This window comes from Letharia columbiana (assembly GCF_014066305.1).
Source record: "Letharia columbiana isolate WasteWater2 chromosome Unknown Sc0000064_s0, whole genome shotgun sequence".
Lineage (NCBI taxonomy): Eukaryota > Fungi > Ascomycota > Lecanoromycetes > Lecanorales > Parmeliaceae > Letharia > Letharia columbiana.
The window spans coordinates 1-72,089 of record NW_023501108.1 but is presented as its reverse complement, the minus strand read 5'-3'; the positions used below and the strand labels follow the sequence as shown (position 1 = coordinate 72,089).

The 72,089-nt window shown below is 23.5% G+C and overlaps 6 protein-coding genes across 6 annotated transcripts; 3 read left to right on the top strand and 3 right to left on the bottom strand.

The window, feature by feature from the left end:
• Positions 1–61,050: 61,050 nt before the first annotated feature.
• Positions 61,051–62,380, top strand: HO173_011581 (uncharacterized protein; the record flags this gene model as incomplete). Its single annotated transcript, XM_037313461.1, has 6 exons — positions 61,051–61,295; positions 61,348–61,414; positions 61,562–61,646; positions 61,699–62,119; positions 62,174–62,232; positions 62,286–62,380. 6 exons carry the CDS (start codon positions 61,051–61,053, stop codon positions 62,378–62,380), a joined length of 972 nt encoding a protein of 323 aa, XP_037159646.1.
• Positions 62,381–62,443: 63 nt separating this feature from the next.
• Positions 62,444–65,054, bottom strand: HO173_011580 (uncharacterized protein; the record flags this gene model as incomplete). Its single annotated transcript, XM_037313460.1, has 2 exons — positions 62,444–64,990; positions 65,037–65,054. 2 exons carry the CDS (start codon positions 65,052–65,054, stop codon positions 62,444–62,446), a joined length of 2,565 nt encoding a protein of 854 aa, XP_037159645.1.
• Positions 65,055–65,338: 284 nt separating this feature from the next.
• On the top strand, positions 65,339–68,097 carry HO173_011579 (uncharacterized protein; the record flags this gene model as incomplete). Its single annotated transcript, XM_037313459.1, has 4 exons — positions 65,339–65,530; positions 65,582–66,955; positions 67,017–67,559; positions 67,609–68,097. 4 exons carry the CDS (start codon positions 65,339–65,341, stop codon positions 68,095–68,097), a joined length of 2,598 nt encoding a protein of 865 aa, XP_037159644.1.
• Positions 68,098–68,703: 606 nt separating this feature from the next.
• HO173_011578 (uncharacterized protein) lies at positions 68,704–69,605 on the bottom strand (the record flags this gene model as incomplete). The annotated part of the gene is made up of 6 exons (XM_037313458.1): positions 68,704–68,813; positions 68,874–69,021; positions 69,071–69,250; positions 69,301–69,396; positions 69,463–69,516; positions 69,576–69,605. The coding sequence occupies 6 exons, from the start codon at positions 69,603–69,605 to the stop codon at positions 68,704–68,706; spliced, it is 618 nt and encodes a 205-aa protein (XP_037159643.1).
• Positions 69,606–70,099: 494 nt separating this feature from the next.
• On the top strand, positions 70,100–70,576 carry HO173_011577 (uncharacterized protein; the record flags this gene model as incomplete). Its single annotated transcript, XM_037313457.1, has 2 exons — positions 70,100–70,184; positions 70,236–70,576. 2 exons carry the CDS (start codon positions 70,100–70,102, stop codon positions 70,574–70,576), a joined length of 426 nt encoding a protein of 141 aa, XP_037159642.1.
• Positions 70,577–71,030: 454 nt separating this feature from the next.
• HO173_011576 (uncharacterized protein) lies at positions 71,031–71,933 on the bottom strand (the record flags this gene model as incomplete). Its single annotated transcript, XM_037313456.1, has 3 exons — positions 71,031–71,324; positions 71,413–71,665; positions 71,728–71,933. 3 exons carry the CDS (start codon positions 71,931–71,933, stop codon positions 71,031–71,033), a joined length of 753 nt encoding a protein of 250 aa, XP_037159641.1.
• Positions 71,934–72,089: the final 156 nt, after the last annotated feature.

The window sequence follows — 72,089 nt, the reverse complement described above, 5'->3', positions numbered from 1 at the left end:
TTCTTCTATATTCGAGATCTCTATAAAGATTATAATTTTTAATAATATTATAGCTCTAAACCCTTCTCTTAATTATTAATAGTTTTAATAAGATATTAATAATACTATTTAAAAAGCTATTATTTAAATATTATAGAATTTATAAATATTATCTAATCTTATAAGCCTTATAGAATAATTAAAGTTATAAGATTTATTTAAGAAGCTATCTATCTCGTTAAGCGCTTTTAAATTAATAGAATCTATCGAATTTTAATTACTTTAATTTTTATCTTAATAAATCTTACGAAGAAAGCGAGATCGTTATAATTAATAAAGATATCTACTTTTATAGCGTTATTCTTTTTATAAAATAGCTACGAGATATAGCTATTATAAAAGATTTTCTTATAATTAAAGTTAATCTTAATATAGTATTAAGAGATATAGCGTTATTATAATATATTATTAAGTTATTAGATTTTAAGAAGCTTAGCCTACGAGTAAATAACGATATTAAGAGATAATATAAGATACTACTAAGATAATTTAAGGAATTAATTAAAATAATACTCGCTTATTTTATTATTAAGAAGTATATTCTAATAAATATATATAATAAAAGAGAGCCTTTAGATTATATATAAGTAGTTATTTATTATATTAAATCTATTAATATAGATAATATTAAAAATTAATTAATATTTATCTATTAAGATATTATAGTAGACTTATATACTTTTATAAACCCGTTATCTATTATAATATTAATTTCTTTATTTATTTAAATACTTAAATTAAAAAAAGATATATAATTTAAGATATTTAAACTATTTTATTAAAGGCTTTAATAAAATTAATTATTATAATAATAATATAATAATTAAATCTTTTAATAAGATCTTTAATAAGATTAACTAAATACTAATCGTTAAGATTAATAAAATTATAAAAATTAATTATTTAACTTCTTTTAATTTTAGTCCTATTCGCGATAACCTTTTAGCTATTAAAATAGATCTTATAATAAAAGATAATACGCTTATAATAATTAATAATATAGTTATTAATTAAATTAGTAATACGCTTCATAAAGTAATTATCTATTTATTATATCGTTATATCTTTAAATCGCCGATCCTCTAAGCACGTTAAATTCGATATTCTCGAATTAATTTAAATAATTAAACTCTTTTTAAGATAGAAGATTTTTAAGATAAGACGATTATAATTATTAAAGTAATAGAGGTAAGTAGTTATAGTAGTTATAAAGCGTTTACTATAGTTAGACCGCTATTTACTAAGCTAATTATAACGATTAAATAGCTTATAATTAAGCTAATTATACTAATGAGAATTAATTTAACGTCTCTTAAAAGTATAATAAAGTATAAAAAACTTATTAAGGCGAATTATCTAAGAAAAGCTCTATTAATAATTACGAAGAATAGTTATATAAAGAGGTTTATACTAACTTCGTCGATATTTATATAATCTATTAAAACTATAATACGTTATTTATATCTAAAATAAAACTCTATAAGTATTTATAAAAGAATTATATATAAAAGTCTTTTATAGCTAAATAAAAGCCTTCTATTTACTAATTAGAAGTCTCCTATTATTAAGACTTTAATTCTATTAAAATTATTAACTTTAATTCTATTAAAAAGTCTAATCTAGATATAAGAGTTATTTTTCGAGGGTGAAATTACGCTTATATCTTTATACGTTTATAGCTTAATATTATAGATAAGAAGATTTATATTAATACCGGCTATAGAGTTATTCTAGTAAATAAACTATAACTATTAATATTACTACCTCTTATAGAAATTCGAAGAATAATCTTATCTCTTCGTATTAAGAACTTAGATTTAATTATATATAACACTAATGAATACGTTCTTATTTTAATATATATTCCTATTAGTAAGGTAGACGATAGTAAGGTTCTCTATCGTATTTAAAAGGAAATCCATCTTGTTAATAGTTTGAAAGCCCATATGTTACTAGGGAATAAGGTTTCGGCGTATAGGTATTTCATATTAAAAAGGAATATATTGTTATAGCTGATATTAAATAGCCACCTAGGACTGCCATAGAGTTAATTATATACTTATTAAGAATATTAACTTTCGCCGAGAAGAACTATTAATTTATAAAACTTAAGATAGTAGGATTTATATAGATTATTAAGAAGGTTCGATATCTTATAAAGTCGTTTAAGTGATTTATTATTATTTAAATTAATTATTTAGCTATCCTCGATATTATAAAGTAATCTTCTATTACTTCTATAATATCTACGATAAGACTAAATATATAACTTATATATACTTTTTAATTTCTTTATTAATTTCGCCTTAATATAAAATATAAGTTTAATAAGAAATATATTATATTAAACGCTCTCTCGCGTCTTACTAGTATAAATAAATTAACGCTATCTAAAAACTACTTAAAGCTTAACATCTTATATATTTATATTACATAAATAATAGATTATAATAATATCTATAATTACTTTATTATCGTAGTAGAGATAAACGAAGTCTTTTATAATAAGCTTCTTATTAAATATAATATAGATTTATATTAAATAAGAATTATTAGTATTATAAATATTAATATAAAGCTAATAGTAAAGAGCGAGAGTATCGAGCTTTCTTTTATTTATAATATTACAAATCTTAATTTTATTTTTTATAAGAATAAATTTATTAGTTTTAAATAATTATATATAGCTCTCTCGTTAATAATTATAAGTTAAAAAAATAGACTATTACTATAAGATATATCTATTTATAAATAATTATTAAAGATTTAATTTAATATTTATATTAGAAAATATAAGAATATTCGATATTATTCTACTCGCTTTTAAGCTTATAATCTATTAAAAGTAAAATATTAAATATATTAAAGATTAATTAAAAGATTAATTATTAATTTATAAGATATATAAATATTTATATATATAAAATAGATAATTAATAATAATTAATAATTATTAATTTTAATAATATATAATATATATATAATAGTAGAAGAAGCTAATATTATAATATATATTAATAATATATATCTATTTTTTTAATAATTATAAATATTAATTTATTAATATATATAAAAAAATAAAATAAAGTTAAATTTAAAAAATTTAAATTTATATATATAATTAATTATAAATTTAAAGTTATTACGCTTTTTAATTAAATCGATTAAATTATTATAAATAAATAAATTAATATTTATTATTATTAAAAAAATAAAATAGCTAAATAATCTTAATTAAAAAATAAATATATATTATTTAATTTTAGAATAACTTTTTTATTTTCTATTAAAATTTAAAATTTATTTTTTAAATTATAGAATAAAATATAGACTTTTAAATAAAAAAAGAATTTTTAAATTAATCTTATAATTATTAAAGCGTAAAAAATTTAAATATTATTTATTAAAGTTTATTTATTAAAGATTATTTATTTATTTACTTAATAACTTTAATTAAAAAAAATTTATAAATCTTTATTTATTTATTTATAATAAATTAATTAATCTAATTAAAGAATATAATAATTTTAAATTTATAATTAATTATATATATAAATTTAAGATTTTTTAAATTAGCTCTATTTTATTTTTTTATATATATTAATAATATATTAAAGATTTAAGCGTATAAATTTTTTTTTATTAAATTTTAAAATTAACTCGATATAGTTTAAATCTTTATTTATAAAAATTTATTATTTATTAATATTTAAAATAATAAATAATATTCTATTAAAAAATTAAAAAATTAATAGATATTAAAGATATTAAGATAATTTAAAAATATTATATTAATAAAAATTTATCTTTTATATTAATATATATAATAAAATAAAATAAAATAAAATATAAAAATCTTAAATTTATATATATAATAAATAATAAATTTAAAGTTATTATATTTTTTAGTTAAAGTAATTAAATTATTATAAATAAATAAATTAATATTTATAATTATTAATTATAAAATAAATAAATATATATTATTAATATATTAAATAACTTTTTTATTTTTTATTAATTTTTATTTTTTTTAAATTATAGAATAAAATATAAGTCTTTAAAGAAAAATTAATTATTAAATTTAATCTTATAATTATTAAAGCGTAAGAAATTTAGATATCTTTTATTAAAATTTATTTATTAAAGATTATTTATCTATTTATTTAATAACTCTAATTAAAAAAATAATTAAAAATTTAATTTATAAATTTTTGTTAATATATATTATAATATTAATCTTTTTAATTATTATATAATATATTATATATTATTAAAACTAATAATTATTAGTTATTATTAATAATCTATTTTATATATATAAATATTTATATATTTTATAAATTAAAAATTAGTTTTTTAATTATTCTAATATATTTAATATTTTATTTTTAATAAATTATAAATTTAAAAGTAAATAAAGTAATATTAAATATTTTTATACTTTCTAATATAGATATTAAACTATATTTTTAATAATTATTAATAAATAAATATATTTTATAATAATAATTTATTTTTTTAATTTATATTTATTAACGAAAGAGCTATCGCTATCTAATTCTTATATAAAAAATATTAAATTAAAATTTTTATTTTATTTAAAGTCTCGAAATTAATATAAATAAAAAACTTTTATATTATATAAAAATTTAAATTAATTAAAATTTTTTATATTATTTTAAAATTTTAAAATAATATAAATAAATTATTAATCTCGAAATAATATAAATAAAATATTAAAATTTTTTAAATTATTTTAAAATTTTAAAATAATATAAATAAATTATTAATCTTAAAATAATATAAATAAAATATTAAAAATTCTTATATTATTTTAAGACTTTAAAACGAGTATTTAAAAGTCTTAATACTCTTTTTATTTTTTTTATTAATTTTTTTTTATAAATTTAATAAAATTAAATAAATAATTAATTTTAAATATTAAGTATAGATTTAAAAACTAATATATATCAGTATATATAACAGAATAAGGTAGGGCTGAGCTTGAAAACCTTGAATTTGTATGTGCAGCCAATCATAAATTCGGGTTCGCTACGCTCTTTGGTTAGACCGGCTAAGTCATCGCGGGTAGATAAATTAGCGTCCGCAACCATCAAAATCTCGCCCTCCCGCGCCTCCCTCATCAAAAAAATAGGTGTACATTATTGACACATAGAATAACTTTTTTGTTCTATTAAAATTTTGAGATTTTTTTTAATTTTTGAAACGCTGTTTGTGCTTTCCGAATTTTTAAGAATTTTGAAATTTAGTCTTATAATTATTAAAGCGCAAGGAATTCAAATATCGCTCACCAAAGTTCGCTCACCAAAGTTCGCTCACTAAAGATCGCTCACCTACTTACTCGATAGCCCTAATTAAAAAAATGATTATGAATTTAATTCATAGGCCTTTACTCGTAAAATATAATATATTAAGATTTAAAAAATATAATTTTTAAGATTATCGAGAAATATTATAATATTAACTTCTTCGATTATTATATAATATATTATATATTATTAAAATTATTAATTATTAATTATTATTAATTATCTATTTTATATATATAAATATTTATATATTTTATAAATTAATATTTAATTATTTAATTATTTTAATATATTTAATATTTTATTTTTAATAATATAAATATAATATAATATTATTAATATTATTTTAATTATCTTAATAATTAAAAGCTCTATTTATCTTCTCTAAAATTAATTTAATTAAAAATTAAAATTAAAATTAATTATAAAATTAATTATTTATTATTAAAATATTTTATCTTTAAAATAAATATTTATATTAAGACTTCTTTATAATAATAATAAAAAAAAAATTCTTTTATTTTTAAAATTTAAATTTTTACTCTTTTATTTAATATAAGTAAAGGCTTATAAATTAAATTTATAAAGTTAGATTTTTCTAAGTTAAATTGAATTTTAGCTCTAGCTCTAAGTTAAATCGAACTCTAATCGCTTACTATACGTTTTTAATCTACTTCTATTACTATAAAATTAATTTAATCTATATAGTATATAGATATATATATACGAAGAGAGGCGTATTAAGATTTAATTAGAAAGATATAATAATTATCTATAAAAAATAGAGAAAGACTATATTCTTATAATAAGAAGTATTAAAATATTAAAAAGAAATAAAGATAACGTATTAATTAGTAGTATGAATTTCATAATATCTTCTATCGTAATAAAATTTTTCGAATAATAAAATAGCTATAAATATCGAACGGTTTTAATTCATCTAAATATATATCGTTTCGAAGTAATAATTTAATATAGAATCGTAAAGAGTATATAACGTGAAATCTTAAAGAGCTAAGTCGTATTCTTAACGATAATAGTCTTATTACCGCTTAGTTTCTTTATAGTATTCTTCGCATTTATCTATTATAGTTTCTTCTCTTACTTCTTAATATAGTAGAAATAATAGACTAAATTATAGTAGTATTCTTTACTTACTAAATAATAATTTAATATAAAATTATAAAAAGTATATAACGTAAGATCTTAAAGAGCTAAGTCGTATTCTTAATACTAAGAGTCTTATTACCGCTTAATTTCTTCGTAATATTCTTTATAGTATTCTTCGTAGTATTCTCCGTATTTATCTATTATAGTTTCTTCTCTTACTTTTTAATATAATAGAGATAATAGACTAAGTTATAGTAGTATTCTTCGCTTACTAAGTAATAATTTAATATAAAATCGTAAAGAGTATATAACGTGAAATCTTAAAGAGCTAAGTCGTATTCTTAATATTAAGAATCTTATTACCGCTTAATTTCTCCGTAATATTCTTCGTATTCGCCTACTATAGATTCTTCTCTTATTTAACTAAGTGCGAGGATATCGAGAATAAATATATTTATATTAATGGAATTAATAGAATTAATAGAATAGTAAAAGAAGAATAATTATATAAATAGGTGAAAGGATTATTATTCGATTCTAGACGCGTTTAGTATAATTATAATATTTAAATATTAGTTTAACTCATCTATCGCTAGCTTAGAAGGAATCTATAAAGAAGAATATATTCGTTCGAGCTCTTTTTAAGGGCCTTTTAACGCGTTTATAAGTAGTAATAAATAGCTATTAAGCTCGCTTACGGCCTCGATTATTAATAGTAATAAATTCGTCGAGAGGTAGCTTAAGGGCGTTAATAGGAGGCTCTAAAAGGCGAATAATAGAGATATATATATCTTATAGACCTAGTAATATGAGAGCGAGGGGTAGAGAGAGTAAATATATTTATATTAATGAAATTAATAGAATTAATAGAGTAATAGAGAAATAATAATTACATAAATAGATGAAAGAATTATTATTCGATTTCGTCTCGAACGTATTTAATATAACTACGATATTTAAATATTAGTTTAATTTATTAATAGTAGATTAAACTTTATTATTTTTATAGCGTTAGAAAGCGTAAATCAAGCTCTATAATTTACGAAATTATAAAGAAATAGCATTTATAGAGAGCTAGTTATTTTAGAGTATAAGACTTCTATATATAGATTTTTAATAGTTATAAATACTAATTTATTTATCTACGATATCTAATTAAAAAGCGTAGATCTAACGAATTTATAATTAGCTATATATACAAATTTAAGATTTTCTAGTTTAGCTCTATCTTATTCTTTTATATATACTAATAAATAAAGGCTTATAAATTAAATTTATAATCGTTTTTTTTAATTAAAATTATTAAGTAAATAGATAAATAATTTTTAATAAATAAACTTTAATAAATAATATTTAAATTTTTTACGCTTTAATAATTATAAAACTAAATTTAAAATTTCTTTTTTTATAAAAACTTATATTTTTCATTTTATAATTTAAAAAAAAATCTTAAAATTTTAATAGAAAATAAAAAAGTTATTTTATATATAAATAATATATATCTATTTTTTTAATAAAAAGCGAGATTTTTAATAATTATAATTATTAATTTATTTATTTATAATATCTAATTAAAAAGTATAAATCTATTAAATTTATAATTAGCTATATATATAAATTCTATTAAAAATTAAATATTAAATAATTATAATTAAAAGACTAATTTTTACTTTATAAAATTTATAAATTTTTATATATATAAAATAGATAATTAATAATAGCTAGTAATTACTAATTTTAATAATATATAATATATTATATAATAATTAAAAAAATTAATATTATAATATTTTTTAATAATTTTAAAAATTAAATTCTCTAAATCTTAATATATTAAATCTTATATATATTAATATTTAAATTTACACTTTATATTCGAGATTAATATTCGATTTTATTAAATTTATAAAAAACTTTAATAAAAAAATAAAAAGAGTATTAAGACTTTTTAAGTATTTATTTTAAAATCTTAAAATAATATAAGAGTTTTTAATATTTTATTTAAATTATTTCGAGATTTTAAAATAATATAAAAGTTTTAATAATTTATCTATATTATTTCGAGATCTTATAATAATTTAAAAATTTTAATAATTTATTTATATTATTTTAAGATCTTAAATAAAATAAAGATTTTAATTTAATATTTTTTATATAGAGATTAAATAGCGATAATTCTCTTATTAATAAATATAAGTTAAAAAAATAGATTATTATTATAAAATATATCTATTTATAAATAATTATTAAAAACTTAATTTAATATTTATATTAGAAAATATAAAAATATTTAATATTATTTTACTCGTTTTTAAATTTATAATTTATTAAAAATAGAATATTAGATATATTAGAAACTAATTAAAAGACTAATTATTAATTTATAAGATATATAAATATTTATATATATAAAATAGATAGCTAATAATAACTAATAATTATTAGTTTTAATAATATACGATATATTATATAATAGTTAAAGAAATTAATATATCATTAATATATATATAATAAATAATAAAATTAAATAAAAAATAAGATTAAATTAGAAAATTTTAAATTTATATATATAATTAATTATTAATTAAAATTTATTATACTTTTTAATTAAATTAATTAAATTATTATAAATAAATAAATTAATATTTATAATTATTAAAAAAATAGAATAATTAAATAACTCTAATTAAAAAATAGATATATATTATTTAATTTTAGAATAACTTTTTTATTTTTTATTAAAATTTTAAGTTTCCTTTTTTAAATTATAGAATAAAATATAGACTTTTAAATAAAAAAGAATTTTTAAATTAATTTTATAATTATTAAAGCGTAAAAAATTTAAAATATTACTTATTAAAAATTACTTATTAAAAATTATTTATTTATTTACTTAATAACTTTAATTAAAAAAAATTTTATAAATTTAATTTATAAATCTTTATTTATATTATTTATAATAAATTAATTAATCTAATTAAAGAATATAATAATTTTAAATTTATAATTAATTATATATATAAATTTAAAATTTTTTAAATTAGCTCTATTTTATTTTTTTATATATATTAATAATATATTAAAGATTTAAGCGTATAAATTTTTTTTTATTAAATTTTAAAATTAACTCGATATAGTTTAAATCTTTATTTATAAAAATTTATTATTTATTAATATTTAAAATAATAAATAATATTTTATTAAAAAATTAATAAATTAATAGATATTAAAGATATTAAAATAATTTAAAAATATTATAATAATAAAAATTTATCTTTTTATATTAATATATATAATAAAATAAAATAAAATAAAATATAAAAATCTTAAATTTATATATATAATAAATTATAAATTTAAAGTTATTACGCTTTTTAATTAAATCGATTAAATTATTATAAATAAATAAATTAATATTTATTATTATTAAAAAAATAAATATATATTATTAATATATAGAATAACTTTCTTATTTTTTATTAATTTTTTTTTAAATTATAGAATAAAATATAAGTCTTTAAAGAAAAATTAATTATTAAATTTAATCTTATAATTATTAAAGTATAAGAAATTTAAATATCTTTTATTAAAGTTTATTTATTAAAGTTTATTTATCTATTTATTTAATAACTCTAATTAAAAAATAATTAATAAAAAATTAATTTATAGATTTTTATTAATATATATTATAATATTAATCTCTTCGATTATTATATAATATATTATATATTATTAAAATTAATAATTAATAATTATTATTAACTATCTATTTTATATATATAAATATTTATATATTTTATAAATTAATAATTAATTTTTTAATTATTTTAATATATTTAATATTTTATTTTTAATAAATTATAAATTTAAAAGTAAATAAAATAATATTAAATATTTTTATACTTTCTAATATAGATATTAAATTAAATCTTTAATAATTATTTATAAATAAATATATCTTATAATAATAGTTTATTTTTTTAATTTATATTTATTAATAAAAGAATTATTACTATTTAATTTCTATATAAAAAATATTAAATTAAAATTCTATTATTTTATTTAAAATTTCGAAATTAATATAAATAAAAAACTTTTATATTATATAAAAATTTAAATTAATTAAAACTTTTTATATTATTTTAGAATTTTAAAATAATATAAATAAATTATTAATCTCGAAATAATATAAATAAAATATTAAAAATTTTTAAATTATTTTAAAATTTTAAAATAATATAAATAAATTATTAATCTCGAAATAATATAAATAAATTATTAATCTCGAAATAATATAAATAAAATATTAAAATTCTTATATTATTTTAAGATTTTAAAATAAATATTTAAAAGTTATAATATTTTTTTATTTTTTTTTATTAAGATTTTTTATATATTTAATAAAATTAAGTAAATAATTAATTTTAAATATAAAGCGTAAGATTTAAAAATTAATATATATAAAATATAATATATTAAAATTTAAAGAATCTAATTTTATAAGATTATTAAGAAATATTATAATATTAATTTCTTTAATTATTATATAATATATTATATATTATTTAAAATTAATAATTAATAATTATTATTAATTATCTATTTTATATATATAAATATTTATATATTTTATAAATTAATAATTAATTTTTTAATTATTCTAATATATTTAATATTCTATTTTTAATAATATAAATATAATATAATATTATTATTATTATTTTAATTATCTTAATAATTAAAAACTTTAAATTATATTTTTTAAAATTAATTTAAATAATATTTAAAGTATAAAATTAATTATAAAATTAATTATTATTAAATATTATTTAGAATATTTTATTTATTTTAAAATAAATATTAAATATTAAGACTTATTTAAAATAATAATAAATTATTTCTTTAATTTTTAAAAAAATTTAAATTTTTATTTATTTATTTAATATAAATAAAGATTTATAAATTAAATTTATATATTTTTTTTAAATCTTTTAAAATTATTAAGTAAATAGATAAACGATCTTTAGTAAACGAACTTTAATTAATAATATTTAAATTTCTTACGCTTTAATAATTATAAGATTAAATTTATTAAATTTTTTTTTCTATAAAAACTTATATTTTTTATTTAAATAATTTAAAAAAATTAAAACTTTAATAGTAAAAAAAAAAAGTTATATCGATAATTAAATAATATATATATTATTTTTTAATTAGAGTTATTTATTGAGTAAACTTTAATAATAAAGATATTTAAATTTCTTACTTAATAATTATAAATTTTAATTTTAAAAAAATTCTTTTATTTAAAAGTCGATCTTTTATTTTATAATTAAAAAAATCTTTAATAAGCGATCTTTAAAAATAAAAAATTATTTTATATATAAAAATATTTATATAAGATTAAATATTAAAATTATTTAAATAGTATTAAAGACGTAAATTTACGCTTTATAATTTACCTTAAGAATAAATAAAAAATATCTTTAAAATATTTAATAAGAAAATAATAAAGTTATTAAATGATTAAAAATATGTGAAACTATGGAGGAAAGAGCGACTAGATACGAACACGCTAAGGCGTGTCACGTGATTATGTCACGTGACCGCCAAGACGCCAAGAGTCACGTGATCCGAATTTCAATACTCCCCTTCGCACGTATCCTCTTATAAGCGAAACCCAGTGAACACGAAGTTTAACGCTAACGGTGTCAAAACCGGGTAAATAGAGTGAAATAACTTAGTCGATTTTCGCCGGGTTATTAAAGTGAGTTAGCGTTGAAAGTAAAATTAAGTTAAATAGTTAGAGTAAGTTAAGGTGAGTTAGTGCCGGGTAGCTAGCGTGAAAATACACCCCCCCCCCCCCCCCCCCCCCCCCCCCCCTATAAACGAAATTAAAAAACGCGAGATTCAAAGTTCGCGACGTCCAAAATAGGGTAGGTAAAGTGAAAAATCGAAATCTAAAAACGACTATGTCAGATCAGGTCCCCACCAAAATTCGATTCAAATTCCACTTTTTGTCAAAAAGCGGTTTTTTAAAAATTTTATTTTCAGGCCATCTGGTGTATATCAAAAATCGATCGATTCGAGGCCGAAGGATATTTGTGAGAATAACTGAATAAAATAATTAAAAGAAATCCTTCTAGCTGTATATCGCCGGCTATAAGATCTCTATAAGAGGTTGTTTTAGATAATCTAATTCTTAATAATAGTGGCTATGAATAGCGGTAATTTGAAGGTATAATACTCGAGATATTAATAACGAATAGATATAGGTTTTTTAAAAGAGCTTTAAGAGTTTTAATAGCGATAGTAGCTAGTAGCGCTAAAGAAATAGCTATTTCGATATAAAATAGCGAGTTTGTAGAGTGTTAAGTCTAATATAGCGGCTCGATAAGCGACTTAAATTAATTTTTTATAGTATGAGAATTAATAAAATAGCTTTTCTAAAGTAGATAATAGTAGGCGGCTTCTCTAAATTTAGATATAGATATAGTAGAATAGCTTCTTTTATAAAATAAGGCTATATTAAGATAGTAGTAAGATTAGCGACTATTTAAGGGGTAAGTAGATATAGCTTTTACCTCGAAGGCGTCTTAAAAAATAATAAATTTATCTAGATAAAGGGCCTTAATAAGTCTATTAGCTATTTATTTATTAGTAAAAATATATTATATATTTATAGTATTATTATTAATCTTTTTCTATATAAAATAATAGATAATATTAATATACTTAATATGAGTATAAAATTAAATATTCTTTACGAGAGTAATTACGCTTTAATTATTATCGAAAATAATAATAATCTTAAAGTCTATATCGTTAAGGCGAAGAAGTTAATTAAATAGATTTTTTAGTTAAATCGCTTTCTTAATAGTCTATATCTAATTAATATACTCTATTTTATAAATAAATAATATTATAATAGCTTAACGCTTAGATAATTAATTAATTATATTACTTTTTATATTAAAGAGATAGTTAGATATAGATCTTTAAGTTATATTATTAATTTAATTAGAATTAATATAATTAATAAGCTCTTAAAGAAAGCCTTTATATATAAGTTCGTAGTATACTATATCTCTTAGATATCGAAAGATTTAAATAATTATATTTTAATACGCTAAAGTCGAGTTAACTAAATAGCGATTTATTAATAATATCGCGTAAGCGATATTAAAATAAATATCGAGTATAATATATATAAGAGATCTTATCGCGAATTAATAGTTCTTTTATAATTTTCTTAAAGCGATATAGCTCTCTTCGACGGAAGCTAGTTTATAACTAATCTTAAGAGATATTAATATCGAGATAAGATTTTAATAGTTAAAATAATTTAAGAATTAAGTAATATAAGCCTCTTATTCTAGACGAAGAATATCGCTATAATAATTTCTTTTAATAGTTATATTTAAGTAGTAGATATATAATTCTAAATTCGATATATAAAACTTCGCGTTAAATCTCTTTTTAATTCGCTAAATCTCGACTTTACTAAGATTAATAATTAAGATATTATCGATATAGAGCGCTATAATAATACTCTCTTTAAAGTCTATAAATACGCTATTATTTAATTCGATAGAGAGAAGACTTAGCTTCTTTATATACTTCGAGAAATATTAATATTAGACTTAAGAGAATTACTTTAAATTATAAAGTATCTTATTTAGCTTATAAATCTTAATATTATCTTTATTAAAGCTATCGAATTAATATATATAAATCTCTTTCTTTATATTATTATATAGAAAGATAATTTTAATATTTATTTACTTTAGATCTTAATTTAAAGTAATTATAAACGCGAAAATTATCTTATAACTTATAGACTTTATTATTAACGCGAAAGTATTATAATAATTATAACTCTTCTATTATTCGAATTCTTAAATAATCTAGCGTATCTTATAGCGAGTAATTTTTTTATTAAGATCTTATTTTAAGATATAAATCTATTTATTTCTTAGAATATAAGCTTTAAAAGACGCCTAGATAAGATATTAAGTATTATTATTTATAAGAGATTTATATTTATTCTTTATAAAAAGTTTTTAATTTATTTAAGATAGTTAATTAGATATAGCCTACTTATAAATAATAGACTTAAAAATATTTAATTTATTAATATAATTTATAAGTAAGGCGAATATTATAAAGATTCTCGAAAGAGGGTTAAGAGATAGATTTTATAGATTTAAAATTATAAGATTTAAATAATTATATAATATTCTTTAAATAGCGTTTAATTTATAATCTTCGCGAATAGCTTATATAACTTTAATAATAATAAATAATAAATTTAAGTCTAAGAAAATTTCTTATATAGATAATATAGATTAAATTATTAATATAGATATAGATATAGTATTTAATTAAATAAATTAAGTAATTTATATTAAAAGTATTTAAATTAAGAGCTCTCGCGTAATTAATTAAATTTATTATATTAAAGACTCTTATATAGATCTTCGCGAAAGCGCTTTCTTATTAATTAATTAGAGAAAATTTAATCTTAATCTTATAAATATTAAAGATCTTAAAGTTATTAAAGATTTAATAGCTATTTTAATTATAGATATAATATCTTCTAATACTTCTTTAGATTTAACGTCTTTCGAAATATTAGTAATACGCTACTTATTTAATATTTCTCTTATAGCGAATACTAATATTATTAAATATTATCGCTTATTTAAAAACTCGTAAATCTTAATTTCTTCTTTTAAATCTATAATTAGAGGTTATTTTTTTATAAAGTATACGCTATTAGCGCGAATAATTATCTTCTTAATAAGATTATATAATTAAAAGATATATTTCCCTTTATATCTTAGTAATATATACTTTTTACTTTAATTTATAAGCTTTTTCTAAATTTATTTTATCGCGTAAGTGATAAAATCGATTATACGTAAATAAGAAAGAATAAACTTTTATTAATAGAAGGTCTTAAAAGAAATTATAATAATTTTAATATTAGATAATTATATTATTAAATAATTAGCGATAATAATAATTTTAGATTAAAAGAATTTATTAAGATTAAAGCTTAATAGAATAAGATATATCTTATATAGTAGAGTTTATCTAAAACGCTTAATTATATTATTTATCTAAGAGTTATTAAAGATAATAAATTTCTATTTAATATTCGATAGAGCGAGATAATTAAGAAAGACTTTAAATATATACTCGCCTCTATTATTAAGGCGAATATAAGAGATTTTATAGTTATATAATTTAAGATAAATCTTAAATTATAAAAATATAGCGAAGATCTTACTCTTATAGCGAATATAGTAGACTTTAAAGTAGAAGATAAAATTATTTTTAAATATTATAAAGTATTTATAGTTATTAAAATTAGTAGAGAATAAAGACTCTATAAGATCGCTATAAATAAATTCGTCTAGTTATATATCGGGCGTAGTAGGATTAATATAAAGAATAGTCTTTTAGCGTTCTATAATATAGTACTTATAAATATATTTATTCGCGATATTCTTAATAAAATCTATATCTATCGCTATAGCGAGGAGCTTATTTAAATTTTACTAATTTAAATAGCTTATATAAATATATTAGAGTTAATAAATCGAGTTTAAAGAAATACTATATATCGCTAAGATACTATTTAAATTATTTTAGAGGTTAAGAAAGAATAAATCTTAATTATAAGTATTTATAAGCTTTAGATTATCTTTAATTAAAGCGTAGTTAATCTTATAAAAAATAATTATAATATTAAAATTTAAGAGTTTATTAATAAAAAGAAGATTAATATCTATATTAAATATATATAAGACGTTAAATAAAGTAATATTTATATACTTATCTTAAATGAAGTAATTTAAGCTAATAATATCGCGATTAAGAGATTAAATTTAATTATTTTTAATATCGCGAATAAAGTAAGAGTAGATCTTTTTATAGATAATAAATATTAAATAATTAATAAAGAAATAGTAAGAGTAGTTAGAGTTTATTATTATATAAGAGTATAGATTAACGAAGTTAGTAATTATTAAGTTATACTTTAAATTAAAATTAATAACTATTAAATTAATAACTTTCTTATTATTAATTATATCGAGAATATTAAAATTATCGAGATTAGAATTTATATAATATATAATTAAATTTAATTCTTTTAGAAAGATATAGTTAATATTAAGATATTTATTCTCCTCTAAAGTAGAGATATTAAAAAATATCTCTTTAATACGCTTACGCTTAATACTAAGACTCTTCTTTATATTATTAAAATTAATCGCGATAATTTAAGTCTTCTTCTTCTTTTTTTTATTCGATATAAACTTTTTAAATTTTAGATAAGAGAACTTAATTTAGTATTTAGCGGAAGAATATCTAAATTTATATTTAACGGCTTTATATAAAAGATAAGTTTCGCGATTAACTTTTAAGTCGTCGATTTTATAATATTTAGCGAACTACTTATCTTTATTTTTATCGCTATTATTATAAATAGCGTATATAATAATATTATCGTCTTTAAATAATAGTAGATAAATCTCTTTATTTATCGCGATATAGATAATCTTATTAAATTTAATAATCTTATTATTATATAGCTTATAAATCTAAATATAAATAATTATAAAGATATTAAAAGAGTTTTTAAGTTTTATAAGAAAGAGTTAAATTAAAAAGAGTTTTAATAGAGCGAGCGATTTATATAAACTAGCGATTTTAATAATAATCTTATAAAAATTCTTTTTATATTAATTCTTTTTTTTAAAAGTAAGAGTAATATCGAGTAATTAGCGAATTAGCTTTATATAGAGTTTAAAGCTTTTAGATTTATAATATTTAGCGATAGCGTTTAATATTATTTAAGAATTCTTATTATTATAATTAATCTCGATAAGCTAATAATTATTATATTTAAGATGTTAAAAAATAGTTATATAAGTTTTAAACTTCGTAATTTTAATAAAAAATAAAAGATTATTAAGTATTAATTAGCTCTTAATATCTTATCTTTATCTAATATATCTTATATTAGATTTTAGAATAGCGATAAAGATTAGAGAGAAACTACTCTTATTAAATTAAGATTAATTAAAAATATTAATTATAAAACGCTATAATTAATTATTTAAATTTATTATTACTAAAAGATAGTCTAGATAAAGATATATAGAATATTAATAGAGAGAGCGATAGCGGCGATAATAATAATAATTTAGTTATTATTTTAGATAAAATAATAAATTTAGAGAAAGATTCTAAGAGTAACTTTAAAGTAAATATAATAGATTTCTTAATATAAAGATTAAATAGCTTAATATCGCTTAAAGGGCTAAGAATATCTTCGCTAGCTTTAAATTTAAGATTAATAAAATTATTATTTAATAAAATAGCGAAAATAGAATAAATACTCTAATCGTTATTAGAGTTTTTAAAGATCTTATTAATATTAGTTAACTATCGCCTTTAAGCTTTAAGTTCTTATATAAAAAATAAAAAGTATTTATATATAGAGCTATAATAGATATAAGCGATATAATTAAAATAAAAGATATTTAATAATAAAAATAACTTATAAATAAAGGCTAATTTCTAATAAGATTATATAGAGTATAGTTATTATAGATATATAAATCTTCTTCTTAAAGAGAAATTAATACTCTTCTTATATTACTTATTTAAAGATTTAGATCTAGAATATTTATATCGCTAACTACTATTATAAGACTTCGAAGATTATTCTAATTTTATAATTATGATAATAGAATATAAATAATTATAAAGAAAAAATTCGATAATAAGATCTTAGCCTCCTTCTTTAAGGGGCTTCTAAAGGCCTAGAAGCTAATATTAATAAGATATTCTTATTATTTTAATCTTAATAGGCTTATAGACGTATTGAAAGATAGTAGTATTAGCTCTAAAATACTTTAAACTATAATTAGACTATTAATATTAATATTTAATTACTTTTAATTAATAGCTATTAATTTAATAGTTAATATATAATTTTAAAGTTAATATTAATATAAAATAACTTTATTTTTAATAAAGTTAAGTATTCTAATTTAGTAAAAGCTAGTAAGATTTAAAGAGACTTTAGCGATATAACTTAATTATATAATAATATAATTATATACTTAATATATTTAGCGAGTTCGATATTTCGACTAAAGGCGATATATCTTAGCTCGCTTAAAGTAGAGGCGATAGCGGCTTTTAGCCCCTTATATTATTAACGAATTATACTCGCTTAGGCCTATAACTATTTTAAGAGAGAAAAATACCCTTATTAAGAAGATTAAAAGAATATCTTTATAGCTACTACTATCTTTATATAATAGACTTTAAATATTATAAGATAGATATTAAAAGTCTAAAAGTAGTCGTAGTTATAGAGGCGAATAATAATTATAATATAATAGTTGCCAAATAGAGCTTAGGCTTATAATCTATAAAAATATAAGATAAGATACTTAGTTATTAACTATAAAGTTACTATAAAGAAAAGAGCGACTAGATATAAATACGCTAAGGCGTATCACGTAATTATATCACGTAATCGCCAAGACGCTAAGAGTTACGTAATTCGAATTTTAATACCTCGAAATAATCTAAGAATTTTAAGAATTTATCTATATTATTTTAAAATCTTAAAATAAAATAAGAATTTTAACATTTTACTTATATTATTTCGAGATCTTAAAATAATCTAAAGATTTTTAATAGTTTATTTATATTATTTCGAGATCTCGAATAAAATAAGAATTTTAATTTGATATTTTTTATATAGAGATTAAATAGTAATAGCTCTCTTATCGATAAGTATAAGCTAAAAAAATAAACTATCGCTATAAAATATATTTATTTATAAATAATTATTAAAGACTTAGTTTAATATTTATATTAGAAAGTATAAGAATATTCGATATTACTCTATTCGCTTTTAAGCTTATAATCTATTAAAAGTAGAATATTAGATATATTAGAAAAAGAATAATTATTACTAAAAGACTAATTTTTAATTTATAAGATATACGAATATTTATATATATAAAATAGATAATTAATAGTAACTAATAATTACTAGCTCTAATAATACGCGATATATATACGATAGTCGAAGAGGCTAATAAATTTAAGATTTTCTAATTTAGCTCTATCTTATTCTTTTATATATATTAATATCTTTATTAATAATTAGAAATAATATAATTAATATTAAAGCTAAAATTATTTTCTTTTAAATTATACTTTTCTTTAATAATAGCTAAGATAATTAATTTCTAATCTTTATTATAAATATTTTATAATTAAATAAATATAAAGTCTAAATACTCGCTATCTAATTCTTTAATATTTATAATATATAAATAAAGATATATTATTTCTTTATTTAATATATTTTATATAGAAAAATTAATAATATTCTAGAGATTTTAATAGTAATATAATTTAATTAATTATATAGCGACTTCGTATTAGACTTAAAGAGTCTTAGAGTTATATAGTAATATAAAATTAGAAAATTAGATATATTTATATATTAATTTAATAATAAAACTAACTTTTAAGAAAGTAAAAGAAACTCGAGAGAGATTACTTATTTAAGCTTATTCGCTAAGACTTCGTTAAGACTTCGTTAAGCGTATATTAGATATATATAAATTAAGTAATTTAGAATTCTCTCGTTTAAAACTCTTAAGCTTCTTTTCTAATAATTATCTTCTTTCTTTAAAGATTTATTCTCGAATCTAAATATAGAAAGAATATTTTCTTATTATTAAAAGATTTATTAAATTTTTTTAAATCTTATATAAAAAGAAGAGAAAGAGTTTTTTATAATAATATAGCGTAAATATAATATATTATAAATATATAATAAACGTCTATAACGCTTATAAATAATATTAGATATATTTTTATAAATTAGATATAATTATAACGATATATAAAGTAATAGTTAATATTATAATTTAAATATATAACGTATATAATTAAAATGCGATTATAATAGTATTTACTTTTTTTTTAAAAAAGGTTTTCTATTTTATTAATACTTTTTTATTACTTTTAATAATCTATACTTTCTATAATAAATATATTATAAATATATACTCGATTAATATATTATATAGACGTTATAGCTATTATTATAAGTCTTTTAAAGATCTTATAATTATATATATATTTCTTATATATTAATAATTATTATTTATTATACTAGCTCTTTATAGCGCTAGACCTCTATCTATATTAAATAAGAATATCTATTATTATTATATATAATAAATCTTTAAGTATACTTTTTACTTATATAATATTATATTTAATAATAATAATAATATAATTACTAAGTATTACTATTACGCTTATCTTTAGAATAATTATATTATAATAAGTTTTTATATAAATAACGCGTAATAGATATATTTATAGCGTTTATTAATTTTCTTAAAAGATTTTAATAAATAAATATATTATTAATAACGCTAATGCTATAATTCGCGTTCGCTTATAATATACTTATATTATTCGTTATCTTCTTATTTTTAATACTCTTAATTTTATATCTATTACGCGACTTAAGACTATTTATAAATACTTTAATATAATTTTAATAATTATTTAATATATTAAAAATCGATTAAAAATAAAGAAGAAGTTAAATATAGAAGCGGCTTTGCTTAATAAAGCGAAAATTCTTTAAAAAATCCTCGATATTCTTATAGATATCTACGACGTAATACGCTTTATTATATATATCTATACTTCTTATATATATTTCTTATTCTTTATATCTATATAAGTAAAGGCCTATAAATTAAATTTATAAAGTTGAATTTTTCTAAGTTAAATCGAATTTTAGCTCTAGCTCTAAGTTAAATCGAACTCTAATCGCTTACTATACGTTTTTAACCTATATATAAATATATATATACGAAGAGAGACGCGCTAAGATCTAATTAGAAAGGTATATTAATTCGTAATAATTATCTATAAAAAATAGAGAAAGATTATATTCTTATAATAAGAAGTATTAAAATATCGAAAAGAAATAAAGATAATATGCTAATTAGTGGTGTGAATTCTATATTATCTCTTATCGTAGTAAAATCTTTCGAATAATAAAATAGCTATTAGAGTAAGATATCGAATAGTTTTAATTTATTTAAATATATATCGTTCGATATTTCTTTTATAGAGATCTAATTAACTATAATTATTATAGTAAATTCTTCTCTTATAACGTTATTATAGTAATATATTATATTAATATAGTAGAGATAATAGATTAAGTTATAGTAGTATTCTCCGCTTACTAAGTAATAATTTAACGTGAGATCTTAAAGAGCTAAGCCGTGTTTCTAACGATAATAGTCTTATTATCGCTTAATTTCTTCACAGTATTCTTTATAGTATTCTCCGCAGTATTCTCCGCATTTATTTATTATAGTTTATTCTCTTACTTCTTAATATAATAAAAATAATAGACTAAATTATAGTAATATTCTTCGCTTTCTAAATAATAATATAATATAGAATTATAGAGAGTATATAACGTGGGATCTTGAAGAGCTAAGCCGTATTCTTAGTACTAAGAATCTTATTACCGCTTAATTTCTTCGTAGTATTCTTTATAGTATTCTCCGTAGTATTCTCCGTATTTATCTATTATAGTTTCTTCTCTTACTTCTTAATATAGTGGGGATAACAGACTAAGTTGCAGTGATATTCTCCGCTTACTAAGTGATAATTTGATATGGAATCGTAAAGAGTATATAACGTAGGATCTTGGAGAGCTGAGCCGTGTTCTTGACGATGATAGCCTTATTGCCGCTTAGTTTCTCCGCAGTATTCTCCGCATTTGCCTATTATAGTTTCTCCTCTTACTTCTCAATATAGTGGGGATAATAGATCAAGTTATAGTGGTGTTCTCCGCTTGCTAAGTGATGATTTAATGTGAAACGGCTAAGTTATAGTGGTGTTCTCCGCTTGCTAAGTGATAATTTAATATGGAATCGTAGGGAGTATATAACGTGGGATCTTGGAGAGCTGAGCCTGTTCTTGATGTTGAGGGCCTTGTTGTCGCTTAATTTCTCCGCAGTATTCTCCATAGTGTTCTCCGCAGTGTTCTCCATAGTATTCTCCGCAGTGTTCTCCGCATTTGCCTGTTATAGTTCCTCCTCTTACTCCTTAATGCACTGGGGATGATAGGCTAAGTTGTAGTGGTGTTCTCCGCTTGCTGAGTAATGATTTAATATAGAATCGTGAAGAGTATATAACGTGGGATCTTGGAGAGCTGAGCCTATTCTTGATGCTGGGAGCCTTATTATCGCTTGGTTTCTCCGCAGTGTTCTCCGTATTCGCCTGCTGTAGTGACTTCTCTTACACTGGCTGAGTAGATTGGTGTGAGATCGTGGAGAGTAGGCCTGTTGTGTCACTGCTGCTGATGACTGTCTCCGCAATGTTCTCCGCAGTGTTCTCCGCATTCGCCTATTGTAGATCCTCCTCTTGTTTAACTGAGTGCGAGGGTACCGAGAGTAAATGTGTTTATATTAATGGAATTAATAGAATTGATAGAATAATGAAAGAAGAATAGTTACACAAATAGGTGAAAGGATTATTATTCGATCTCGGACGCGTTTGATATAATTATAATATTTGAATGTTAGTTTAACTTATCTATCGCTGACTTGAAAGGAGTATATAGGGAGGACGTATCCGTTCAAGCTCTTTTTGAGAGTCTTTTAACGCGTTTATAAATAGTAGTAGATAGCTATTAAACTCGCTTATAATCTCGATTATTAATAGTAGCGAATTCGCCGAGAGATAATCTAAGGGCGTTAATAAGGGGCTTTAATTGAACGAGAGATATCGAAGACGATTATATTCATATTAATGAGTTTAATAGAATTAATAGAATTAATAGAATAATAAAAGAATAATAAATAGGTGAAAGGATTATTATTCGATCTCGAACGCGTCTAATATAACTATCATAACTATTATATTTAAATATTTATTTAATTTATTAATAGTAGATTAAACTTTATAATTTTTACAGCGTTAGAAAGCGTAAAGCGAGCTTTATAATTTAAGGAATTATAAAGTAACTATATATATCGCAAGCTGAGTACTTTAAAGTATAAAACTTCTATATACAAATTTTTAATAAGGGAGCTCGAGAGGGCTATCGGGCTAACTTAGCCGATCTAATCAAAGAGCGTAGCGAACCCGAATTTATGATTAGCTGTATATATAAATTCAAGATTTTTAAGCTTAGCTCTATCTTATTCTATTATATATACTAATTAACTATACTTTAAACTAATCTTTTATTAATAAATATATCTTTCGTATTTTTTAAGCTAAGCTTAGACTTTAAAAGTAATAATAATAAAAGTAAGATAAATAATAGTATTATTAAAAGTAGTAGATGAAATACTTAATTGATTAAATTTAACTATAGAGAGTATTACGAATATATATATCGTTAAGCCTCGATAAATCTTTCTCGTCTTAATAAACCTTTCAATTTAGTTAGATAATATATTTCGATAAGTAGAAATAAAAAGAAAGAGAAGAATAAAGAGAAAGAAGAGGAGGATAAAGAGAAGAAAGATAATAAGATAAATAATAAGATAGAATTTATTTATAAGAGTAGTTCGAGGAGTAATCTCGATAATAACGACGCTAATAATAATAGCTTTAATAAAAACTTTAAAAAATTTAATTAGCTTATTATTTTATCTATATATATCTTATATTATAGTATCTATTACTTCTAATAATATATAGTTTTTTCTCTATTATCTTTAGATATTAATACTTTTCATTAGCCTTTTTAATATCATTTTTTATTATAATACTCGAGGTTCGACTCTCTATAGCTGAGTTCTTTATCTTTAAATTTTTTTTTTAAAATCGTTAATCTTCGAGCCCTTTTTCGATATCTATATTTTACGCTTTTTATATTTATAAGCTATACTTACTAAAATCGTTAATTAAATCTTATATATTCTCTATAACTTCTTCACTAAGCTATTTATTATACTCCTTAAAATAACCTTCTTATCGAATAAGATATTTTATCTTATTCTTTCTTATATACTTTTTATATATAAATTTTATTAAATACTCTTTATTATCTTTTATTAGTTTAGAAATAAAATATTTAGAGATATCTAAATCTTTTAACCTTCGTTTATATAGTTTTAATAATAATATATAAAAAATAGAATAAATTCGATAGGTGAATAATAGCTATAGTCGGTACGCTTATATTTTAATATACTTCTAAATATAAAACGAACTAATTAGTTTATTAGAAAGCTTTTTACTTAATTTCTTTTACTTTAAATTCTTTATAAAAAGTATAATAAGATTATCGCGATTAAATCTTTACGATTTATAATTCTTATTATAAAACTTTAATTATATTTTTTATATACTCTACTAGCGTCTCGTAAGCTTTTATTAAATTATATCAATTTCTTTAATACGTTCTTTCGCTATAAATACTTCTTTCTAAATAGCGCTATTCTTAATAACTAATTTAAGTTCTAATTAATATTTATATATAGCGAAGAATAAACTATAGTCGATTATTTTATACTCGCTTTAATAATACGTAAATTTTACGATTAGTAGAAGTTTTATCTAATCGTCTTATCGCTCTAAATAATATACTTTTAGATAATATTTACTAGTCGAAAAGATATAATATAATATAGGATATTAATCTATTATATTATACTCTAATATAATATAAGTTATTAAGATTTATAGAATCTTATATCTAATATAATATAAGATCTTAGTAATATATTTTACGATATAGTATATCTATAAAATTATATTATAATATAGTATATATATAGAATTTTTTAATTAGAATTTCTATATTTAGAAATAGTTATTTTAATTATTATTCTAATTAATAGCTACGCTAAATTAATAAGATATAGAATTAAATATAATTATATTTTATTATTTTATATATATAAAAGAAAGCGAGCTATATCTATTAATAATAAGAAAAGCTTATCTTTCTCTAATATTAGTTACGCGAAATCCGCTAGCACTTTATAATTAAAGTTATTAACGATAATTTTATACGCTTATTATATATTTTCGATATCGCTATTTAATATAAAATTATATATATTATAATTATAGTCTTTTTATTAAATCGTTAATTTAGAAAAGTTAATATATTTCTTAATATTCTTTCGAAAATATCATAACTTAATATAATAAGCTATATTTCTTTAAGCTATCTTCTCGCGATATATAAAAAAAAGATTAAATATAGAAAGTATATAAAAGTATATTTAATAATTCTAAAACGGATTAACGATATCTATAATAATAATTAGAATTAAGAATTAAATATATTTAAATAAAAGATAACTTTACGCTACTTATATAATAGCAATAATAATAATTAAGATTAAAATATTAATTTAGATAATATAGCTTTTATAGTAAGCTTTTTATTATTATACGCTAGATTAATTATATATAAATAAAGATTTATAATTTTATCTTTTAAATATAATTATATTTAATATTTTAAGATTTCTATAATAATTTAATACTTATTAATTAACGCGTTAATATTATTATATTTAAACTATAATAGCGCTTATTATTAAATTCTATATTATACTCTTAAGTAATTTAAAAGATAAAATCTACTTAATTATTAACGCGTATAATAAAATTATTTTTAATACTTATATCTTATTTAGTTTTAATATTATTTATTTTCTTCTAATTTAAGCTTTTATCTTTATTTATATATATAATAATTCGCGCGATAAGCGAAACTCTAGACTTCTTCGTAATTACGCTCGCGTACTTTTCTTATATAATATTATTAAAATATAAATCTACTAAAATAATAATTAGAACTAGAAGTTACTTATCGCTTATCTATTATATCTTATTTAATTTATTTAAGAGTTTATTTCTATTATAATAACGATATATTAATATATTTAACTTTACGCTTTTTAATAATTATAGTATAATTAATAGCTAAGATATTAACTTTCTTTACTTTCTTAACTAGTTTCTTCTTAAATATAAATATATTTATTTACTATCGCGATCTCTTAATATTTTTATTTTAATTAAGCTTATTCTTCGCTTTTTATTTTAATTAAGAGTCTAATCGCTATTTAATTAATTTATATTAAGACTCTTTAATATTGCTATTATTATTAATATTTAATACTTATTATAATAAATTATTAAACTTAATTTCTTCTACTTTAATTACTATAAAAAGATAAATTAATAGATATATATAAAAGAATTAAAGGGCTTATACGAATATCTATAAATATTAAGCTATTCTTAATTTTAATTAAAATTTATTTTATTAAAAAGTGCGTTAATTCTAATAAGTATTAATATTAGAAATAAAAAGAATATATATTACGCGCTATTTTAAATATATTATTATAGAGTTCGACTTAAAAAATAATTATTTCTATAAAGGTAATAAGATTTAAAGATAAGAAAGTAAAAACAAAATATATAAAAATTTTAATAAGTTATAGTAGTTTAATATTAGTTAAACTAGATAAAGATAATTACTTACTAATTTACTCTTTTAAATATTTTATCTTTTAATCTATATAAGCTATAATAATAATTATAATTATTATAAAAGTAGCTAAGATTATATTAAATAATAACGCTTAATAAGCGTAATTCGCTTAAACTTAAATCTCTAAAATTAAAAAGAAAGTATCGTATTAATATTTAATTTAAGCTAGATAATATAAAGTAATCTAAAAATTTAATATACGCGATAAATATCTAAACTTTTCTTCCCCTCTTCTTTCTCTCTAAAACTTTCTTTTTTATATTAACTTTTCTTATTATTAAACTATCTTCTTTATATATTAAACTTCTATTTAAATAACTTAATATTATTATAGCGATATTAAAAGTATAATATAATTATTAAATTATATATTTATTCTTTATCTTTTAATAACTTTAAGTTAATATATAAATAAATTACGCGAAGAGCTTAATTTATATATACTTAATCTATTATTAATAGCTTTTCGAAAAAATTAATATTATTTTAAAGTGCTAAACGTAGTATTAAAGTAAAGTTTTTATTAGATATTACTATCGCTTTAATCGCCATCGTCGTTATTTTAATAGATATTATCTCTATCTTAATAGATATCGCTTTTACTTTAATAGTATTAAAGCGTTAATAGAAATTAGATAATATATTTTTCTAATTATTATTATATTTATTATATATAACTAACGTAAGCTATAACTCGAGCTTTATATAAAATTCGTTATTATTAAAAGTTAACTAATTTTATAATCTCGAAGCTTCTCTTCTAGTACTTAATTTATTAGATTATACTTAATTAAAATTTATTAAAGCGCTATTATATTTAAATATTTACTTTTAAAATATTATATAAGATAATAAAAGCCTTTTTAATTCGTTAGTTTAAGAGTAAACCTTTTATTACTACGCTTTATAATTAACTCTAATAATTTTTATTTAAATAGATATCTATCTTTATATAATATATAAAAAGCGAGTTATATTATAGAAAAAGAATTTAAATCTCGCGATTATCTTAATTAAGTTATTTAAATTAAAGATAAGAGTATACTTATCTTTATATAATTTAATTACTAAATTAATTAACTATTATAAATATAATTATAAGATATAATTATATATTATTAATTATATATTATTAATTATTTAAGTAATTATAAAAAGTATAAAAGAAATAAAATTATATAATTAAGTACTTATAAACTTTCCTCTTCTAAGTATTTATTTTAATTTAAAATTTAATCGCTATCTAATTAAAAAAAAGATAAAATATAAAAAGTATATAAAAATAGATTTAATAATTTTAGAATAAATTAATAATATCTATAATAATAATTAAAATTAAAAATTAGATATATTTAAATAAAAGGTAGCTTCGCGTTACTTATATAATAGTAAAAGTAATAATTAAGATTAAAATATTAACTTAGATAGCGTAGCTTTCGTAATAAACTTTTTATTATTATATATTAAATTAATTATATATTAATAAAGATTTATAATTTTATCTTTTAGATATAATTATATTTAATATCTTAAGATTTCTATAATAGCTTAATACTTATTAATTAACGCGTTAATATTTTTATATTTAAATTATAATAGAGCTTATCGTTAAATTCTATATCGCGCTTTCGAGTAGTTTAAAAGATAAAATCTACTTAATTATTAGCGCGTATAATAAAATTATTCTTAATACTTATATCTTATTTAACTTCGATATTATTTATTTCCTTCTAATCTAAGCTCTTATCTTTATTTATATATATAATAATTTATATAAAAAGCGAAACTCTAGACTTTCTCTAAATTACGCTCGCGTATTTTTTTTATATAATATTATTAAAATATAAGTTTATTAGAATAATAACTAGAATTAGAAGTTACTTATTATTTATTTATTATATTTTATCTAATTTATTTAAAAGCTTATTTTTATTTTAATTACGATATATTAATATATCTAACTTTATACTTATTATAAACTATAGTATAATTAATAATTAAAATATTAACTTTCTTTACTTTTTTAATTAATTTCTTCTTAAATATAAACGTATTTATTCGCTATCGTAATTTCTTAATATTTTTATTTTTATTAAGCTTATTCTTCGCTTTTCGTTTTAATTAAAAGTCTAATCGCCGCTTAATTAATCTATATTAAGACTCTTTAATATTATTATTATTATTAATATTTAATATTTATTATAATAAATTATTAGACTTAATATCTTCTACTTTAATCGCTATAAAAAGATAAATTAATAGATATATATAAAGAAATTAAAGGGCTTATACGAATATCTATAAATACTAAACTATATTTAATTTTAATTAATATTTATTTTATTAAAAAGTATATTAATTCTAGTAAGTATCGAAGTTAGAAATATAGAGAATATATATTATATATTATTTTAATTATAGTTTTTAAATTAAAAGAATAATTATTTATATAAAGAAAATAAAATAAAAATAAAATATACGAAAATTTTAATAAATTATAATAGTTTTATTTTAATTAAGTTAAATAAAGATAATTATTTATTAATTCGCTCTTTTAGATATTTTATCTTTTAATCTATATAAGCTATAATAATAATTAGAATTAATATAAAGATAAATAAGATTATATTAGATAATAGCGCTTAATAAATATAATTTATTTAAATTTAAATCTTTAAAATTAAAGAGAAAGCGTATTATTTATTAATACTTAAATTAAATTAAATAATATAAAATAATCTAAATATTTAATATACGCGATAGATATCTAAGCTTTCCCTTCTCTCTAAGACTTTCTTTTTATATTAATCTTTCTTCTTATAAAACTATCTTCTTTATATCTTAAATTTCTATTTAAATAATCTAATATTATTATAGCGATATTTAAAGTATAACGTAGATACGGAGGGTGACACCAAAAGTCCTGCACATGCGCTAAATCTCTTGGCATGCTTGGCAAATATTCTGATCCTCAATATTACTGCTTTTTACTTAACAGCGACGTCAATGCTGTACATACGAGGTGCATACATACGGAGTGCATACATACGGAGTGCACTACATTGCTGGAATCACGAGCTTACACAGAAGAGGATTCAGGAGTGGATAGAGCGAATACCGAGACATATTGCGGAGGTTATTCGTCTCAAGGGCGGTAACGAGTACAGGGAAGGCCGTGAGGGAGGTGATGTACGGCCCTACAACTCTACGGAGCGAGCAAATGAGTATATACGTAGCTATATGAAGCATCATCACTAGAAAAATGAAGCTATCCAAGAGAAAGGTCAGATTTATCAAAATGCCAAGCATGCCAAGAGATTTAGCGCATGTGCAGGACTTTTGGTGCCGACCTCCGTATTAAATTATATATTTATTTTTTATTTATTAATAACTTTAAGTTAATATATAGATAGATCGCGTAAAGAGCTTAATTTATATATATCGAAATTATTATTAATAGCTCTTCGAAAAAGTTAATATTATTTTAAATTACGCGAAATAATAATCTATTTAAAAGTATTATAATAAAGTATTTATTAGATATCGATACTACTTTAATAAATATTATTATTATTTTAATAAATACCGCTATCGCTTTAATAGATATCATTTTTATTTTAGTAATATTAAAGTATTAATAAAAATTAGATAGTATATTTTTCTAATTATTATTATTTTTATTATATATAACTAACGCGAGCTATAACTTAAACTTTACGCGAGATTTATTATTATTAAATTTTAATTAATCTTATAATTTCGAAGCTTCCCTTTTATCGTAAGATTTTATATTATATATATATTATATTATTTAACTATTATCTTTAAAGTTTTACTTTTAAAAGATAACTCTATATTCTTATAATAAATAAGATATTAAATAAAATAATTAGTAGAATTTAATCTTTTATTTATTAGCTAATAATAAATCTTATAACTTAAATATTTAATTATATTTAAAATTATAATTATAATTATCTTTATAATTATAATTAATATAAATTAAGACTTTCTATTAATATATAGCTTCTTTTAAACGAATTATATAAATATAATTAAAAATTAATATTCTTTTTTTAAGCGTTAAACGCTTAGCGAGAAGTGTTAAAAGATTTATATCTAAATATTTATTAACTATATATTAAAATTTACTTACTTTAAATTCTAAATATAAATATCTTTACTTCTAAATAAAATAAAGAAGCTATAAATTTAAGATTAAATATTATTAAGAATTATCTACTATTTTCTATCGTATTTTAGCTATTTATAATTATTAATATACTCGCTAATAAGAAAAATATATTATTACTATATAAATTTAATCGCGATATTAATAATAATTATCGAAATTAAAGCTATCAAATATAGAGATATCTACTAATAAAAAAGATATACTATTACTATACGAATTTAATCACCATATTAATAGTAATTATAGAAACTAAAGTTATTAAATATAAAGATACTTATTAATAAGAAAGATCTACTATTACTATACGAATTTATAAATTTAATCGTAATATTAATAATAACTATAAAAATTAAAGCTATCGAATATAGGGATATAACCTTTAATTTAATATAGATTTTAAGATAAAAAACCTCTTTTATTAGAGTAATAATATTTTTATAGATATATATCTATATTTAAATTAATTTAAGAAGTTTTATTCTATAAATATAAAATATATAAAGTTATTAGATTAAGTATAATAGTTAAATATTATTAATTAAGCGTAATAAGTAGAATAATAATTAGAATATCTTATTCTTAATTTAAAATAGTTTTCCTTTTATTTATTATATATTTTCTTTTTATAAAAATTATATTTAAACTTTAATAATACTATATTATTATTTATAAGTTTATATCTTATTATAATTATCTAAAAAGTTATATATCTTTTAATTATAAAGTAATTCTTTTTATATAAAATATATATAATTAAGTCGCTAGATATTAGTTAATAATTTTCTTTATTTATAATTATTAAAAAGTAAGTTATATTATTAAAATTACTCGCTAATTTTATTTTTATAATTTCTTAAAGTACGCTTAATATAGAGAATTAAATTTAAAGCGAATTAATTAAATTTAAAGCTATATAAATTAAGATCTTCTTTATTACTTAAATAAATATAATTTAAAAAATAATTAAATTCGTTAACTTCTATAATTCGCGAATTTTTTTTAATATATAAGTTTTAAAGTCTAATTAGTAATAATATAATTAGCGTATATAATTAATTTATTATTTAATTTAAATATATATAATTAATATAACTACGCACTTTTCTTATTTATAATTATACTTCTTAAACTTCGCGTATAATCTTCTAATTTTTATCTTCGCGAAGTCTTATTTTTATTTCGCTTTAATAATTTAAACGAGCTTAAATTAGTAGTTAATAAATTATTAAGAATTTTCTAAATTTTCGTAATTATCGAGTTAATAGCTTTAATAAATAATAATATTATATATTAATAAATTATAATTAATATTATAATTAATTATTATATTAAAAAATATAGTGCTATTAAGCGTATACTTACTTTATAGAAATAATATTATTAATTTAATCTAATTATAGAATATAGAGAAAATAATTTTATTTTCTTTAAATATAAGTAATATTATAATAAATAAGTATATTATAATATAATTATTATAATAATAAAAAGAATTTTTAAGAAAGAAGAGAATAGATTAAAAAAGAATAATATTAAATATTTATTATCGAGCTAACTAATATTATATAATTAAAATCTTATTAAAATAAAATATTATTTAAAAATAAATTAAGTTTAAACGTTAATTAAAAAGCTAATTAGAAAAAGAAATTAATTTCTTTTTTATTAATATATATCGTAGAGCTATATATAAGCGCTTCTTTTTATATTTTAAATATATTTTAAATATTTATAATTATATATATATACTCTCTCTTATATTTTATATATTTCGATATTCTTTATATACGCGATATATTTATTAAAGATAATCTTATTAATTTAATTAATTTCTATTTAATTTTATATTTATTAATTATAAGAAAAGCTCTTTATTCTAATATTATAATTTTATTAATTTATTATTCTTAAACGTTAGATCGTTTATAGCTTATAATTAATTTATTTACTTTTTTCTCTTCTTCTACTTTAAAAATAGAAGAAGATATTATTTCTTTTTTATCTTCGTCTATAATAAATTAATTACTATTTTTATAAAATTAAAGATATTAATTTAAAAATAAGATCGTCTAATTAAAAGCGAAGAATATAATACTTTAATATTTTAATGTCTAAGTAAAAGATATTATAATATTACTTAAATAGAAGAGAGTTATATTAATAAGAAAGATTTTAGAATTTAAGAATAATCTTAGTATAATAAAAGATTTAATTTTTATATATAGAAGATTTAGATAATAACTAGTTTAGCTAATTAAATTATTAAAGCGTTTAAATTAAATTCTAATTCTATATTAATATTTAATAAAATAAATTTAATAATTCTAAAATATTAATATATATTCTTATTAATATAATTAGCGATTAAAATATTAATTAAATAAATATAATCTTTAATTCTAATAATTAAAATAATATAATAATAAATAAGTATTAATATTAAAGTAAATAAAGTATATATTATATTAAGTAGAAAAGCGTTAATAATGTAACTAATTAAAGTTTTAAATAAATTAAATTAAATACTAATTTTATATTAATAGTATTATATATTTTTAAATATATAACTACTAATTATAACGCTAATTAGAAAAAATTAATTTCTAATTTAAAATATCGAGAATAATATAACGATATATTATTAAAGTAATATAAGTTTCTATTATAGCGAGAAGATAGAATTTATATATTAAATATTAATCTTATTTTATTTCTAATATTTTATTTATTTATATATCTCTTTTAATTTCTCTTTAAATATCTTAATTTTAAGATATTAATTAAACCTTTATTTAGCGTAAATTTAGCTTCTTTAATTAACGATATTTAATATAAAATATTAATAAATATATTTTAATATAAAGATAGTAATAAATCTTACTTTCTTTTTAATATTAATAATAAGAAATAATAGATATAATAATAAATAAAGATAGTATAAATTATATAGAATTAATTTAAATTTAATAATAATCGTTAGTCTATTTATTAGAGTTTAAAAATTAAAAAATTCTAGAAGTAAATATAATTTAATAAATATACGCTTATCGATTTTAAGAAGCTATATATTATTTATTATTACTATAATAAGATTCTAATTTATTTATTTATAGATTATAAAATAAGTAATATAATAGTATATATTAAGTTTAAAAGATATATTAAGAAATCTAATTTAAGTAATTTATAATAAATAAATCTAATTAATAATTATAAAAATTAGATATATTTCTAAGCTAGACGATATAAATTATTAATAAATAAAATAATAAATAAAATATCTAATTTACTATTTACTCTAGAAAAAATAATATTAAAATTCTCTTATAATAATAGAAAATTAAAAGCTTATACGCGAAGACTTTTTAAAATAATTTTATAATTAAATTATAAATATTAATATTCTATTTATAATTATTAATAATTTTAAAATACTATAACTCTTATACTATCTCGATTTTAATATATAATTAAAATTAATATTTATTATAAAGAATCGATTAATAAGAAAAGCTATAAAGTTAGAGATAAGATTATTAAAGAATTTATTAGCTAATAATACTAAAGTCTCTCTAATTCTAAATTATTAATTATCTTATAACTACTAATTATTTATAATAATTCTAATCTTTTTTATTAATATTAATTAGTAATAATATAAAATTTTTATAGATTTTAAATATATCGAAGGTAAATATATTAATTAAAAACTTATAAGTATTATTAATTTAATTCTTATAAAATATAAGATTTAATCTTATATATTTAGACTTATAATTAATAATATTAGTAATAATAATACACTCTTTAACGATTTAATTATTTATCTTTTTATTTCTATAATAAATAATCTACTTAATATTAGAGAATTTAAATTTTTAAATTATTTATAATATATTCTTTATATAGTATATATTATTTAATTAACTTTAAAAAAACTCTTAGATAATATTAGAATTATTTCGATAAATAAGAAATTTTAGAGGAGCTAAAGTAATAAAGAAGACGAGAATTAAGTTTAAATAAATATAATTAATCTATTAATAACTCTAATAAAAATATAATATTTCTTATTATTATTCTAATTATTATATTATTAATTATATTAAGATTTAAAAAATCGTTATATATATTAATATTAATAATTAGCGTAAAGAGATCTTTTTTATATTATAAATTAAATAACTTTAAGATAAAAATATTTTAATATTAAATAAACGTTAATTTTTTAAAGAGAAGTAATATTATTAGAAATATCTTTTTAAACTTTTTTAGAATATTAAAACTTGCTAAAATTTAATTTATCAAATATTAATCCGCGCTCTACTTCTTTATATTAATATTATACGCTTTTTAAAGAATAAATTAACTATCTATTTAAGATTAAGTAATAAAAAATAATTATAAATAAAAACTATAATCTAGACGTCTAAATAATTTTTAATTAATTTCTAATAGATTTAATATTTAATTTAACTTATTAAGTCTTTTTATAAATTTATAAAATTAATAAATAGAGAAAAGAAAATTATAATTTACTATATCTTTAATATCTATAATTATCTATTTAATTATATAAATAAAAAGCTCGAAAAATTAAGAAAAAAGAGAATTTCTTAGAAAAAAGAACTTTTTAAAGTTTTTAAGGCGATTTATAAGAAATTAACTATTTACTATAATCGAATTTAATTAAATTTAAACTATCTATATAAATAAATTATATTTTTATATTTAAATTATAATAATATAAAGTTAAAGAAATTAAATTAAAAGATTAATATTAAAAAGAAGCTATAGATAAAGATCTATTAGAAAGCGCTTAAAAGAATATTTTAAAATTATTAAAATATTAATATAAGTAATTAATTATAAAGAGCTAAGCGAATAAATCGATTAAATAAAAATACGCTTAATTAAGCGATAAAATTTAAGATTAAAAATTTAAATAATAAGAATAAGTATAATTAGCTTTAGTAATATAGACGAAATAATAAGTTTTCTAATTATTATTCTAATTATAATCTTATCTCTAATCTTTATAAAGCTTCTTTTAATAATCTAGCGAATCTTCTAATTCTAGAGTAATAAAAGAAATTAAAGTTTAAATATATTATAATTACTTAAATAACTTATAATATTCTTTATTCTCTCGTAAGGACTATTATATATAAGCGATACTTTTTAATAATTAAAAAATATTATAATACTTAAAAGCATTATTTATTAGCGATATTTTATATTCTAATAATAATTCTTTATATAAAGTATTAAGAAAATAAATTTAAATAAGTTAAATTTAATTTTAAAGAAGATTTTAATATATTAAATTAGATTAAAAAAGCTAATAATACTTTATATAAAAATTTAATTAATAATTATAATAATTATATTAATAAAGATAATAAGCTTATAAAAAGTACTTCGATAAATCTAATATTTATAAATTTATTAAGATATATTATTAATACTCTATAATATATAGAGAAATAATCGATAAGCTTATAATTAGAGAGAATTAATAATAATAGATTTAATTTTAATAAAAAGATCTAAGATAACGCGAAAAGCGAATTTATTTATAAATAATTAATAAGTTTAATTAGATAAAGATAAATTTAAGATATTTAAAAGAATTATAATAAAGTAGAATAGAAGAGTAGCGGAGAATTTAAGAGAAGAATAAATATAAAGTTTATTAAGCTTATTTAACGCGTTAAGGCGAATATATAAATAAAGATAATTATAGAATTTTATTCTTATAATATTTAAAGATTTAAAATTTAGAATATTCTTTTATATTATAATTTTAAGAAGAAGAATAAATACGCTTATAATTCTAATTATTATTCTAATTATTACTATTAATAAGAAGATAAATAGCTATATTAGATTACTCTTTATATTTCCTCTCTCTTAATAAAGAAGAATAAATATATTTTATATATCTTAATCGAATTATTCTATAAATATAGAAATTCTAATCGAGATATCTTATATATATATTATTTTATAGTATAATACCACAAATATACTATACCGTAAGATATCTCGCTAAGATTTCGAATCTATATTAGAAAAATGAAATGGTATTCGACTCTACTTATATTATATTCGGGTACGATATAATATTACTTAATATGAAATATCTTATAGGATATATTATATCTTTTCGGCTAGTAATAATATTCTAGAGTCTAATTTTATCGCTTTATCTATTTATCGATTTATAGATAAAAAATAGTACTTAATTTACATTTTATATATAATTAATAATAAACTTCTAATTAAAATATTTTTATAAAAATAAATTCTTAATTTATAACGATATCTTCTAGTGCTTTATATTAGAGAATAATTTCTTTTATAAATAACTCTTTTAGTTATATAGCGTTAACTATCTTATTAATAAGTATATATCTTAATATCTTAATATATTAATTAACTATTATAAGAATTAAGTTATAAATATAACCTTTATATTTATTAAAAGAAAGATTTATAATAAAGTTTATTATAATTTCCTTTTATAGTCTCATTAGTAAAGAGAATATATCTAGTTTATTATAGAGATAATAGCGTTTTATCTTCATATGCTAATAAATATTATATATATTAATATACTTCTTAATATCTACGCGAATATTATTTTAATAGTATTTTCTACTTATTAGCTTAAATATCTTATTAATATCGAAATACTTAATTATAAGATTATTATAATAGCGTTTTAATAGCTCTTCTCAGATTAAGCCTTCTTTAAGAATATATAATTTATTATTATATCTTAATAGCCTCTAGCTATTTTAAATTTAATTATTAACACTTCGTATTCGCTTACTTACTATTTTATTAACTTTATACTATTTAATAAAAGTATTCTCTTATTAAAGTATCTTTATAAGTTTATAAATAGACTTATTATTTATATTATATATCGTTTTACTAATTATTAATACTTTAATAATTAGATATAAAACGAGCTATTTATAATTAATAGTTTTAATAATAGAATTAAGTCGTTCATCGATTATATTACGAGTATATTAAATAAATATCTTACTTAAACTCTCTCTTATTAAAGATTAAGATTCTCTAGATCTTAAAAATATACTATATCTAAGTGCGTCTCTTATACTATAGTAGTTATTAAATTCTTAAATATTATCTTTTTTATAAATACTTCTTCTCGAGAATTAATATCTAAGAAACTCTTATTTATATTTAAACTATTTAATATAATAAGATACTTATTATTAAAATTATATTTCTTATATATATAGTCTACGCTATCTTTATAAGCTATCTTAATAATAATTAAAATAGAATTCGAAAGGCTTTTAATTCTAGTTAGTTTCTATTATAACGTAGAGAGAAGTCTATTAATTAATTCATTTTTACTCTTATAATTAAGACGTCTTAAAAATATATTAATAGAGTTTATCTTATTTAGTTTATATAAAATTAAGAAATTATATAAAGAGAGTTTTATTATCTAATACTTTTATCTACTATTTAGTATTAATTATCTTATAAAGTATTTTAAATTATTATAATTAATAAGAATTTTAATAAAATAAAAATTTCTCTTTAGATAGTAGCGTTAATACTTAAATATTATAATAATTATAAAAAATTCTTAATCGTATATTTTATAGTTATACTCTATATTAATTATCTTTCTTAAATAAAAAGCGATTAAATATTACTATCTATTTATATATAGTTAAATTAATATACTTATTATAACGAATAATAAGATATTAATTTTAATTCGAATTAAAAGCTAAGGGTTAAAATATTTAAGAAAAAATTGTTGAAATTCGGATTATATAACTCTTAGCGTCTTAGCGATCACGTAATACGTCTTAGCGTATTTATATTTAGTCGCTCTTTTCTTTATAATAACTCTATAGTTAATAACTAAGTATCTTATCTTATATTTTTATAGATTATAAACCCGGGCTCTATCTGATAACTATTATATTATATCTACTATTCGCCTCTATAGCTACGATTACTTTTAGATTTTTAATATCTATCTTATAATATCTAAAGCTTATTATATAAAGATAGTAGTAGCTATAAAGGTATTCTTTTAACCTTCTTAATAAAGATATTTTCCTTTTTTAAAATAATTATAGATCTAAGCGAGTATAATTTATTAATAATATAAGGGGCTAAAAGTCGCTATCGCCTTTATTCTAAGCGAGCCGAGATATATTATCTTTAGTCGAAATATCGAACTCGCTAAATATATTAAGTATATAATTATATTATTATATAATCGAGTTATATCGCTAAGACTTTCTTTAAATCTTATTAGCTTCCGCTAAATTAAAATACTTAATTTTATTAAAAATAAAGCTATTTTATATTAATATTAACTTTAAAATTATATATTAATTATCGAATTAATAACTATTAATTAAAAGTAGCTAGATATTAGTATTAATAGTCTAATTATAATTTAAAGTATTCTAAAGCTAATACTACTATCTCTTAATACGCTTATAAATTTATTAAGACTAAAATAATAAGAATATCTTATTAATATTAGCTTTTAGATCTTTAGAAGCCCTTTAAAAAAGAGGGTTAAGGCTTTATTATCGAATTCTTTCTTCGTAATTACTTATATCTTATTATCGTAATTATAAAGCTAAAGTAATCTTTAAAGTCTTATAATAATAGTTAGCGATATAAATATTTTAAATTTAAGTCTCTAAATAAGTAATATAAAAAGAATATTAATTCCCCTTTAAGAAGAAGATTTATATATTTATAATAACTATACTCTATATAATTCTATTAGAAATTAGCCTTCGTTTATAAGTTATTCTTATTACTAAGTATCTTTTATTCTAATTATATTACTTATATTTATTATAGCTCTATATATAAATATATTTTATTTTTTATATAAAAACTTAAAGCTTAAAGGCGATAGTTAACTAGTATTAATAAGATCTTTAAAAACTCTAATAATAATTAGAATATTTATTATATTTTTACTACTTTATTAAATAATAATTTTATTAATCTTAAATTTGAAGCTAGCGAAGATATTTTTAGCTCTTTAAATAATATTAAGCTATTTAATCTTTATATTAAGAAATCTATTATATCCACTCTAAAATCACTCTTAGAATCTTTCTTTAAATTTATTATCTCGCTTAAAATAATAGCTAAATTACTATTACTATCGCCGTTATCGCCCTCTTTATTAATATTCTATATATCTTTATCTAGACTATCTTTTAGCGATAATAAATTTAAATAATTAATTATAGCGCTTTATAGCTGAGATTTAATCTTAATTTAATAAAAATAATTTCTTTTTAATCTTTATCGCTATTTTAAAATTTAATATAGAATATATTAGATAAAAATAAGATATTAAGAGTTGATTGATACTTAATAATCTTTTATTCTTTATCGAAATTACGAAGTTTAAGACTTATATAACTATTTTCTAACGTTTTAGATATAATAATTACTAATTTATTAAGATTAATTATAATAATAAAAATTCTTAGATAATATTAAATATTATCGTTAAATATTATAAATCTAAAGACTTTAAGCTTTATACGAAGCTAATTTATTAACTACTTAATATTACTTTTACTTTTAAAAGAGGCGTTTATTAATATAAAAAGAACTTTTATAAGATTACTATCGAAATCGTTAATCTATATAAATTATTCGCTTTATTAAAACCCTTTCTAATTTAACTCTTTTTTATAGAACTTAAAAACTCTTTTAATATCTTTATAATTATTTATATCTAGATCTACGAGCTATATAATAATAAGATTATTAAATTTAATAAAATTATCTATATCGCGATAAATAAAGAGATTTATCTACTATTATTTAAAGATAATAATATTATTATATATATTATTTATAATAATAGCGATAAGAATAAAGATAAGTAGTTCGCTAGATATTATAAAATCGGCGGTTTAAAAGCTAATCGCGAAACTTATTTCTTATATAAAACCGTTAAATGTAAATTTAAATATCCTCCCACTAAATACTAAATTAAGTTCTCTTATCTAAAATCTAAAAAATTTATATTAAATAAGAAAAAGAAGAAGAAAGCTTAAATTATCGCGATTAATTTTAATAATATAGGGGAGAGCCTTAGTACTAAGCGTAAGCGTATCGAAGAGATATTTTTTAATATCTCTATTTTAAAGAAGAATAAATATCTTAATATTAACTATATCTTTCTAAAAGAATTAAATTTAACTATATATTATATAAATTCTAATTTTAATAATTTTAATATTCTCGATATAATTAATAATAAGAAAGTTATTAATTTAATAACTATCGATTTTAGTTTAGAGTATAACTTAATAGCTATTAACTTTATTAATTTATACTCTTATATAATAGTAAACTCTAATTACTCTCGCTATTTCTTCGTTAATTATTTAATATTTATTATCTATAAAAAGATCTACTCTTACTCTATTCGCGATATCGAGAATAATTAAGTTTAATCTCTTAATCGCGATATTATTAGTTTAAATTACTTCGTTTAAGATAAGTATATAAATATTACTCTATTTAACGTTTTATATATATCTAATATAAGTATTAATCTTCTTTTTATTAATAAACTCTTAGATTTTAATATTATAATTATCTTTTATAAAACTAGTTATACTCTAATTAAAGATAATCTAAAGCTTATAAACACTTATAATTAAGATCTATTCTTTCTTAATCTCTAAAATAATTTAAATAGTATCTTAGCGATATATAGTATTTCTTCGAACTCGATTTATTAACTCTAATATATTTATATAAATTATTTAAATTAATAGAATTTAAATAGGCTTTTCGCTATAGCGGTAAATATAGATTTTATTAAGGATATCGCGGATAAGTATATTTATAAGTATTATATTATAGGGCGCTAGAAGACTATTCTCTATATTAGTCTTATTACACTTAATATATAATTAAGTAAATTTATTTATAGCGATCTTATAAGGTTTTTATTCTCTATTAATTTTAATAGCTATAAATACTTTATAATATTTAAAAATAATTTTATCTTCTACTTTAAAGTCTACTATATCTATTATAAAAGTAAGATCTTCGCTATATTTTTATAATTTAAAATCTATTTTAAATTATATAGTTATAAGATTTCTTATATTCGCTTTAATAATAAAGGCGAATATATATTTAAAGTCTTTCTTAACTATCTCGCTTTATCGAATATTAAATAAAAATTTATTATTCTTAATAATTTCTAGATAAATAATATAATTAAGCGTTTTAGATAAATTCTATTATATAAGATATATTCTATTCTATTAAACTTTAATCTTAATAAATTCTTTTAATCTAAAATCGTTATTATCGCTAATTATTTAACGATATAATTACTTAATATTAGAACTATTATAACTTCTTTTAAGATCTTCTATTAATAAAAGTTTATTCTTTTCTATTTACGTATAATTGATTTTATCGCTTATATAATAAAATAAATTTAAAAAAAGCTTATAAATTAAAGTAAAAAGTATATATTATTAAGATATAAAGGGGAGTATATCTTTCGACTATATAATCTTATTAAGAAAATAGTTATTCGCGTTAATAGCGTATACTTTATAGAAAAATACCTTTAATTATAAACTCGAAAGAAGAAATTAAGGTTTATAAGCTTTCGAATAAATAATAATATTTAATAATACTAGTATTCGCTATAGGGGAGGTATTAAATAAATAGTATATTATTAATATTTCGAAAGATATTAAATCTAAAAATATTATATCTATAATTAAAATAGCTATTAAATCTTTAGCGGCTTTAAGACCTCTAATATCTATAAGGCTAAGATTAAATTTTCTTTAATTAGTTAATAAAAAAGCGCCTTCGCGGAGATTTATATAAAAGTCTTTAATACGATAAACTCAATTAATTACGCGAGAGCTCTTAATTTAAATATCTCTAATATAAATTACTTAATTTATTTAATTAAATACTATATCTATATTAATAATTCGATCTATATTATCTATATAAGAAATTTTCTTAGATTTAAATTTATTATTCTTAGACTTAGATTTAACTATTATTAAAGTTATATAAGTTATTCGCGAAGATTATAAGTTGAGCGCTATTTAAAGAGTGCTATATAATTATTTAAATCTTATAATTTCGAATCTATAAGATCTATTCTCTAATCCTCTTTCGAGAGTCTTTATAATATTCGCCTTATTTACTAATTATATTAATAAGTTAAATATTTTTAAATCTATTATTTATAAATAGATTATATCTAATTAACTATCTTAAATAAATTAAGAATTTTTTATAAAGAATAAATATAAATCTCTTATAAATAATAATACTTAATATCTTATTTAGGCGCCTTCCAAAGCTTATATTCTAAGAGGCAGATAAATCTATATCTTAAAATAAAATCTCGATAAAGAAATTATTTATTATAAGGTATATTAAATTATTTAAGAATTTAAATAATAGAAGAGTCGTAATTATTATAATACTTTCGCGTTAATAATAAAGTCTATAAATTATAAAGCGATCTTCGCGTTTATAATTATTTTAGATTAGAATCTAAAATAAATAAATATTAAAATTATCTTTCTATATAATAATATAAAGAAAGAAATTTATATATATTAACTCGATAACTTTAATAAAGATAATATTAAGATTTATAAATTAAATAAGATACTTTATAGTTTAAAGTAATTCTCTTAAATCTAATATTAATATTTCTCGAAGTATATAAAGAAGCTAAGTTTTCTCTCTATCGAATTAAATAATAATATATTTATAAACTCTAAAGAGAATATTATTATAGCGCTTTATATCGATAATATCTTAATTATTAATCTTAATAAAATCGAGATTTAATAAATTAAGAAGAAATATAACGCGAAGTTTTATATATCGAATTTAAAATTATATATCTACTACTTAAATATAACTATTAAGAGAAATCGTTATAGCGATATTCTTCGCTTAAGATAAAAGACTTATATTACTTAATTCTTAAATTATTTTAACTATTAAAATCTTATCTCGATATCGATATCTCTCGAAATTAGCTATAAACTAGCTTTCGTCGAAGAGAGCTATATCGCCTTAAGAAAATTATAAGAAAACTATTAATCCGCGATAAAATCTCTTATATATACTATACTCGATACTTATTTTAATATCGTCTACGCGATATTATTAATAAGTTACTACTTAATTAACTCGACTTTAGCGTATTAAAATATAATTATTTAAATCTTTTAATATTTAAAAAATATAATATATTACGAACTCGTATATAAAGGCTTTCTTTAAGAGCTTATCGATTATATCGATTCTAATTAAGCTAGCGATATAATCTAAAGATTTATATCTAATTATCTCTTTAATATAGAAAATAATATAATTAGTTAATTATTTAAGTATTAAATTATTATAATATTATTTATTTATAAAATAGAGTATATTAATTAGATATAAACTATTAAAAAAGTAATCTAATTAAAAAATCTATTTAATTAACTTCTTCGCTCTAACGATATAAATCTTAAAGCTATTATTATTTTCGATAATAATTAAAGCGTAATTATCTTCGTAAAGAATATTTAATTTTATACTCACATTAAGTATATTAATATTATCTATTATTTTATATAGAAAAAGATTAATAATAGTACTATAAATATATAATATATTCTTATTAATAAATAAATAACTAATAGACTTACTAAGGCCCTTTATCTAAATAAATTTATTATTTTTTAAGACGCCCTTAGAGTAAAAGCTATATCTACTTACCCCTTAGATAGTTATTAATCTTACTACTATCTTAGTATAGTCTTATTTTATAAAAGAGCTATTCTACTATATCTACACCTAAATCTAAAAAAGCCGCCTATTATTATCTACTTTAGAAAAGCTATTTTATTAATTCTTATAGTTTAAATAATCTACTTAAGCCGCCCGCCGAGCCGCTATATTAGATTTAATACTCTACGAACTTACTATTCTATATCGAAATAGCTATTTCTTTAACGCTATTATCGCTATCGCTATTAAACTCTTAAAGCCCTTTTAAGAAACCTATATCTATTCGTTATTAATATCTTAAGTATTACACCTTCGAATTACTGCCGTTAATTACTATTATTAAAAACTAGTTATCTAAAATAACTCTTATAAAAGTTTTATAGCCGACGATATATAGCTAGAAGTATTTCTTTTAATTATTTTATTCAGTCACCCCTATAAATATCCTTCGGCCTCGAATCGATCGATTTTTAATATGTATCAGATGGCCTAGAAATAAAATTTTTAAAAAACCGCTTTTTAATAAAAAGTGGAATTTGGGTCGAATTTTAGTGGGGGCCTGGTCTGATATAGTCGTTTTTAGATTTCGACTTTTCACTTTACCTACCCTGTTTTGGACGTTATGAACTTTAAATCTCGTATTTTTTAATTTCGTTCGTAAGGGGGGGATAGAGGTGAGGAGGGGGGTGTAGAGGGGGGTATGTTTTCACGCTAGCTATCCGGCACTAACTCACTTTGACTATTCGGTTTTAGACCCCGTTAGTATCAAACTTCGTGTTTACTAGGTTTCGCTTATAAGAGGATATATGCGAAGGGAAGTATTGAAATTCGGATCACGTAACTCTTGGCGTCTTGGCGGTCACGTGATACGCCTTAGCGTATCTGTATCTAGTCGCTCTTTCCTTTATAGTAACTTCATAGTTAACAACTAAGTATCTTATCTCATATTTCCACAAAAATATAGTTATAAAGGCGTTTTTTAGCTTTTTCAATATATACTCTATAACGTTAAGCTATAGAAATAATTCTAATTTAATATCTTTTTTATTTTCTTTAAAAAGTTCTATTAAAGAGTTTATAATTTAAAAATAGTAGTAAATAAATCTTCGATAAAAGTTTATAAACTCTAGAAAGACTTATATATTATTAGTTTTTTAATTTTAGCTACTCTTAGATTATAACTATTTTATATTTATTTATAATAATATTAATAGTAGATATTATAAAGTTAAGAAATTTTACTTCGATAATAAAAAACTTTTATTTCTTTAGATTTATATAAAGGCTATATTATTTAAATTAATTAAGTATTTACTTTATATAATCTAAATACTTCTTCTTTATATTAAAATAGATAAGAATATTATTTAAATATATTATATAAAATTAATCGATTAGTTTAATTAAAGCTTTATTAATATAAATTTAAAAGATTACTAAGACGTTAGTTAAGTTAAATAATATAATTAAATACTTAAAATACTTATAATATATATAAAACGCTATCTTCTACTTATCGTCTTTATAAATTTATATATAATAATAAATATTCTTTAAATTTAATTTAATATATCGCTTAAAATTATTTAAATAATCAAGCGTCTCGCTAATTAAGAATAAGAGATATTAATTTTTAATAATTATCTTATTTAATTTACGATAGTTAATATATAATCGTAGATCTTTATTCTTTTTTAAAATAAATAGAATTAAAACTTCTATTAAACTCGTAGAGTATCTAATTTAATTCTTCGCTAAAGCTTTATTAAGATAGATTTTTAGCGTCGCTAACTTTATATTAGATAAATTATATAATAAACTAAATAATAGCTTCGTCGTAATTTTAATAATATAATTATAACTTTTATATAATAATAATTAACTTATTTCTTTTAATAAGAATATATCTTTATATTCTTTTAACTTATTAAGAAGTTTAAAAATAATCTCTACGCTATTTATATAAATACTCTATATTCTAAACGCGTTAATTTTATATTCTTTATTTATAATTACTATTTCTACTATAATTAATATATAAATAGTCTTATACTTCTTTAAAATATTCGCGAATTATTATAATATTAGAATCTCGAATAATTACTTTTTAACGTTAAAATATTAGATTTAATCTTTTATATTTATCTTAATTTATTTATTAATTAAAATTAAAAGATCTAAAATTATTAAAAGATCTTTCTTATTAATAAAATAGAAAATATATTTATAACGCTTAATACGCTTTTAACTATCTTATAAATAATAGATAATTAAATAAATACTATAATAATAAGTTAATTTTTAATTTATTTATATAAGTTTTAATAAGAAATTATTAATCTTTATTAGATTCTATTTAATCGTAAAACGCTAGTTTATTATATTTATCTCTATATTATTATCGAAATAAATTTTAATAAGAGTTTATAATTCGTTTTAATTATTTAAAAATACTCTATCTTCGTAAATTAATAATAAAATAAATATTACTTTTATTTTTATCTTTATCGTTATAAAGTCTTCGATAAGAATTTCTCTTTTCTTATCGAGTTAATTACGTAAAGCTTATTATTACGATCGTATCCTATATCTTCCTTAATATATTATTTAGCCCTATAATCTATTAGGGCCTAGCGTATCTTAATAGAGCCATCTATTATTATCTAATATCTTCTATCTATATAGCTATCTAATATCTAGTTATCTTATTTAATATATCTATATTAATATTATATCTATATTAATTCTAATATTATAACTAGATTACTTTACTTACTATATTTAAATTAATAAACGAATTTAAGAAATCTATTAATAGAGGCTTTAATAAGATATTAAGTTAAGCTATTATATCTCTAAATAAATCTATTATATAGATAATATATTATAAAGAGTATTTATTAAAATAGCGTAATAATTTTATAACTAGTTAGAGGAATAAAATAATTATTAAATTAGTTTATTTATACGACTAGTAAATTTAAAGAAATTATTATCTAACTTAATAATTATATAACTAATTCTCTAAGCGAAGTAAAAGTATTTAAAAGAATAATATTTAGATTATTTATAGTTTTTATAATAGTTTAAATAATCTATAAATTAGGGAAAAAAGTCCTCATAAAATATAATACTATTTTTCGAATTTATAATAAAGCCTTATAAAAGATATTATAAGAAGTTTTTCTTTTTTCTTCTTCGCTTAGTATTTATAATATTAAAGAATTAAAAGAAATAACGTAATTCTCTTATCTTTATTTTAAAATTATTATTTCTAATATATAACTAAGTAAGATAAATCGAGTTAATAATCTCTTTATTTAGATATTCGATTAATAATAATTTCTGCTATCTAATAATATAATAAAGAATATCGCGATTATTATAAATTTATAATAGATTATTAGCGTTAACTAATTACGTAATTAAATTTATAAGAAATTTAATTAATTTCTTATTATACTTCGCGATCTTCGCTATTAATAAAACTAGTTTCGAGATATAGCTAAATAATATATCGATTTTAAGGCTAAGAAGAATAAGATAATAAATTAATAGAATAAGATTTAATAACGCTTAGAGTAAGTTAGTATTAAAACTAAAGAGCTATAAGAATAAAATAGAGAGCTTTAATAATAGCTAATAATAATGCGATTAGATATACTTAAAAATCTATAAATTATTTTTAAGATATAAGCGTTAATCTTAATAGAGCTCGCTTAAGTTTTATATCTTATTTATAGAAAAGAGAAGTTTATTAAGCTATCGAATTCTCTCTTCTTTATTAATAATAAAGATCTTATATAAGAGAATTAGTTAGTTAAAATAAAGGAAAAGTTATTAGATAATAAGAATTACTATTCTATTAAGACGTCTTAAATTATCTATCTTCTATTATATATAAATAGAGAAGCGATCTCTTATACTCTAAATAGAAGATATAAAGATATTATAAATCTTTATATATTAGTTAGCGAGGTTATAGATTAGCTAACTAAGATCTATAAAGAAATAAATTATTATAAGAAGATAAGATATAAATATAATTCTTTTTAATAGATAATTTAGCTCTTTAATAAATTCTATATAAAACTCGTTAAACTCGATTTTATATTTAACTATAATAAAACTTATTTAAGGGATAATTTAAATACTAAGCTACGAATATATACTTAACTTTACTTCGTTTTTATAGTCCTTTTTAATTATAAGTTTATATCTTTAAGAGATATTAAGAAATATCTTATAAATAATAATAACTTATAGTATATAAACTATAAACTACGTCTAGCTCTAGTCGTCGATAAAACGACTTTTAAAATTATTATAACTCGAATAAGAAAGATAATTATTACTATAATCGAGGATTATACGCCTTTCGCTACTATATCGAGTATTTATATCTTAAATACTTTTTAGAGTATATTAAAGGCGATAATCGATATAGATTTAAGAAACTTTATATATTTTAATTATAAGAAGATAGGTTATATAAGATATAATTATTTAATATAGAGATAGACTAATACTAATAAAAAAACCTTATAAAAGATAAGAATTTATAAATTTACTATTAATAACGAATATAAGATAAATCTATTAGTCGACGTTTATAAAGCCTCTAAGAATTTAAAAAACGAATAGTCTCTATTAAAGTTACGGTAAGGGGGATTTATAATATATATTTATTAAATACTCTTAATAATTCTTTAATACGCCGTCCTTTTAAAATATAAATAACGCTATCGTTATAGAGATAAAAATACTTACTTTAAGACGCCCTTATTAATAGTAAGTATATTAAAATATATATAGTTATTAATAAGTTTCTAATTTATAGAGTTTATAAAGAATTACTATTAAAACTAATTCTATTATTAAAATTTAAATCTCTAAAAAATTATAATAATTAGATCGCGAAGAAGTCTATTATTTACTATTTACTTTCGATAATAATAATAAATAATTATCGAGAGGAAACGTATTCTATATTTATCGCTCTTCTTATATATAATATAATTCTAGGAAAATCATAGATAAATAAGTATAGGGTACTTCTCGATATAATGAAAGATAAGATTCTTTTTTATATTAGATTATTATAATTATAACGATAATAAGATCTTAATAGCGAAGAATCTCGCTATCTTATTAAATTCGAAATCGAAATCTTCTATTCTATAGACTATCTTAAGAAAAGAACCTTCTTCTTAATCTATATATAACGATAACTTAAACTTTACTATTAACTTAAATATCTCTAGTAAATTAATTAATAAGAAGAGATTAATATCTACTTCTCGAAATATAAGATAAAAATAAGATATAGATTTATAATTTATTAATATTATCGAAATTAATATTGTATTATACTATTAATTAGCGCGTAATAAAGGAAATCGTCTATTTATTCTTATTATAAATGAGATCTATAACTCGCTATTAAAAGAGTTATCTCTTTAAAAGAAATTATATAATTCTCGCGTATTAATTAATAAGCTATATTTTTATAACTTAGAAAAGAAGTATAAAAGATACTATAAATCGAATTACTCTATTTAAATTAGCGCTATTAAAATTATTAGCTCTAAAGATATTAAACGAAAACTTTTTATAGAGTATTACGATTATTTAAATATTTTCGATAGAACGAAGGCGAATAAGCTATTATTATATCGCTTTTATAATTATAAATTAGAATTTATAGAGATCGATATTATCGAATTATCGAAGAGTTAAGTTTATTTTATATTAGAATATAAGTTAGAATAAATTAAAAAGTATTTAGACGAGTATCTAAAAAAGGGTTTTATAATATCTAGTTATGCTCCGTTCGTATCCTCTATTCTATTTATTAAGAAATTAAATAGAGATCTACGCTTTTATATAAACTATCGAAAACTAAATATTATTATTAAAAGAAATCGATATCTAATTTTATTAATAGACGAGGTTCTCGCGAGAATTTAGGGCTGTAAATATCTCACTCGATTAGATATTATAATCGCATTTAATAAATTACGTATATATCTTAATAGTAAGAATTTTATTATATTTATTATCTCTCTCGATATATATAAGTATTAAGTGCTTTCCTTCGATCTAATTAATAGTTTAATTACTTATTAATAGTATATAAATAATATTCTATTCGAGTATCTAAATAACTTCTATTAAGTCTATTTTAATAATATTCTTATTTATAATTAATCGAGAAAGAAATATATTGCGTATATTCGAAAGATTCTTTAAAAGTTATAGGAGATTAGATTATAGATAGATATTCTTAAATGCGAATTTTATATTTAGAAGATGAAATTTTTGAGCTTTCTTATTTCGATTAATGGCCTATAGATGGATTTTATTAAAATTTAAGCTGTTATTAAATAATCTATACCCATCAATTTAAAGGAGATATAGACCTTTATTAGCTTTTATAACTTCTATCGTCAATTTATAAGAGACTTCTCGAAGATTATGAAATTAATAGTAAAACTTATAGTTAAGGAAGTAATATTTAATTAATTATTAATTTATTAAAAAGTCTTTTATTTATTAAAAGTAGCTATTATAAGAGTTTTAGTTTTATATTATTTCGATAGATTAAAAAATATTATACTTAAAACGAATTTCTTTAATTATATTAATAATAATATTTTATTCTAGTATAATAATAACGAAGTCTTATACTTAATAGCTTTCTATAATAAGAATCTTATCTTAGCTAAGTATAATTATTAGATCTATAATAAGAAGTTATTAATTATTATTCGCTATTTAAAATATTAGTATTTTAAATTAAAATATATTAATATCTCTATTAAGATCTTTACGAATTATAAGAATTTAATATACTTTATTAAAGAAAGGGACCTAAGTTATCGCTAAGCCCGCTATTTAAATATACTATTTAAATTTAATATTAAAATTATTTATCGTCTAAGACTTTAAAACGTTAAGATTAATATACTTATATATATAGCCGATTTTAAGTTAAATAGCTTAAAGAATAAACGCTTAAAGTAGTAATATTAGACGATATTTATATCTAATCGCTTAAAACTTAATAATAAAGATATTAAGATTTATATTATTAATAACTTTATCTTTTATAAAATAGTTTAAGAAAATAAGATTAATAAGTTTTATAATAAAATTTATAAGATAATTACGAAAGATAAGAATAAACTTCGCGGAGTTATACTTAATAAATACTTTATAGAGAATAGAGTACTCTATTATAAGAATTGCTTATAAATATTAAAAGATCTATATATCGACGTTATTCGCGAAGTATATAATTAGCTCTTATATAAATATCCCGACGTAGCCCGTATTTATAAGCTACTTAAGCGAGAATACTATTAGCGAGATATAAAAGCTATTATTACTATCTATATTCGAAATTACTACGCCTATTATAGATTTAAAGCCTCTCGCGATTAGAAATATAATTTATTATAATCTCTATTAATTTCTTAAAAGTAATAATAGAATATCTCGATAGACTTCGTAATGAGTTTATTTATATTTAATAAATATAATACTATCTAGATAGCGATAGATTAACTTATTAAGAAATAATACTACGTCGCGTACTTTAATATAGATAAAGAAATTATAATTAAGAAAATAATTAATATATTATTTAAGAAGATCTTTCGCTTATACGATCTATCGGCGTCGATAATTTTAAATAGAGGCTCTTAATTTATATCGATAATATGGAAAGTCTTTTATAAATGACTCGGGATTAAGGCTAAGCTATCGATAGTCTTTTATTTTAAAATTGATAAATAGACTAAACGGGCTAATTAGAATATAAAACGTTATCTTTAAATATATTATAATTATATATAAAATAATTAATCTAGATAATTATCTATTATCGAGTTCGCTAATAATAATACTACTTTTATAGCGATAGATATCTTATTATTCTTTATAAATAAGGGCTTTTACTCTCGAATAAGTTTTAGCTTAGATATTATTAACTATAATATTACTTATAAGCGCCTTAACGTTACTCGAGCGAAAGATATTATCGAGTATATATAGTAAGTTTTTAACTATATTCGAAATAATATAAATCGCGTTTAAAAGATTATAGTAATTTAGATTAATAAGTAATACTAGAAGATTACTTTTAAAGTAGACGATATAATCTTTCTTAGTAATAAGAATATTATCTTAAATCGATTATCTCGAAAACTAAATAATAAGAGATATAGCTTATTTAAAGTAATAGATCTCGTAAAAACCTTATATCGCTTAAAGCTTCTAGTGAGTATAAAGATTTATAATATATTTTATCTTAATCTCTTAAGCCTTATATTAATAGACTTCTTATTTAAATAGATTAATTCTTTATCGAAGTATATTATTATCGAGAATTGAATTAAATAGATAGTAAAGAAGATTATCGCCTTTAAATTCATTAACGGCCGCCTTAAGTATCGGGTGAAATGAAAGAATCTCGATAAGGATCTTAAATAATATAACTCGAATAATAGCGAATTTAAAAATTATTAAGATATAATTAACGATTTTTATAAGTAATACTTATAAATAGTCTATTAAACTCGATAATATCTCGAATATCGCGTTTTTAAACGAATTAAAACCGTTTAATATTTTATAACGACTTTATTTTCTTCGCGTTCGTAATTCGATTTCTCAGGCCTATATTACTTTATAATAATCTTATTTTAGACTTATTAAGTCGTCTCCCCTTATTAATATAACTCTTAATATATTTTAAGATTATATTAGATTATACGCGGGCTTTACTATCGTTATTATTAGATATAATTAATATCGACTAGATAGCTTATTATAAAGAAGTCTACGCTAAACTAATTTAATATTAAATTAAAGTTTAACGCTTACGGCTCGATTTAGTTCGAGATCTCTTAATTAATTAACTCGCACTATTTTATTAATATCCTTTACGCTAAAATATTAACTCGAGAATTATTATTACTTATTAAAATACTTATATTTACTACTCGTCTATTACTATATCAATTTCTTTTAGATTAAGACTCTTATACTCGCTATATCTCTAATTAGCGATAACGTTAATGCGAAGACTAAGACGTAAGCTCTCGCTATCTATGCTATCGCCGAGGAAGACCGTAGTATTAAAGATCTCGAATATTAAAAGTTCTTTATTATTTCATCAATTTTCAAGCGAGCGTATATATATACTATTTTTACTACTCTTTCACTTATTAATTATAAGGGTATAATTCTATAAGAGGGGGGGGTAGTATTATAACCGTACTCTATATCTCTCTTAATATATTATTTAGTCTTATAATCTATTAGAGCCTAGCGTATCTTAATAGAGTTATCTATTACTATCTAATGCCTTCTATCTATATAGCTATTCGATATCTAGTTATCTTATTCAATATACCTACATTAATACTATATCTATATCGATTCTAATACTTATAATTACTAATTAAATCGATCGATATACTATTAAGATTTTTTATTTTTTATTTTTTTAATTTAATATAAATAGTAATATAATACTCTTTTTCTTTATAATTATAGTATTTTATACTATTTAAATAAAACTTATTATTCTTAAATTTATTCTTAGACTTATAATTTTAAAGTCGTTTATCTCTTAAATCGAAGTTATTTTATCTTCGCGATAACTGCGATTTCTTAAATTAAGAATTTTAATTTCCTCGCTATTAACCCCCTTATAAATTAGAAATACTATTTACTTTATATTCTCTAAAAGATTCTTACTTTTTATTATTATTCTTTAAATATATTATAAGCGTTAAAAACTTATCTCGCTTAGTTAATATAATTTAAATATTAATTAATTAATAATAAAGATTTAAACGAAGCTTTATAAATAAGTAATATATTTATTAATTCTTAATATAAAGATTTATTTAAGCTTCTAGCGATTAAAGATAATTATTAAATTAGCGTATAGTTTAATTTTATCTTTAATTAATATTCGTATATACTTAGATAATATTAAATCCGCGATTTATTAAATCTTCGATTTAATTTAATAGAAAGTTAATAAACTTCTATTATATATAGTTATAATTCGAAAATCTATTCTTTTTATTAGTCTATAATTCTTTTTAATTATTATTAAAAGATTAATAGAGTTAAAGAATCTTAATCTTTTTAATAAAAAAGTTTTTCGAAATTAGATAAAACGCCTCGTTTATCTTCTATATTAAAGCTTAATATTTCTAAATACTCTTTTTATAATAAATTAATAATTTCTCTAATTAAATTATCTTTTAAGATCGTTAAATGATATTATTATATTCGAGATTAATATTATTTATAATTCTCTTTATTTTTAAAATTATTAATAATCTCGATATATTATTATTACTATTATAACTATAATTTATAAATATTTTATCTTATTTAAATAAAATAATTTCCGCTTTTAAAGATTAAAGATAATATTCTTATATAAACACGTCTCGATAACGAGTAATATACTCTATTCTATTATTTAGAGTATAAATAAATTCATTAATCTATTTATTAATATTTCGCTTATTATTAAAAATACTCTCTTAACTATTAATAATAACATAGTTATTATTACTACTACTCGATTTTTTTATTAAATTATTATTTATAAATAATATAAAGATCTCTTTATTAGAGTTTATAATACGCTCTAATATCTTTAATTATATTATAATTATATTTTAATTCGATATTATATTAATCGATAATAATCTATTTTATAAATATTAAGACTATATTCTAATAGTAATTATTATATTAATTTTAAATCGCTATTTTTTAAAAAGAGTAAAAGAATTAGAATTATTAGATTTAAAGAGTCTTAGAGTTATATAATAATATAAAATTAGAAAAATAAATATATTTATATCTTAATTTAGTAATAAAATTAATTTTTAAGAAAATAAAGAAAACTCGAGGGAGATCGCTTGCTTAAGCTTATTCGCTAAGACTTCGCTAAGACTTTATTAAGTATATATTAGACGTATATAAACTAAGTAATTTAGAGTTCTCTTATTTAGAATCCTTAAGCTCCTTTTCTAACACTTCGATAGTTTTAATTAAATACGATATATCTTAATTTACTTTATATTATTTTAAATAGAAAGTAAGAGCGCTTAAACGATAGCCTTTAATTCTTAAATTATAAATAAATTATAATTATTTAAATTTAAAATAATTATCTTAAATAGAAATTTTCTATATTAAAAAGATTAATAAAACTTTTTATAATTATAATTATCTTTATTATAATAGATATAAATATTTAAAAATAATTACAATTATAGCGATAGATTATATTATTATTAAAATAATTATTAAATATAACTTAAATTTATAATCTATTAAAATATAAAGATAGAATACTTAGTTATATTAACTATAGAGTTCTATAGAAGAAAAAAACGACTTAATATAAACGCGCTAAGACGTATTATATAATCGCTAAGACGCTAAAAGTTACGTAATTCGAATATTAATAGTCTTAGCGATTATAGAATAGTCGAGATAACTTTTTAATATAAAGTATATATTCTTAATTTATACTATATCTTACGATATTTAAAGAGTCTAACTACGTATATACCCCTTTTTGCTATATGTACACCCCTTTCTACTATATATATACCCCCCTCTTAGCTAGGTAGATATAGGCTAGTAATATAAGTATACCTCTTAACACTATTCGGCCTAATATAGTTATTCGCAAATCCGAGATATAATATAAGTCTTATAGAAACTCTAATGGTCTTAGTGTTTACTCTCCCTTCGTAGGGCATTGCACTTTATCGTAATTGAAATTTCTATAAACACTAAATCTACCACTAAAGGTATTCTATCTTCTACTCTTTACTCTTTATTATAAATCTAATTCCGCCACTATCAGATCTTATTACGCCTACTAATACTCTTCTTATCTTACTTATCTAAGAATACGCCCTTAAGTAAAGCTACGCTATTATTAAGAAACGCTTAAATAAGAATAGAATAAATAAAACGAATAAAGTTTAACTACGCTATATCTATAGAGATAAGATTTATAAATTAATTAGATAGAAGAGAAAGCATAGAACCTCACGTCTTAATAATTACCCGTTCGAGTATATTCTAAAACTCGATAAGAAGAAGAATATATAGCGCTTAAGAATTAAAGAGAAGTCTTATAATTATAACTCTAGTAAACGAGTAGCCTATATAGTATATTAAAATACTATCTTAACTAGTTAGATAGAAGAGATAATTATTAGAAAGTTAACTAAATATACTATATTAGATAATATTCTATACGATCTTAATAAAGATTATAAGAAGAACTCGATTTAAAAGCTTAAAGATATCTACAACGCGAAATCGAAAGTCCGCCGTCGAGTATTAAGACCTCTTATACTAACATAAGCTCTACTTAAATAGCTATATATATCAGACGAATAATATATTTATTTCCTAAAGAACTTAAGGGATCGAGTTACACACCTCTTCTTTTCGCGAATATTCTATTATAAGATGCTGAAAGAGAATTAAGAGGTACTTATTATAAATATCACATATAAGATAAATCGATATAAGCTATCTTTGCTTATCATCACAGACATTACCGCGCTAAATAGTTCTTTCTATATAACCTTCTACTTTCTAGCTATAAAGAAAGATAAGAACTACCTATAGGCGCTATAGCAGTACCAAGATATATATATTAAGCTAGATATTCGAGACTTTCTTATTAATATCACCGACCGCTAGAAGTCTCTAATTAATACTTACGATAAGGTCTATTTAGACTTTACGTATATACTTTATATCTAATATATTAATAGAAATATAGTCGCTAAATACAAGCTATTTTTCTATATTAAGAAAGATTAAAATAAGTTCTACGCCTACTAATTTCGAGTTATATACGCAATTACTATAACTACTTTTAAGACTAAATAGAAATTTATTTAGAAGATTTATAATCGTAATAATATCGTAATTTACGCCTATTTAGCTAAGAAGTAAATTAGTTTATATAAGACTAAATGCGTTCGATACTATACTAACTAATTACCTTATTTCTTTAATATTATAAGCTTTAAAGGCGAAAGTAATAATATAGATCTAAAGAGGGAGCTTAGATTTTCAACTAATAAGAGATCTTTTCTCTTATTTCTATATAATTATAGACTAATATCGAGTAGAAGATCTTAAAACTATAACTAAAGATATCGTAAAGCTCCTTTCGATTTAGCGCATTATATATATCGCCGATATTTAGAGTATAAAATAGATTATATCAATTAACCTTCGAAAGAAGATATTTCGCGATATTATTACTTATATAATACTATTCACCTTATATCAAGTATTAAATTAATATTAGAAGATTATCGATAAAGAGAAACTAAAAGAATATATTAATGATTTTATCACAATCTCTAAATTATTATATATTTATAGGGTATAGATAAGAATTATAGAAGACGCTAAAATACTTTAACTTTACGATATATATCCTCATTGGCGATATAAAAAGCCGGCCGCCTTTTCTATACGAGAGGTCTTTATCGAGATAAAGAATCTATAGTAATCAATTAATTCATTTCTTACTATTTATAAATCGGCTATCGCAGTTATAATAGATAGACCCACGAGCAATTAAAAAAAGCTTCCTTCTCATGCGAAGTTAGAATTCGAGAATTCTATAAAACGAGTACCCTCGTAATTTAAGTAAGTAAAGTTAGAGGCGTATCTAACTCAGCGAAGCAATAATATCAAGCATAAAGAAGTGTCTAAATAAGTCAAAAAGCGAGAATAAGAAGGAGAATAAGAGCGAGGGCGAGAGCGAGGTAATATAGCTATATCAGCCCCATCAGAGCGTACTATAATCGAATCTCTAAACGCCACAGCGTCCTCAACGTTCTTAGCATCCTTAGCGTCCTTAGACTCCGATAATAATTATACTTCGAAATTCGATATTAAGCGTATACCTCTTAAGATACCTAAATTCGATAAGAATATAGCTACTAGCGACTCTAATAACGAGAGTTTTTTATCTAATCTTATAGCTTAATTAGCTATATCAGAAGACCCCCAACTTAAAAAACGAAGAATACGAGTGGATTTAGAAGTAAATAACTTCGGCGATTACCTGTAGAAGTCTCTTAACAATCACATGCAGAATCGATAAAGGGATTCTAAAGATATCAAAGAAGACGTAGTCAAGTGGCGAAAGTAATAGACTCTGCGGGTACCCTATAAGCTTACTAGATAATAATACAATTACGCTATAAGTATAGATAACATCCCTCCTCCTTCTCATTTCGATATATTAATCGATGAATCATTTACAAAGCCTGATCGATTTAGGTCTACCGCCGAGCGTCTTTAAAGTTAGATAATATCTGATATTAATAAGAAGTATAAATTAAATCTATTAAGATACTCGCTAGAATAAGTACTTAGCTACTAGAAGAAGTACAACCTTAAATATTAAATATCTATAAATTCTTTATTAACAAGATCGCTTACTTAGCGATTATAACAACTTAGATTTAAAAGAGAAAAGTTTATAAGGTTAGAAGATAGGCGTAAAGGCTCAGAGCTAGTCTAATAATAGGGTGATAAGGTAATACTTTAATAGCTAGACCTCTATAGGTAAGTAGATTTAATATTAAGAACTAGTATACGATTCGGCTAATCCTCGAATATAGTGTTTTTAAGCTATTTAAGTTATTTAATTTTATACAATTCTTTCTTCTTTTATCTCACGATTAACCCTCAACTAAATAGTAACCCTTTATTATCGATTATCTACCTTCTCTTCCTCCTCTTCCTCCCTTTTATTCTTTTTATTCTCTTTCTTCAAATTTCTTTAGTAGTATATACTAGTAAGAGTGGGCTAAGTGGGCTAAGTAGGCTAAGTTACAGATATCGAGCGGGTATTAGATAAAACCTTATTCCACTATATCCTTCTAGACTCGCGCACTAAGATCTATCAATAAGTCGATTAATAACGTGTTTCTAGCATAGTCCAGCCGTCCATAATCGCGACGTGCAGGGAGTGCAGTTATAGAGTCCTTAAGAACTTATTCTACATCAAATTTTTTTAGGTAGCCCTCACAATCTAAAGTGCTGCCAAAATTTTAAAAGCTACCATAGAGAGTAGTCAGGAGAACCCCATCAACTACTTATCCTATCGTTTTTTTATCTCTTAATACAGTGCTATTTAAGATATTTTAAATGTTTGACTTATTAATACGAAAGCTTCTCTAGGTACTTAAGCTGCGCTACGCCCAAAATTCGCGTATAAATACTTTTTATATATGAGAGACTTCAATAATCTTAAGTCACTTTTAAATATTTCTTTAAATACTATCTCAGAAGAACGGCTATCTCTACTCCCTCTTCGCTACCTCTACTCCCTCTTCTAGCCCTTTTATTCAGCTATTTTCTCGCCTAAATTACCCTACGCCCGACTTATTTCAAGAGTTCCTCTCTAGAGACATTAAGGGGATAGCTTAATACGATAAATCTTCTTTAAAATAATAGTAATATAGAGGGGGGTATATATGTAGTAGAAAGGGGTATACATATAGTAAAAAGGGGTGTATACGTAGTGTGACCCTATTTAAATTAAAATCTTCTTAATTTTTTAAAATTAATTATTTAGTATTATAAGAAAAGATTATAAAAATTATAGATTATAAAGAGTAGTAGTTATAAAGATATTTAAGAAATTTCAATTTTTGGTTTTAGAGGGGGGTGCTTGTGGGAACTTTTCTATTTTCCAATGATTAAGAATATAGGGGTAAGCCGTCAAAACCAACATAAACCTCCCTAATGGCGAAGCGATTCTCGCACTCTCTAGCCCTTCAGGAGGCATTAACAAAGAATGTCAAGTATAATAGCTGAGGCTACGACCGATATGCTGACGACATATCACGAGCTCAACGGCGACATAGATGTCTTGTATGAAGAGCCTAGTCCTCTCGAATTCATGAGATACGTGGCCAAAAATCGACCATTAGTTGTGCGCCGAGGCTGTTCGAAATGGCTTGCTGTGCGTACATGGAATGCTCATTACCTTCAGGATATTATGAAAGACATTCCTGTTGGAGTAGCCATCACACCTCACGGGTCAGTACGAGGCCATTCTAGACAATCGAATGGACACTAAAAGTCGATAAAGTAATGCGGACTCGGTCCAGAAAAGGCCCGAGGACGGCTCGACATACTTCGTAAAGCCTTTTGAATTGGTATTTACATTTTCGAAGAAACTTGTTCCTGTTTCAGAATAAGTCTTGGATTTCACAGCGTGCTCTGGGAGCGAAAGACCCCTTCAGATTGTCTCATTGCTTGAACTCTTGCTTTGAAGGAAAATCCTGATTCCGAGATTGCCGTAGGACGAACCGTTTTCTACCTTTCTCAGCTACTTACAAAGTTCAAACGCTCAGACGACGGTCGAGTTGGTCAAGTATTCGCAAGCCCGTATGGCCATGTCTTCAATCTAAGGCTACGGCCACTGACTTATTTCTCTTAGAAAATGACAATCTTCGCGGCGAATACTCACATCTGTACCGTGATGTAGAAGCAGACATTCGCTGGGCGTCAATAGCCCTACAAAAGGAGCCCGACGCGATCAATCTGTGGATAGGTAACAAGCATAGCACCACAGCTTTGCACAGAGACAATTATGAAAACATCTATTGTCAAATAGTTGGATCAAAAGATTTTGTGCTATTGGCCCCAGTGGAGACGGCTTGCATCAACGAGAAATTTATGCCATCTGCCGCCTATGCTGCAGACATGTCCCTCGATCCTGACGATCCTCCTGCTCAAGTGCCCTGTGCTGTATGGGATCCAGACAAGCCAGAAGAGAATGCAACCAGATTCTCATCTCTAAGCAAACCACTTCGCATAAGGCTTGATCCAGGCGATATGTTGTATCTCCCTGCATGCTGGTGAGATCTTCGTGCTTAGAATTGGCGAAATTTTGAGACTGATCAAGAAGAAAGGTATCATAAGGTCTCACAGGATAGCTCGGACGAGGGCATATGTTGCAGTGTCAATTATTGTAGGTCAAAGATTCGAGGCAAGATTGCTTCGCTAGTGCTCACAGTTCCGCAGGGTACGATATGGACTTCGAAGGCACATTCTTTGCTTCGAATTCTTTTCTTCGACATATGGCTTGGGCTTCAACAGAGCTCAAAAAAGCACCATAAAGTGCACCAAGCCTTGTGTCAGACCACTATTATAGAACTGATCTCCCATCGCAGTAGCCAAGGCTAACGCTTTTTCTTCGCGAGTCTCTTCTCTGCCCTAACATCCTTTTTCAGTCGGGCGTCAACAATCTTGTACTTGCCTTTTACACCTCGTGGCCGTCCTGATATGCCCTTATTACCGCCTTTGGCAACAACAAGCTTCACCTGTTGTTGGGGCTTCTTTTTCGCAGCCTTATTCATCATCTTCGCAATATTCTGAGCTTTATCTTTCTCCGAAATACCCTCATCGTCTGCCACCAGGGCCGACTTTTTGCGCAGCTTCTCCAGTCTCTGGGCAGCCTTGAACTTCTTACGGTCTTTAGCCTCTCTGACTTTTTTGATTGGGCGAGCGTTAAGAGCTCGAAGCTTTTCTTTGATGGCTGCCGCACCTGCTGCGCTTATGGGACGATGCGGTTTACTGTGCTTACCCTCATCATCTAAGAACCATTCCGGAAGACCATCAGTGTCCCGGAAGGTGTATTTGTTGAACCCATCGTCCACCAAGTCCTGCGTGGACTTCTGTCCCGAGGCGACTTGTTGTGCCAAAGTCATGGCCTCAGCCGTTATAATGTCAATGTCGAGACGCCCGTCCTTTCGTGGCTCGCCTTCTGTTTCCCAATCAGTTTCTCCTGCTTTCACCACTTCGAAGCCGCCTTCGGTCTCATTTTCATCGTCTTTTCGTCTGTTCTCCGCTTCGTCTTCGCTCGCCTCGCTTTCCTCAGAGTCTTGCCCATCTGTCGCACCAGGAAGAGTTGCTTCTGCGGTTGGTAATTGGCTCAATCTCATGGATTCTTTCTCGATGGCGGGAGCCTTTACAGCCTGAGTGATGGGGCCGTCGTCCGTCTCGTCGTCCTCAAGATGAACGGCACTGTCATTCTCCTCTTCCGCACCAAGATTGCCAATATCTTTGAATATATCCTGCTCGAAAAACAAAGCGGCTCGACGTGTAAGACCAGCCTGTCCTTGGGCGAAGCCGTTCTGCGGGTAGATGAGCCTTTGAGAATCTTGACGTTCGTCTTCCTCTGCCGAAGATTCGTTACTGCATTGGTCTCGTTCAAAGTCCTCGTCGCTGCTCTTTTCATGATCCGAAAAGCCTTCCCAATCGCGATCTTCGTGTTCTTTTCTTGCTTTCTTGGCACGATACTTTGCGTCTGACTCGGACTTCCGTTCTTGATACTGGGAGTACAAGGCATCCAACTCTTCGTCTAATATATCCTCCTCTTCGTCGCTTTCAGCTTCGGAACCACTATCATTGTCCGAGGCTTGTTTAGCTTGGAGCTGGAGTGCCATCTTGCCGCGTGCAACCTTCTCGATCGCTCCAGCCTTGTCCACAGCCGCTAGCGCAAACATCGAGTCCTCGCCATTCGGACCCCTTTGCTCCAGACCAATTTCCGTCGGCGTGGTCATGTGCATCTGCATGCGCACAATCTCTTTTTGCTTCCTTTCATTCTCCCGCCTCCTTTCTCTCTTCTTCCGTGAACCTTCGTTCTCCTTGAGCCTCTGCAGCTCCTCTTGAATTTGAAGCTCCTCATCCATGGGTTCGACCTCCGCGACTTCCTCACCTGCAAGGTCCTTGCCGGACTTCTTCGATGGAAAGCCAAATGTATCGCGAGCCTTTAGCCTCCACCTTAGTAGCATTCGAAACTCTTTGCGCCCAAGAACCTTCAGATCCATACAGGATTGCCTAATCTCATCTGTGGTTTCCGGCAGCTTGTCCAGTGCAGCAAGTGCGATGTCTCCAGTCTTCTGCTGCTCAAAGGTCAATTTATTCAGGGATCCAAGCATCGCAATGGGATCTGTCGATTGGATGAACTCGCTCGCAGGAGCTTCCTTGAACTGTGTATAATCTCCATCTTCATATCCCTCTCGCTTTCGCTTCTTCTTCTCCGGGTTGAATACTTTGGCTTCATTGTTTGGTGTCGGATCCGAGAGTTCCGCAAAGACAGACCGAGGATCGAGGAACTTTGAATCTATTCGTTTTGGCGCCTTGAAACCCCTACACACAACGAAGATTTCCGCGGATACAATCCTGGATGATGGAGGCTTCGTCGCCTCGACTTTTGTGAACAGTTGATTGAAAACCCAGAGCAAAGCATTGTAGTCTTTGGATCGGAAAACTTTTGTGACAAAAGTTCCACCCTCGATTAAGAACTCTGTGGCGAGCTTTAGAGCCTGTAAAGTCAACTCCGCTTGCGAGAATGCATCTTGGACCCATGCCGTGCCAACATTAGGGGCTCCATCGTGTAAGACGGTGTCCGCTTTCCAGGTCTTGAAATGCTGTCTGATTGTAGCTCGGCACTTGTCCGTAGTAATGTCACTCTGAAAGGTTATTGTCCTTGGTAATGGTTTGATGGGTGCGAGATCTACCCCCACTATCATGCTGTTCGCTGGCATGGTTTCTGCAGCGACTTGACACCAGGATCCGGGCGCTGCACAAAGATCCAGTAAGACCTTGCTCTTCTCAAGGAAGCCATACTTTCGATTGAGTTGTATGAGCTTGAACGCAGCTCTGGCTCTGTATCCTTTTTCTTTTGCGAGCTTGTACCATTTGTCAAGGCGGCCTTTGCCATGCTGTTAATAGTTAGAGAATGGATCCTCAATGAACGACCGACCTCACCTTTTTCTGAATCCCCATGGCGCTGAAGTTGGGTATTGCTGAGGAATTTGGACAATCAGTCTCTTGCCTTCGCCAAATTTTTGACGTGGGATGATCATCACGCTAAAAGACGTGGGGGCCGCGGCTATTAGAGCAGGGATCAGGCAGAGCCGCATGATTGACCGCATCCACTCCAGTGTCATATCCTGTACATACAAAAGTCACACCTGAATACGCAGGAATCTTTCGTCTACAAAGGCTGAGAGAGGATGTCAGAGATCGAGAGATTCTGACTCCTCATCCTCCGCACCCACCTTTGCTTTATGGGACCTCGAAAACGGTCAAAGCCAAACCCCAAGGCAGAACCCGAACCTGCATCAGCAGAAGCGCCCTTACCCCAAGGGCCCGAATTACAAAGTAGAATTTCGCCCAAAGCTGCTGTTGAACAATCAAAACCATCAATTAAGCCTGAAGGTGTCGAGCCCATCCACTCCTCCGTCAATGGAGCGAATTCTGTAAGCGCATAGGATGGTCAGCTTGTCCGGAATGAGACTAATCTTCTATAGCCTCAGTCGAGCAAGACATGGTACGGCGGAACGTGGCCACGCGGGAAAAAGTCCAGCCCAGTCACCCAAGTAGCAAAAGAGAGTATTTCAGCTGCAGGCGGGGCCGCATCTGAGGCTCTAGCGTCAGCGCGGGCTCACACCCCAGAGCTTTCCACAACTCCTCTCAAATCCCCAGCACTCTACCTATCAAAAAGTATAGGAAGCTCCAGCAGGTCTTTGCCTCTAGCCGCCACTACTACTAAACTTCACATCACATCGAACGCTATAGGTCCTGCGAACGGCGCTGCCAAGGACAGGAGTTCATCCAAGAATGAAAGAGATCAGTTCACAGAGTATGAATCACGAAACGGCTCCAGTACGGCTCCAGAAGGTGAAAAGTCTGATGACGGTACCCCGGAAAATACTGCCAAAAACTGCGACACTCGACCAGAATCCAAGAGTCATGTGTCAGAGGTACCTAAAGCTGCCAACGAATCCACGAGCTGGTTGAATTGGTTCTCGAAGTCTGAAACCGTAACAGAGAATGGAACAAGTACTGCTCGGCGTGATGACGATGCCAGTAGCGCGGGTAAGAATACCCCCCAAAGTTTTATCTCAGATGTTCTTCAAGATGGTTCAGCATCCCCCAAACCACGTCGAAATTCAGAGCCGAGTCCTGTTTCTCCATCTGCACAGCAAGAAGAAGCCCCACGCTCTTGGCTCAGCTTATGGAGTAATGCATCCACACAGACAAAAAGCAGCTCATCGGCAAGCGCAATTGGCGTAGCTTCCAATCCACAACGCGACTCCTTCGGAACAGAACCGCAAACTGGAAAGGTGAGCGATGCGGGATCTTGTCCTATGTCCACCCCTCAAACTCCTCAGCAACCCACAGATGGTGCAAAACCATCGTATGGCTGGGCGTTTTGGTCCAGAGATCAGCCGAAGAGTGATGTCGAAAAGACACGTCCTGGAAGTGAAATTGGGGAATTGGCTCTTGCTGGGTCTTCATTGCAATCCAAGCCGGAGAATGCAGTAGTAGACGAAGCGGGAGGCGTTCCAAATAAGGTCAGCAAAAGACAGAGGCCGCAATCACTAGAAGTAGCTGCGGATACCAAGAAGCCTCGGGGCTCTGGAGATAATGCCAAATCAGATTCAAACCCCGACGCTATCCCTTTGGATTCGAAAACAAAGCCCAAGGTCGATGCCGGTTCCAAATCAAAGGGCATGCCCGAGAATTTACTTCTTCCTTCATTTAAAACTACATACAGTACAGTGGGAAGACCAAGTCTGATCCAGCAGATCAGCAGGTTGTTGCAATTGAGATCGACTTTGGAACCAAAGCACGTCGACATTGTTCAAAACCCACCACGGGTTAGGAGAGCTTTAGCCATTGTAAGCTTGGCTCGTTCGTTGAGCGTGGGTCTCATTCACGTGGCTAATCTTCTTTCTTTAGGGTGTTCATGGCTATTTCCCGGCACCGTTGATTCGCTCCGTCCTTGGTCAACCAACAGGCACGTCTATTCGTTTTGCCAATAGTGCAGCCAGCGCCATTCAGAGATGGACCCAAAATCAGGGCTATTCATGTGAGATCGAAAAGGTAGCTCTAGAGGGAGAAGGCAAAATCGCAGAACGCATTGACCTATTGTGGAAGCTCATGCTCAATTGGATCGAAAAAATACGAAAAGCCGACTTTGTCATGATTGCAGGTCACAGCCAAGGAGTGCCTGTAGCCATGATGCTGGTTGCAAAACTGATAGCATTCGGATGCGTTAATTCCGCAAAGATTGGCGTCTGTGCTATGGCAGGAGTCAATCTTGGCCCTTTCGCTGACTACAAGTCTCGATGGATAAGTGGCTCGGCTGGAGAGCTTTTCGATTTTGCACTTCCCAATAGTCAAGTGTCAAAGGACTATGAAGCAGCCCTGGACGTTGCCTTGAGGTTTGGGGTAAAAGTTGTCTATGTTGGCAGTATAGACGATCAGCTCGTTTCACTAGAGGTGGGCTTGTGTGTGGAGTATTTGGAGTCCAGCTAACATATTCGTTTAGTCCTCTACATTCGGCTGCGTGAGCCACCCACATATCTTTCGGGCTGTCTTCGTAGACGGCCGACTCCACGCCCCTGACTTCCTTACCCACTTAGTGGGCTTCGCGTTGAAACTTCGTAATCTTGGCATATCAGATCATGGCGTGATCCGAGAGCTGAGCAGCCCACTTGCCGGTAGTCTCTACGGCGGTGAGGGACATTCCAGAATTTATGACGACGAAGCTGGTTATTATCTGGCTGTCGAGCATGCTCTTGAAACAACTTCCCTCGGTGAGATCTCTCCACAATTCCACCGCGACGGTGCAACCACGTCACAAAATCCGTACATTTTGCCGTTTGCTATGCGGGGTGTATTGGAAGAGGATTACGTGCGGACAGAGCTGTATGGAGAGATTACGGAGTTGATCAAACAGTTTGACGAGTGGAAACCATCTACTAAGGCGCTCAAAGATGTCAAATTTCGGTTGGAAGGCGTAAGGTCGAAGTTATAGATACGAGAATCCAAAAGGGACGGGGTTCTGTCTCAAGGCCCAGGGCGTAGAGGTTTCTATTGCATGGATTGGGTATCATACTTGCACTGAAGGTGTGCATGGTTACGGCATTCACATGTATAAATGCTGCGTTGGACGAATCCAAAGATGATGGCACTATCGAACAAGCTCTTCGACTTCTTCTCCTCATTCAAACTCGATCCAAGCACGCTCCAAATAGACGAGCTATCGTTCTTTATGATTTGCTTACGTTACCTGCTCTGTCTCAAGTCTCTTGGCCAGCGCAATTACGAGATTATAGTCTGCAAGCATCGAACCAAGAAAGGCAAGCACTGTGCGTGGTTGCTAATTCATAGTATGAGTCATAAACCGGGTATATGATATAGGACCTCGGTGTGTATGTACATGCGGGATCTGTTCAATACGGGATGTCTCGTATCAGAATGGGTCTGCCATTAAGTCCTCCAATTTGGTGCACAATTAGAGATACTTTATCCCTGCTGCGTGAAAGACCTGCACCTTCTGCCGCCCATGCTCTTCATGGAAATTGCATGGCGAGCGCATATCATTTCGATCAGAAACCAGGACACATGAGACTAAGCGCGACTAGCACGCACAACCATCGCTCTCCCTGTCCAAGTGGATGTCGATAGGATCCGAGAAGTCACCACTGAACTCCTCCGATTCTTCTTGTGCCAAGGCGTTCCTGGCGATTACTGAAAGTACCTATGTCAGCACGAAGATAGACATAAACGAAAAGTTTGGGTGCACCATGCCTTCGAATGCCTGCTCAACGTTGACAGCCTCTTTGGCACTGGTCTCAAAGTATGGAATTCCGCCTTTCGACTGGCAGAACGTCATGGCTCGTTTCGAAGATATCATTCGCTTATTTTCTTCTACATCAATTTTATTTCCAAGGACAACCTGTGTCTTGTTAGGCAGCAGAACGCAGGACTGCTCGAGGTTGACCAACAAAAGGGAAGTTCTCGGGGTCTCGAGGGCTGGCCTGGATCAGAAATTCGTCTCTCCAACTGTCCAGAGTATCGAAACTCTTTGAGTTGTTGACGTCATACACCAGGACGCAGCAATCGGCCCCTCTGTAAAATGCCACGCCTAGCGACTGGAACCGCTCTTGACCAGCGGTATCCCAAAGCTAGACAACAGTTAGCCCTTGATACAGCGTCAAGCAGCTTGTGCCCACACCTGCATTGTGACTAATCGATCGTCCACCAAGACCTCTTTCGTCAGGAAGTCCGCCCCAATTGTTGCCTTGTAGCTCGCGCTGAATTTCTTGTTGACCTGATTTGAAGATGAATCTTAGCCGCCAAAGCTGCGCAGGAAGGCCATGCGTCCTGCTGTACATACATATTGGTTCATCAAACTAGTCTTCCCAACTCCACTATCGCCAAGGATAATCACCTAGTTGTGGCTGGATGTTAGTGATTGACCATTACCTTTGTACTGAGCGGTAGAGGTACCTTAAGCAGGACTTTCTTCCTCGAGGCCATGTTGATCGAATACTCTCAGACGATAAGATGAATGAAAACAACGGTTAAACACGCCCGCCAAGCTAGAAGTTCTTGCTGAAGCCTCCTCCTGCTGAGCAAAAGTAGAGCTGGGCTTTGCTTTTATTGTCTAAGAGTTCTCACAACTGGCTGAGACGGAGGTTATCAACAGCAGTCGTTAAGTGCGGTGTACTCGTGTTCCTCAGTAAAGCCGAAGGGTGACGATTTGGGCTGTTTCCGGAGAAGTTGACGCCAAAGAGCTGCGCCTGCTCGGCCATGTCACGGTAGCCAAACCGACTTAAATGTCGATCATCCTTCAGCCCTATCGAAATCGCGCCCACAGCCATTTGTGCGTTCGATCGGTCATCTAATGTATCAGCACAATGGAGCTTCAAAGCAAATAGGAAACTTGTATCGAGCGTTCAGAATCCATCACGGAGACAGAAGTCTACCAACATGCAACAGGTCAACTCTCAAAACATCATGTACATCTGAATATGCCATCCTGGCGGGATGACTACCTGAGTGCGCTGCATGAGAGGGACAAGAAGGAGAAGGCAAATGAAGCTGTATATAATCGCTGTTTGTTTTTCCGTCTAGAAGTCCATGTCGGAAATTGACAAAGTGCATCAGACGCCAAATTGGCTGATCGAACAGCTACCCTCCAAGCCGCTCGGTCAGCAGAAGTTACTAGGTTACAAGAAGAGCCAAGATCGTCACCCAATCCCAAAGACCGCAAGATAAGCCGAGAGAAAGCGGTACTCGGTAGTCCCACCACTGGAGATACAATCACCAAAGTGCGCCAGGACTTGAGTGAGGCTCAGCGTAGCAGGGGGTTTGATGGAGGCCAAGCTCCAGAGCGTCACAGAGGAGTTGCAGAAGCTGAGAATACAATCGTCATTGGACAGCAAACGTATTGGCGAGCTTTCGAAGGAGAAAGCGATGTTGACTACGGGGATGAGGGACAGAGATGAGGAACTCAGGGGGAAGGCGAAATTGCTAGAGGTTTGAGTCAATGCGCTCTGTTCTTGTTGAGAGACGTGTTTGATTGATCAGCAGGACGTGCATGACGAGACCGTATCGTTAACGCTCCAGCTGAACATGGCCGAAGAGCATTCTCAGAAGTTGCGACATGAGAATAAGGAGTTGGTCGATCGGTGGATGGCACGAATGGGACAGGAAGCTGATGCTATGAACGATGGATCCAAATTTTCCTGACCAATGCACGCGTCTATGAAAACCTCAATCGTGCCTTCGGAGAAAATGCCGCCATCCAATGCTCTTCGAATGCTCCTGGGTATCTCTCGAGCCGCTAAACTCCAAGTTTATGCAGTACCAAAAGCTTCGCTACTAGACCTTAGATAATACTGACCATACTCTCTGTTTGTGCTTGTGATAGGCTTTCCGTGCCCCATCCTGGAAAGTCGCTCACATGTTCTTTTCAGCAAAGGCCTGGACCTTAGAGCTGTCCTTTGTCGAAACATAGTAAGTGCCTGCAGTTTCAGTCCAGCTCACGCAGGCCGAGAAATAAGTCTTCTGGACGACTTCGAGTCTATTGCATGCAGCCGACAAATTTTTGGAAGTGATCTTATGCCCATGGGGAACGAAGGATTTGAGTGACACGATCTTGGCTCCCTCTTTAAGGTCTAGGAACAGATTTGTCAAGTCTTCGTTCAGGTTCGGAGTGAATGCCTGGTTGTTGACAAGGACTACATCTGCTTTCTGGAGAATCTTCAGGATCGCAGGATTCTTGAGAAAATCGCCTCGTTCAAGATGAATGTCACCCGCGGAAAGACCCCATAGCCGGCACCGAGCGTTGAATTCCCTTCTCCTGAAGCTCGGCAAGATCACAAGCATTGTCCATCATCTCACAGCCCCAGCTCTCGCATCCAACCTCCAGAGCGGCTTGAAGTACGCAATTCCCGACTCCGGACCCGAGATCAACAAAGATCTGATCGGACATCATCTTGACGTCCTGTTTGAGAATTAGGGAGATGAATTTGGGAAGTAGCTCGCCGTACACATTATCCGTCCCGTTCTGGTAGTGGCGTAACGTGTGTACCCTAGGTGAAACTGTTCGTGAGTAGGTTTGTGTCAGGATTCGCTCGAGCAATTTTAGGTCGACAACTTTCCATTCGTCGATGGTCTTAGAAATAGTCCCGTTTTCCTGAGAATCAACCAGGTGTCATTCCATTCCTGCACAAAGACCGTGTATTCGTTCCCGGCACGCCTCTCCGTGGCTCGCTTGAGTCGCCGAATCAGTCCCGTGCTGTCATTTTGCATTTTCGCTGCTTCAGCGCTTGGAAGGTAGTTGCTGATGATGGTCTCCATGACTTCTCTAATGTCTTCCAAAGCCTTGAAATCATCATTAAGGATTGGCACAACCAACTCGTATCTGCGATCATTAGCTATATCCTCTTTTGGACATGTCGATGAAAGGCATACTTCTCGCTCTGAGAAGCAGACGGGTACTGCAAATGAATCTCG